General features: G+C 38.5%; 1 protein-coding gene across 1 annotated transcript; it reads right to left on the bottom strand.

Moving 5' to 3' along the window:
- Positions 1–48,926: 48,926 nt before the first annotated feature.
- Positions 48,927–49,355, bottom strand: LOC138888240 (uncharacterized). Its single transcript, XM_070170067.1, has one exon. The coding sequence runs from the start codon at positions 49,353–49,355 to the stop codon at positions 48,927–48,929; it is 429 nt and encodes a 142-aa protein (XP_070026168.1).
- Between the last annotated feature and the right edge of the window lie 22,734 nt (positions 49,356–72,089).

The raw sequence follows: 72,089 nt of genomic DNA, 5'->3' as shown, positions 1-72,089 counted from the left end.
TCATGCCAAACATGAATCAGACCTTGCGTAGTTCGGACCAAAGTCAATCATGTTTATTTATTACACAAATATGGAATTACATTCGAAAACTTTAAGAAAATAGCTTGAAACACACACACTTAAATCAAAATAAAAGATACAATTCATAACATCTCACAAAATGCCCCACTTTCCACTTTTGTTCTCTAATATTGGATTATCTGCTCAATGTGGGGCTTGACCTGGATGGCCTCCCAGCGTACGATACATCCTTTCCAACTCTATTGCTAGATGACGAGCAAAAGTGGGCGCATGCTCTGTAAACCTTTCATAATCCATTCCTTGGCAGTTTACATAACTTTGAGATGTGAAGACTGCCAAGTCGTGGATTTGTGCCCTGAAACCTTGGAGACGTTGGTCTTGGTCTTGCAATTGCTGCTGACGAGTGGTGGCTATGTCTCTGACACGGTTTTCACGATCTAAAGCTGATTCTAATAGAGCTCGGAGTCTGGCCTGCTCTAATCTTGCTTGCGATCTTTCCCTGTCGAGGTCTGCTTGTTGGTATTCTCTGTTGCATCTTCTTGCCTCTTCTAGTTGTGCACGAAGCTGGTCTTCTGATCGCATCCAATAGTCTTTTTTCCATCTTGAATTGAGCCTTGTCTTTTTCGGATTGCCTATCTTGGCGTTCCTTGTTAGATCTGGCTTCTTCGTTTAATTGTTGGATCCTTTCTTTTGCTTTGCTCAATGCCCTTTCGTTTTCCGCAAGCATGGAATCATAATCTTGCATTTTTTCGAAGAGGTTGGCGATGGTTTTTTGATCCTTCCAGCTCCTCTTTGGCGTTTCAGAGACTCTTTTCATTTTTTGGAACCGAGCATGAAGATTTTCATTCTCACAAGCTAGACTCTTTTTCTCGCCTTTGGCTTCTTGTTCTTGCAAATCTTTCTCCAAACTGAGGCTTCTTAGATTTTCTTTTAGGGCATGGATAGTGGCTTTGTACCCTTTTTCTTTTTCTCCCCAAATCAACCGCTCTTGGATTTTATCATTGAAGTTTTGAACATGGGGTCTTTTTGTTGGCCTTTTTAGCTCGGGTTCTGGTATATCATCCACGCGAGACCGCTTTTCGAACCACCTTGCATATCCAGGATTTATCTCACCCTTGGTAGTGTCTAGGACTTGAGTATCACTTTTCAAGTATCGATACCCATTCCACATTTGCTGAAGTAAAGCTTCGGGAATAGTGGCTTCTGGGTGTAATTCGATTACTTGCGTACTCAAATCTTCCTTATCAGGAACTATTTGATATCTCCCTAGTTGCCTTAAAACTCTTAGTGGTGCATACGGCTGAATGCTTCTCAATCCCAATAGTAGTAGATAACTATTTGAGGTTGACATATGTATTACTTCTCTCATCGGGAGCCATCCCAGAGTCCATTCAATTTGATTTGCAGTTAAAGCCTTTAGATGAGATACCCATGCTTCTATCCCTTCTGGAGCTTGATAATCTTTTGTTCTTTCCTCATAGCTCTCGATGCAATTAGCTTTGTTCGACCCATACTGTATGATCTTGGGCTGTTGTTGGAGATATTCAATCACCCACATTTGCAACAAAATTTTGCATCCTTCGAAAACTTTCGCCCCTGATTTGCATAAAGTCAAAGCCCGATAAATATCTGACAGAATGATGGGGACAATGGTGTGATTTTCTTTAGTGGTGAGGATTTGCACAATTTTTGCGGTGCGAATATCAATTGTTCGCTCTTTATTTGGGAAGACCATGACTCCTAGAAAAGCCACCATGAAAGCAAATCGTCGGTGCATCTGCCAAGTGTCTTTGTTTTGCTTATTAGTAAGGCCTTTCTCATGAATTTCGAACCCATCTGACTTTCCAAATCTGGAATACAAAAAGTTGAAGGAACAACATCCATTGATGACATTGCTTTTCCTGATTTGACTGCTGATGTTCAGAAGACCGAAGAATCGATGTATTGAAGGAGCCTTTGTGAATATCAAGCTTTGATTTCTTAAACTTCCGTCAAAACCAACATAGCCAGCTACCTCCTCTAATGTAGGAGTAAGCTCAAAGTCAGAGAAACGAAAAACATTGTGTACAGGGTCCCAGAAAGTTACTAATGCCGTAATCAGATCATCCCGAGGCTCAACTTTCATAATGTCCGTGAGATTTCCCAAATGCTTGACGACCCATTTTTGACCGTCTTCGCCCAAATCATACCACCACATTTGAAGCTGACATAGAAATTCCTCCGTACTTGTGGATGAGGGGCTTTGTGTGGTGCTCATTTTGTATCTGAAATTTAATTTTAATAAAGTCAAAATTTATTTTGGGAAAATTTATACTAAAAATTATTTTCGAATTTTTTTTTTTTCGAAAATTTTAAAACAAACCATTTTATTCCTTGCTTCTTACCATGATTTTATTTAAGCTGGTCAACAAGCATGTTCGAGGCAAATGAATGCACAAGTAGCAAGTAGGATGCATCATGATGGTCTTTTAATTTTGGGTTCACCTGTCCTAGACAGACCCAACCCCTGTGTTGAGTCTCCAAGGGCAAATGCATATGATGCAAATATTCGTTCCTACTAGGGATCCGGTACATGGCTGAGTTATTCTAAGTGTAAAACCTTAGGTTGATTGTTCTAAACCTGGCTTACCCAAACGGACAGTTTGAGCCGAAGTGGGGGTAACGTACCGGGAGCACGAAAGTCTGCCCGGCCTAGTTACTTGTCCCAACTCCGTCTTATTTGGTATGACTTTAACAGAAAGGTGGGTCACGCGCACGTGTACACCATAAATTCAGAAGACTCAGAAAGAAGGGGGTTTCGTAGCAGTTGTATATATTCACAATTCAAATAATATTAAAGCGGTAAAAAAAAACATTTAGCATATTAGCATATAAACAGTTGAAAATTATATAGTAAGTAAAGCCAATAAAAACAGATATTTTAAGCTCGAATTCTTTAAACCCTGAACCAGAGATTCTGGGTTCGTTCCCCAGCGGAGTCGCCAGAGCTGTCGCACCTCCTTTTTCCTGCGCCCGCGGGGCGCGTGGGGAGTTTTCTCCAATTAAAGGACAGTCGAAACGGGATTTGTTTATTTGTTTCAGAGTCGCCACCTGGGAATTTTGAGGCGTCCCAAGTCACCAATTATAATCCCTGAATCGAGGAGAATATGACTCTGTTTATTTTTCTGCGAACCAGAAATCCTGAGTAAGGAATTCTGTTAATCCGGAAGAAGGTGTTAGGCATTTCCGAATTCCGTGGTTCTAGCACGGTCGCTTAACTGTTTTTATTATTGGCTTAATCAACTTGATTTTATTAAATATTGATGTTATCTGATTTTACTACTGCTTATACTTATTATGAATAATAAACCTTCTTTGAATCGAATTACGCGTACGTATATTCGTGTTGTAAATGCGGAATTGTGTCACGCGAACGTGTACACAATTACTTTTGACAATATATTTATTAAGCACATTTTTTTTTCGAGATTGCGTTGAATCAAGAATAATTATTTTTTTTTGAATAATGAACCGTACATATCGGATTTTTATGAAATTGATTTAACGCCTTTAGAAAAATCCTTTTATTAAATATTCGCTCGAAATTGCGCGTATGCATAATCCGAAGTTTTGTTTTTAAAAGTATAATCAGGGTACGCGGACGTATCCCTAATTGCGCAACATATTTGTAATGATATTATGGAATTTTAAAAAAAATGTTTGTTATATCACGAAAAAATCTTGTTTTAAGATATTCTTTAAACTTTGGAAAGTAAACCACAATTTATTAAATATTGACCATTGACTATAATTTTCGAATATAAATCATATTCATTCCAATTATTCAAAGTCAAAGGACAGAATAAAAATATGATTAATACTAACTTTAAAACAAATGTGACATATATATATGCCAAAGAATAAATTGCATTTGAAACCGGAAATAAATGATTCATAAAGGAAGGAAATATTTTCCGGGAATTTTCATGATTATTTAATGCGAATTCTATTTTTTATTACCATTGATTTAAAATGTTGCCATTTGTGTATATACAACTCAACTTATTTTCACATACTCGTTTTAATCTTAATAGATGAAATTAACTTACTTAGTTATGCCTATGACTGAGTTAAGATAGATATAGATATAATCAAACCAATTTGATTCTCAATCTATGTGAATTATTACTAACTATATTAATTTTTGCATTGTATAAGTTCCTAAGCCTTTTATTACTAAGAAAGAGAATAAGTCTTGTTGACTTAATAAAATGATATTGCATACAATATTATTTACTATATTTGACACTTTTGAACATACGGATTATACTAATACATCTTTCAACTATAAATTATGAACACCACCAATATTATGCCAAAAGATGGCAAATTGCAGCTAATCATCATATAGCTTTAAACAACAACTAATTAACTAACAAGATAAACTTATAGCATATTTTCTTTGATAATGCTATATTATGCTATACCTATCTAACAACACCATGAAGTGTAAATAAAACCAACCTTCTACCATGCTTCTTATTTACATAACTCATAGATAACTTAACTAATGAAGTTTGACATGGATAACATTATTACAAAGTTTTATATGAACTTCAAAATAAGACAATTTAACCTATGGCTATCAAATTGAGTTCACTACTAATTAGTCATAAAAAAATGAAAATAATGAACTTGGACAATTGGTAATAGCATTTCAATTCAAACTTCATTGATGGGTCATACTGAAATCTCTTTCCAACTTAAAATTTAAAAGACATATACCTGAAAATGGAGGTAGAAGAAGTAAGTTTCAGCAGTAACAAATTCAGTAGAATATACTGATAACACAGTAAATCTGAACAGGAATAGGATTCGAAGAGCCCAGATGCACAGTAAAGTACTTTTAAGAAACACTTCGGATTTTAACTGAACAGTGGAATTACATAAAGTTGAACAGATTCAACAAAAGAACAACATTTCAGATTTCAGTTTTTTCTTCAGTTTCAAATTCAGTTTGTTTCTGATTTTCTGTTTCTGCTGATGTATCTGTATGTGAGTGTGTATGTGAATGTTCTATTTTCTGTTTCCTTCCTTTAAAATCTCAGCCCTTTATCTCTTAAAAATTCTCTCTTAAAAAATTTCTCTTTCTGTTAAAAAGCTCTCTGAAAATTCTGTTTCTCTCCCTTAAAATTCTGTCTTTCTCACTCAAAAATTCTCCTCCTCAACTGTCTGTCCAGCTCCTGTATTTATACAGGGCTGGTCTTAGGCAATTTAAGTGCTTCTTGGACCCCCTTCTTCTTTTTAAAAACAGAAAATCCCATTATGTAAAACCTTTTCCCTGATTTTCAGCAGCCCATTATCCCTTGTTCCCCATTAGTATTATTAACTAATAGCAACTAACATTACATTATAATATACTAGTACTAACACCCTGTTTTTTACTGCTCATTCCCAGAAATGCCCCTGAAATCTTGATGTTATTACTAAAAAATCAGAACCTATAGCAAAACAGATTCTAAAATCTGTACAAACTTAGTTATCTCCCTGATTTACAGCTAAAACCAATCCTATTAACCTCCTAACACAATTGCATTCGACCAACTTTTGCAAACTTGAATTCAAACTGGACATTACAGCAATATTATACTGAATTCAGAACTAACAACATATTACTGAAATTATCAAAACAATTCAGACTGGACCTAACACTGAACTAGAATCAAACACACACAGGATCATTGTCAATACTGACAATGTCCTGAAACTTTAATGTTCAGACAGTAACATATATACAACCTTTATTTTGACAGATTCATATAAACCAGGATGATTTAACTAACGAGTATTAGTTAAAAATGATTACCTACAATATCTATCAACAAACAGTACATAATAATAGAAACAGATAATTTCAATCAGTATTATGAGAATTCGTAATATAATTAATCGACGAACTTAATCGAGTCGATTACACACCTTGTAAACAATCACAACCAATAGAAACAATTCACATTCGGATCAAGTAGATAGGGTAGGAGACAGAAATGACAGAATTGATCAAAACAAATATGAAAAATTAAAAAGCTATTAAAACAGACAACAATACACGTAGAATACACAAAAGAAATAGAAAAATACCTCTGAATCTTCAAATTTATTCAGACACAGACTCAACTTGGATTCGGACATTTTTGAGGTTGAACAGACTTTATTCGAAGTATTCTCAGTTGAGAATACCTCGATTAAAGTCTCTTAGACCTCAATCCTTCACTCGAATCGGAAAAATTCCAAGATTGGAAAATTCTTAGGGTTCCAGATTTTGGATCTTAAATCCGAACACTTCTAGGCAGATTCGAAGCAAACCAATGGTATTCTAGGCACGAGGGAGGTCTAGGGGTCATTTGGTGTTAATTTGGAAGGAATCTGAGTAGGGTTAGGTTTCACTCGAATCTTCAAATGAAGATTCGAGCAGTTCTATGAAGATTCGAACCATGCTACTAACATATCCGTGATGAGGATGGACAGGGGAAGCTTTGGTGTTATTTTGGAGGTCATCAGAGACAGTTGGTTCTTCAGGCCAAACTTCAATCGAAGATTCGAGACATTGGGGCCTGATTCGAGGTATATGTGTTATGGATTTGGAATGGGGAGGTTGAGAGGAGTCGAGGGTGTTAAGGTGGGGTGGTTTGGACTACCGGAACCGCCGTGAGGCGATTTCCGGTAGGCGGTGCACGGTGGTGGAAGGTGAAGTTCATTTGGTCTCTTGAAGGAGACGATGAACAGGGCCGAAGGGTGGGGTGTTTGGTCTGGGGGGCTGGGGTGTGGATTGGATTTATATACGAGTGGGGTGGATTGATCTCATCCGTTGGATCAATTAAGATTTACGGTTGAGATCAATTCACTTAACCAAACGTCGTCGTTTGGTTAAAGGTTGGGGTCAGGCTGGATCGGGTTAAAGGGTCGGGTTACGGGTTACGGGTAAGGGTAGTGTATCTCAACCGTTGGATGAATTGAATCCGACGGCCCTTGATGAAGGGTGATGAAACGTCGTCGTTTTGATTTGTTTGAATTGGACCGGACATGGGGCTGTTGGGATTGGGCTGTGAAGGGGATTAATTGATTTGGGCCTGGATTTTAATCCAGGTCCAATCTTTTACTAGTATGTTTTTTTTTATTTTATTTTTCAATTAATTCATTTTCTAATTTAAAAATTATAAAACCATTTTAACTTCACAAAAATATATTAATTACTCTATAACAATTATTTAACACATAGACAAAAACATCAATCACACAGTGAAACATTTAAAATAGAACCAATGCGTATTTTTTGCGATTTTATTTAAATTATCTCTTAAATGCATAATTAAATCCTATATGCATGCAATATGTATTTTACTTTATTTTTTGATTTATTTTGACAAAAATAAACATTTACGGACATAACACAAACATTTAACACCACGCCAAATTCAAAAATTACACAGTAAAAGAAATTTATTTTATTTTTTGATTTATTTTGGAGTAGTTTTTCGTAAGGCAAAAATTACGTGCTCACAATTGCAAATGATGTCATGAGACTTTGAAACCCCGGATTGCACATTGTAGTGCTATATTGAGGTGAGACACGTTCTTGATGATGAGAGTGGGGTCTTTTAGTACTGGGGATTGAGACTTGGTCCGTCCCGACTGATGATTTTACCGTGTATTTGACTGAAACTTATTTGTTATCATCATGATTTGGGGCTAATTGTCATATTTGGGCTTCGTGCCAACTATTTGTACCCTTCGGAAATTTTGACTGATTTTCCTCACTATACTTGTTAAAAATCATATCCTCGGTCATGTTTCTCTCTTTTTTAAATGATTCGAGCTGGTTTTATCATACTATTCCTAAATGAGAGGAATTTTGGGCTGAGATCCCTATCTTCTATTATTGTTCCCGAGAGGCTGTGAGGTTAATGACTGAGAGGGGTTTAGAACCCAATGGTTAGGATATTATATATGTTATGGATCGGGCTGCACGCCGCAGCAATACTTATATGGATCGGGATGCACGCCGCAGAAATATAGCGCTTGGGCTATAGGAGCCCCTGCATACCCCTAGTGAGCACAGTCGACTATCTACATGGATCGGGATGCACGCCGTAGCGATGTATGATCGGGTTGCATGTCGCAGCGGTTATTCTGATTTCTTTTATTATGAGAGATATATGGGCCGAGAGCTGATAATGAGCACTAAGTTATGAGAGTGAGCCCGAGGAGCTGATATTGTTCTGAGTGATTGACACTGTGCTCGAGGGGTGGATTTCTACTTGTTATTTACCTGCTAAATTACCGTTTTACCTAATTTAAAGAGATTTCACTTGACTTCTTCACTGATTTACTACTTTAAGTGATTTTTACTGCTTGATATAGAATTGCTTTGTGCCTTTACGTGTTTTCTTGCTTTCAGCCATTATTTATGATTATTACTCATTGAGTCGGAGTACTCACATTACTCCCTACACCGTGTGTGCAAATTCATGCATCACAGAGTTTGCTCCTGAGTGCTGATCCTCCCAGTTCAGGTAGTGTTTTTCGGAGACTACGAGGTAGTTGTTGGCACCCGCAGCCCCCGTGCCTCTCTTATCTTACTATTTTCATGTCCTTGAACTTTTGTATCAGATTTTGTATCTAGTACACCAGTATTCAGATTTATTAGTTGCTCATGACTTGTGACACCCCGGTTTGGGCTGTGTCGGGATGGTTTCTACTGTTTTTATCGTTACTTCCGCAAATTATGGTTATTATATCATGTTTTAGAACTATTTATGGTATTTAACTGTTTAAATGAGGTGTTCTGTTTTGGTCTGGCTGGCCTTGTCTTCACGAGAGGCGCCATCACGATCGAGTTTAGGTTTAGGGCCGTGACAAAAGGCAATATCAGGCCTACTCATAGTCAGGTATAATAGTCTTTCAGTCAGCCTTTGGTAGCTTCTTCTATCTTCTAGTTCTTTGTTAACTGAATTACCATTAGTGTGTAAAAACTTGTCTAGTTCTACAGAGGGGAGCTTGTGATTGAACTCTAGTCGAGTAGTAGTTGTTCTACTACCTGCTAATCCCATTTCAGATACTAGCTTAAGTGCATACTTCCTTTGATTCATCAAAATCCCTTCCTGGATTTAGAGAACTCAATACCAAGAAAATACTTCATTTATCGCAGATCCTTCATCTTAAACCTTACTTGTAAATCTTTCCTCACTTGTTGAATGAGTGCGAAGCTAGTTCCAGTCACCAACAGATCACCTACATATACCAATACTATTACAAGGTCACAACCTACCTTATGTGTGAACAAAGAATAGTCATAGTGAAATTGAACAAAGCCCATGTCAGTCAGTGTACTAGTAAGCTTCAAATTCCACTATCTGAGAGCTTGTTTAATCCTATACAGTGACTTATGAAGCCTGCAAACCTTCTGTTATTGCTGTAACTCCTCCTGGCTGGCAAAGCCATCTGGGATGTGCATGTACACCTCTTCAAGTGTATCACCTTGAAGAAAAGCATTGTGTACATCCATCTGAAAAATATACCATTCAGATGTTGCAGCCAAAGCCACCATAGATCTAACAGTCACCATCTTAGCTATAGTAGAGAATGTCTCCTTATAATCCAAACCTTCTAGTTGACTATATCCTTTGGAAACTAGTCGAGCCTTATGTCTCTCCATTTTACCAATAGACTTGTACTTCACTTTAGAGACCCATTTATACCCTATAGGAGTCTTACCTTGAGGAATATCAACAATGGTCCAAGTCTGATTTGTTTCGAAGGCTGAAATCTCAGCTTCCATGGCCTCAATACACATGGGATCTGTCTGGGCATCACCATAAGACGTTGGCTCAATAATGGTTGAATAAGTTGCAAGTGATGTCATGTAGGTAGGTGAGAGATGATCATAGATTACATACTCTGATAAGGGTGAGCACAGGAAGAAGGCTTGGTCAGCACTACATAGTCTTCCATCCATATAGGAGGTTTAGTCACCCTAGAAGATATCCTTAAACCAGGATTAGTAGGTGAAGGAAGAGGAGGTAAAGAAGAATGATCAGTAGGAGGAAGAGAAGGCGAGGATGAAAAGTATGGAATAGGGTGATCACTCAAGGAAGGCATAGAAGGACATGGAGAAGCAGATGGACTAAGGGAGTCAAGATTATGCAGAGCAGGACACTCAATGTCTCTAAACTCTAGAACTGGAAACAAAAGAGATGGAATTGTGTGTAGATGTTTGAATGGAAAATATCCTCTCTGAACATAGTGACTCTTCTAACAAAGAAGAGTTGAGAGCTAAGGTCATACAGAGTATAACCCTTACCCTTATGAATAGATGAATAGCCTAGATGAACAGCAGGAACAGCTCTAGGATAGAACTTATCTGTTTTCTTTAGGTTAGTTTCATAACACAGACTCCCAAAAATTTTGAGATGTTATAAAGATGGAGACTAGTGAAACAGTTTTTCAAAGGGAGATGCACCCTTCAATACAATAGTAGGCAGCCTATTCAAAATGTACGCAACAGTAGAAACACACTCTCTCCAAAGTTTTAGTGGGACACAGGCCTGAAACCTTAAGGCCCTAGCCATATCAAGAATAGACTTATGTCTTCTTTCAACTCTATCATTTTGTAAAGGAGGGTATACACAAGAACTTTGATGAACTATGCCACGTTTTTATAGCAGCATGTGACTTGTTTGTTAAAGAATTCAATACCATTTTCTAACCTTAGACACTTGACACTGTTGTGAAATTGATTTTTGACTAATAATAGAAAATTTCTCAAGATCATAATAGATTCAACGTTATCATTCATTAAGAAAAGACATATAAACCTTGAGTAGTCATCCACCAAAGTCATAAAATACCTCCTACTATTATGAGTAGGTACTCCGTATGGTCCCCAAACACCAGTATGTATGAGATCAAATGCATTAATAGCACATGCATTACTTGAAGAAAAAGGAATTTTTGTTTGCTTAACAACGGGACACATTGTACAGAAATGCTCCTTCAACTAAATATTAGGCAGACTTCCTATCTTCTTTAGAACTCTTAATGGCGCAGGACCTACCTCTTATGCCACAAGACAATATCATCTACATGCTCAGTATAATTCTTATTTTTCGTTCTAGCATTATTTGTTTTGGACTCACTAATAATGGTATTTACAAGAGGAATGGAATGAATTGGCCTAGGATCTGACAGTTGCTTGGGAACATCTTATTCTTTGTGCTTCAAAATGTAGAGATCATGCTCCTCCTTACCAATCCCCATTACCTTCCAAGTGAAGAACTCCTAAAATATGCAGAAGTTAGGAAAGAAAGCTACTAGACATCTTAGCGCTTTTGTGATTTTTCACACTGACATTAGATTGAACTTGAAATATAAAATATAGAGCATATGATGTACTAATTTATCCTTAAACAATGGTGGATCACCAGTGTGGCTGATAGTAACCTTTTCACCATTAGGAGGTTGAACTGAATTTTTGTCACTGTTTGATAATTTCGTAATATTGCTTAGTAGATTCAAGTTGTGAGCCATATGATTAGCAGCACATGTATCTATAATCAAGTTATTTCTCACTATATGAGACATGAGAGATGTTATTGTACCTGTAGTATTCATTGTTGCAGAATTAGCCATAGTTTTCAACTTGCTTACCTTTGTTCAGCATCTGCAGGATCTGATTGTATTGATCCTGAGTGAAGAAAGGTGCCAAAGACGCACTTGTTGCTGAAGAACTATCAGCTGCTGAAGCATATGATGAAACTATATTAGCAGTACCTCCTTGTTTGTTAGGTGAATCATATGATATGCTGGCAGTATGTGCATATGCACCTTTGAAATCAGGAGTACCTCCCCTCCTTTCTTGCCTCTAAAATTAGTGGGGTAACCAAAAAGTTTATAACAATTGTCTCTAGTGTGGCCTTCAAGATGACAAAAGTCACATTGAAGAGATGACTTTCCAAAGTTGTTTCTGGGCTTATAACCATGATTGTAACTACCAGTAAGGGCTCTAATACTCAGTAGAGCTGTAGGATCACCAACACCAATAGTAACATTGTTTCTTCTCTAGCTTTTCACATTAATGATCATTGCATACGCCTGGTTTATATTAGGTACTGGTCTAGTCATAAGAATATGATCCTTAGCATTGTCAAAAGTATCATTTAGCCTAGCAAGAATTTGCAGCTGATAATGTTTTGCATTTTGTTTAGATTCTGGACAACCACACGAAGGAGGAGGAACTAATCCTCATATTCATCCCATAATTCTCTAAGTTTTGAAAAATATTCAGACACATATAACAGACCTTGTGTTATCTTCGACATTTCCTTGTGAAGGTAGAATGATCTAGATGCATTGACCTTATCAAACCTCTCACGAAGGTCTTCCCAAACCTTGTGAGCATCAAAAGCATATATCACAGGACTAAGTAAATTTGTGGCTGCAGTGTTCCTTATCCAAGCCAACACAATAGCATTACACCTGTCCCATAGCTCATGTAAGCTAGGATCAAACATGTATTTTTTATAGGTTCCTAACACAAAACCTAGTTTGCTTTTTTCATGCAATACAATTTTCATAGATCTACTCCGCAATGGATAATTCTCAGAACCTTGAAGTTGAATTGAAATGAGAACTGCACCTTGTGTATCATATGGGTGGATATAAAGTGAGTGATTATGATGAACTAGGTCTACATTCTTATCATGTAGTGTTGGAGTGGCTGGGGTAGTGGATGTACTTTCTTCGGTAGTCATTTTGTAATAAATTAGCAGATCTTCGGAATCAACAATTGAGATTGAAGTTTTTAGTGAATCGAGATTCAGTCACAGAGGAACTATCACCGTCGATCACAGATTTGAATACGAGCTCAATTTGTGGGAATTTTCTACTTGCTTCTCTTCACAACAAGCTTCTCCTAATTGTTGAACCAGGTAACATCACCGGAGCTCTGATACAATGTTAATGGAGGCCAGCTATGGCGGTGAGCAGAAGAGGAAATGAGATGAGAGAGGAAAGGAAGTGAAATACATTATCACTGATTCAATATTGAGCTACAAGTCTGAAATGAAAATAAAGTTCCTTATTTATACATAAGGCTAACTAACTAACTTGTTAACTGAATTCTACTATAATCCAACTCATTAACAGCTGGCTTATAGTGGTGTAACCACTTCTAACTACCAACCTCAACCACAGTTTTGTCTAACTTGTAACTAATTAAGGGTGACATGATCAAATATTTAACTTAGTTTAAGATAATTTACCAACCTTTCGGGTGCCGTACCACCCCACCCTAAAAGGTGGATCCGCCCTTTGTCCACACATTAAAAATTAAAACAACAAATCTACTGATACTTTTATATTCTTATCCTTTTCCTATCCAAGAGTCATATCAAAAGACATATCAAAATAACAACTCAATATATCAGATAGTTTACTCACAGTTTTGTAAGATTTTTCCATGTGAATGCGCAATTGGAATTTCAATCGACTTAGTCTGTTAGTCACCATGAAGTATAGAGAGATAGTAACTTGCGGTGTGTTTGGTATATATGAAGGAAAATATTTCCTCAAAAATATTTTCATGGAAAATAAGTGATTCTATTACTTATTTTCTCTTGTTTTGTTGGTAAGTACTAAAAAACTTTTTCCGGAAAATATTCTTAGTGTTTGGTTAGAGAGTATAAAATACTTTTAGGAAAATAATTTTTTATGCTACTTTCCTCAACCCACCTTCCCCAAAATCCTCATGTTTCCTATATTCCCTCTTCCCCCTCCCTCGATGACTCTATTTTCTTTAAGAATTTAATTATTATTTTTTAAATTCACACAAACCCAAAGAAACTAATGTGCTACTTTATTTTTTCATACAAGAACATTGGAATTTGAGCTCGATAACAAAAAAGAAAATACTTTTTTGTTGTTGACAAAGAAAGTGTCATTTTTTTGGTGTAAATAAAAATTTATTATTCAACCATCCAGACCCAAAACATTTACATTTTGTCACATCATCTTCCCATCCCTTCCTATATCTCTATTAGGGGTGGCAAAATGGTTAAAAAAAATAGTTAACCACCCATATTATTCACTAAAAAATTGGTTAGATAATGAACTTTTTAAAAAATGGGTCAAATTTGAATAAGAACCATATTATCAATTTAGAAAATGGATAACCAATGAGTCTAACTTTTACATTTGTAAAACTTCAAATTTGGGCTTCCTCAAGTTAGGGAGACTAAGAATTCTCCCAAAAGTGATCATATACTAGAAATCTTGGATAATATGATTATCCATATTATCCGCCGGTTAACCCATTTTTTATCCGTATTAAATATGAGTCGGATCGGATAATTGATCCGTTTTTTCATTACCCATTTTCGATTCGAACCATATCAGACCCGACCCGCCCGTTCGCCGCTCGTAATCTCTATCCTCCTTCCCTTTCCCTGACTATCTATTTTGACACACTTCTAGTCAGCATCTATTTATTTAAGGCCTTCTGGAATTCTCCTCGCTGTCTTACATTTGACTGAAAACCTCTACTTCGTTTTCCTCTTCAGTCTTCATTCATATACTACTCTCCTCAAACCAATAACAAAGCCCTTATCCCCATCTTGATCAATCCATGGCGATAATTTCCGATTATGAGGAGCAAGAGAAAGTATCATTTTTACAACATAAAAAGAATTACTCATGTTGTTGAATGAAAAAAAATATTCAGTTTGTTGAAATGAAAGAAAATACTTTTTTCTACATCATGAAAAGAAAGTATACATTTTGTTGATATGAAAGAAAATACTTTTTTTACATCATAAAAAGAAAATACTCATTTTGTCAAAATGAAAGAAAATATTTTTTCTATATCATGAAAAGAAAGTGATCGTTTTGTTAAAAGACAACAAAATATTTTTTACATCGGGAAAAAAAAATACTTAATCTGTTAAAATGAAAGAAAATATTTTTTCTACATCATGAAAAGAGAGTACTCGCTTTGTTGAAATGAAAGAAAATATTTCTTTTATCATGAAAAGAAAGTACTCATTTTGTTGAAAAAAATACTTGTTCTATTCCAGGAAAAGAAAATAACCGTTTTGTTAGAATAAAAAAAAATACTTTTTCGACATAATGAAAATGTTCTACATCATTAAAAGAATATACTCATTTTGATAAAATAAAAAAAAGTACTCTATTTGCAACATGAAAGAAAAGTACTCTTATTAATTTTTCTATTTAGAATGGGTGGTGGACGAGGTTGGGGTGGGTGGGGATGTGGTGAGGGAGTAGGGGTTGTGTCATGACCCATAATCCATTAGTCGTGATGACACATAACCCAACCCGCTAGGTAAGCCAACTAATAACTATCCAATTCCATTAAAGTCAACCAAATAATTAAATAGAGAAGTTAACTGAATTTTATACATTTTCCAAAGACTGGTAGTAAAAATCAGGAGCTTCTAAGAATAAAGTTCACAAAGTCGATATGAAAAAAATGCATCTTCTATTTGAAAAGTACATAAACAGAGTTTTATAAAGCTAAGGCTACCATGAACAAGAGGCAGCTACATCAAGGACGCATGTACACCTTCAAATCCAGCAACCAGCAACCATCAAACGCAACAACATCGGCATTCGGGATCTGCACGCAATGTGCAGGAAGTGCAATATGAGTACAATCGACCTCATATACTCAAAAAGTAACAAATCTAGCCTCAGGTTGAAAGCAGTGACAAGCTAGAACATAGGTCGGGTCCAATACCAATATCCAATAACAATTCAGAATAATGTAAATCATATAAATAAGGAAGTAACTTAGAAATAAAGTGTTCTGCTTTTTCACAGTTTTTCCAAAATAGTTCCGCCTTTCAAGAGTATCAGTGAAAACTCAAATTCTTTACCGAAAACGTCGTGAAATATGAGATAGTTTAAAAAACTCTATTTTCTTTTCCACAAACCCTTTTCACAATAAATAAGATGATTCATTTTCTTTCCAGATATCAAGTGTGAGATACATCTCTATGACCACATATCAATATGTGTAAAATGTCATAAATGACGGGATATCGTACAGCATGAGGAAAATGTATCTCTCTGCATCTATGTCATATATGCATGCCAATGTCATGTATCTCATAGAAGAATCATGTACACATACTCTCAGAGTACTCAACCTCATTGTATCACACCTTCCACTCATCATAATTAACCACTCGGTACTATATATGGCCCATACGATACAGGGAAGATCCATCCCTGAATATATACATCACTGACTATAAGTCACCCAGTACCGAGGAAACATGCCAATCCAGCCTCATGGAGAAGATCCATCTCCATACCAAGGGAAGATCCATCCCTGAATGTAATCATGTACGTCGGACAAATCCATATCCAAGGAAATTTCATCCCTCAATAATATCATTCGCGCTCACTAGGGGTGTGTAGACTCCGGAGGAGCTCCTTCAGCCCAAGCACTATAACAAACCAATGAAGGCATAATCAATAATCTGCTGCGGCGTGCAATCTAATCCTATAACTGTCATTCATAATCAGGCTCTCGGCCTCACTCAGTCATCAATCTCTCAAGTCTTACCCACGGGCTCACAATGTCATGAAAACAGACCCGAAACAATGATATAATGTATCAATAAGTAACAACATAGACCGAGATATGATATGAATGCATGAATGTGACTGAGTACGAAATATCAATGAATTCAATGAGATGACAGCAAGAAACGACCATTATGGGTCCCAACATTACCATCATAAATCCTAAACATGATATCTAGCATGATGTACAGCTCATTTATATTATCACATGGTGAAAACATTAATATCAATAAAATAGGGCCCTGGAAACAATAGAGTCACAACTCACAGGGTGCACGCCCACATGCCCGTCACCTAGCAAGTGTGTCATCTCAACACCAATCAAATAGCACATAATTCGGGGTTTTATATCCTCAGTACTAAGTTTAGAAAAGTTACTTATCTTAAACAAGCCAATTCCGACACTGAACAAGCCAAGCGATGCCCCAAGAATCCCATCACGCGTGTTCCGACCTCCAAATGGCTCGAAACTAATCAAAAACAATTCAAATACATCAAATAATGCTAAAGGAACCAATCCCAATAGAAAAAGGTCGAATCTTTAATGAAAAGCACAAAATTGGCCAAAAAGCCCAACCCGAGCCCGCACCTCGGAACTCGACAAAACTCACAAAATCCGTCAACTCATTCAATTACGAGTTCAACCATACTAGTTTCACTCAAATCCGACTCCGAATCGATGTTCAAAACTCAAAAATTAATATTATGAAACTTTATGCCAAAACCCCCAATTTCTTCTTTAAAATTCATCAACCAAAAGCTAAAATCGATAGATTCATTAAGTATAAATAAAATCAAGTAGAGAACATTTACCACAATTCATATGTTGAAAAGCACCTCGAAACGTTGCCTAATTCCGAGCTCCCCAACTCAAAATATGTTAAATGCACAAAACCTTCGTTTTGACCTTATATTGAAGGAGATTCCTTGTGAAATTCTAGTCAAGTTAGACTCTTGAATCACTCCATTTGACCTTATATTGAAGGAAATACGTTGGTTTCAATATTTGAAAATAGTGCAGATTTTTAAATACGCAGGAGTGGTAATTTCGTAATTAATCTGTAAATTTAGCAACCCAATTCTTAGTAAAATGATCATAAAATCCTCATACGATATCCAAATTTGATGATTCTTTTTGCTATGGCTCCGTAATTACGATACGGATCTAATGCTTCAATAAAAATAGAAATCAGAGCTCATTTATTCAATGTGGTACTATTTATGCTTGAAGAAACGACGTCGAAATACAAGAAAAACGAGCGCAACACAACCCAAGCCTATCCAAAACTCACCTGAGCCCCTCAGGACCCCCTCTAAACATATAAAAAAAGTTCCATATCACAATACGGACCTACGCGAGGCCTCAAATCACACATAATAATATCGAAACGACAAAATGCACCTAAAATCAAACTTAATGAACTTTCAAACTTTCGACTTCCAAAAACTCACGCCGAAACATATCAAATCAACTCGGAATGAACCCTAATTTTTGCACACAAGTCCTAATACATCATACGGAGCTACTCGTGCCCCAAAACAACCGAGCGAAGTACAAATGCTCAAAACGATCGGTCGGGTCGTTACATTCTCCCCCACTTAAACATACATTCGTCCTAGAATGTGCCCAGAATTGTTCCAAAATCCATTAAATCGCCGTGCAACCTCACTATGCGCATACCCGGGGGTGATCCCACGTTATCCTATCCCATATAGATCTGATAACACAACATGACTGAAATTTCTTAATCCAACCTAGCCCAAAAGCCTTAAAATCCAATTTTCACATCCAAAATTTTCTATAAGATTAGAATCTCGCATCTACACACTATATAAGTCTGAAGAAGCTATATCAGGCCATAGTCATAACTCAAGATGAAATCACATGATATGCCATATAACTCAAACACTTATAGCGATAACTTCTAATTATAATAGCTGCTCAAAATAGCCCAATACCGGTTATAAACCTCTTATCAAACAAAGTCTCGTTCTAACACCTTCATATAATGTCAATGATGAATGAAGCATGCAGAAACTCATAACCATACATCACATTAACAAGTTGTGGAACTCCCTCTCTTTCGATAGGAACTATAGAAATTTTTTAAACTGATCAACAACAACATCCTTCCAAATATACCGCAATCAGATCCGATAGCACCTATTCTAAATACGATGACCTCATCACATCCAACACAACCACTCTAGTGACATGATACATCAATACAATCCAAAGCCATAACCTGTGCAATTCGTGCACCCAATAGCAACATCCCAAATGTACTCAATCATGGAAAATGACATCAAACAAGAGAACCTGTCCACAAGCTCAACGGGTATCACCACGACGCAATGCTAAGAACCTATGACACATTGTAGAACCAAAACTCATGAATCTATCACAAAGGGTCATACCTCTACATAACTCTGCTACAATGTGTGATCCCATCCAAATGTTGGTCCGTATTATATACCTCAAGCCACCCTGGGCAAAACCCATAACCATTCGAAATTCGACATCAAGAAATCAAAGTGCATTACCACAACCACGGAGAGCAAATAACACAATGCCACCATTCGAAAAGAACATAGACAACTTGCAATCAATCACGCAATACCCGAATACTCATCTTGCTCAAATTCCCGCTATAAGCCCAAATAGAACCGTACCATGTGTGCATATAACCAACGATTCACAACTCCTCGTAACATAGAAGGGTAACTCACAGGTCATTTCAGAACACGAATAAGTTCAATTACAACTGAATGACACCTCCCTCAATAATAGCAGTTCAGAGTCAACCAATTGACCCTCAAATCAACTCTAGTCATCCACAAATAGATAAATAATCCTCCGAAAGTCCACAATAACTAAATCATAACACATATATCACTTGGATAACTTCAGCCACACTTCACAGTCCACAACCATGCAACAATCTGCTCCTGAGAGCTCCCAGTCTCCAAATCCAAAGAACACATGAATCTCCATATCTGATCCCAACTCTACCACTTGAATGTCTAACACATCTTGCATACACGATCATCCCACAAGGAATACTTCTATAATTCTTTTGTGCCACAAAGACAAATTTGAACACCAGTAGTCGATCAACTAGAAGAGTGCCGCAATACCAATGGAGTATCCATAAATCAAAACACATCCCCTATTCTGAAATGTATACTCTCATCAAGCCATACCAAATAGTAATGTTATTTACCTAGTAATCTGAAACTGTCCATGTTGCCTAAGGACTCATGACCTCCCCTTCAAAACTGAACTGTGATCTTACACATGCAAATCTCAATCCTACACAACACACCACATATAATATGCCATCATACAAAAAATACGAGAACTTTGTAATCCACTCCGAGTCACAAGCAACTACTCACTCAATTAGGCAAGAACTTTTCATTTGATTTCATTCTGAGAAAATTACTATACATCACATGCTCCTCACACCAGTAGAAAATATACATCTCAAACCGTGGTAGAAACCATCGAGAACTCTCCGAAACCCATCTGCACATAACCAAACCATCATAACTGAATCTCTCTAACTCAACCAAGCCACGTAGGCCACCCAAACTCAAGAGTACCGCCACAAACACCTGTAGAAACTCACTACCTCATAAGGACCAAACGAGCCAATTGCACACATTACCATGTCGATCCAACCTACTACCAAGTTGTCCTAGTTCCTTTTGAATTACCTTCAAATTGATACTTCTCCTTGCCATAATACCTCAATCCTCAACCAAGACTCACCACACAAGACCCTAGCATAAACCACACCCCCTAAGGCTCATAAGCCGCTGAATGCTCTCTTAATCACCCCAAAAGTACCACAACCGAGATACACACTCTGAAGAGACCTTCTGTAAATTTAAAGCTATTAGTTTTACCTTCCTGATACTGAACGTAGAATCCATAATGATATATAAAAACTGCGAGTCTCGACACCATCCAATGTAACCCCCCGATTCTAGCCATGTACAAATCTGCAAAATTCTCAATTGCCACATTTGGATCTTGCATCCATTAGAACAATTCTTGAGATTCTTCCACTCTACTCAGATTTCAATTAAACTAATCAAACAAACCGAACAATCTGCGCCCCATAGCACAACAACACCCAAGGAAGTATTCCACTCTTCTAAGCAACCGAGTGAAACCATACTCCATGCATGCTACATCCTTTACAAATAACAACTCAATCATCCAATATTTCTCATATATACATAAATCATAACACAACCCTTATCCAAAATTTTCTTTACTCGAGTCATCATCGATCTCACCCTCTGCAGAACATAACTCATTCACAAGTATACCTCAAATCGAAACCAATACAACACATAACTGTGAAATTAACTTATCAATAGCGGACTCCCCCACTTGGCTCAAAGCCATAGAACAAACCACACCATAACTCCCAATGCCCATACTCTATTACAGCCATAATACCGCAGTGAGATTCAACTAAATCCTCCATAAGTTTATGCAACACAAACCATATAATGCCTCAAATCATTTACAAATCTTGTATTCATCCTCGTAACAGTCAAGCCCACTCTCATAAGCGATCCAAACTCAAATTGCAACACATATTTCACTGGTTAAAGAGAACTCCCAACAAACAATCATAGGGATCACACAAACCTCAGGATACCCCGCAGGAGATAGCCTACCTGCTTTGCCTCAAACCGACCTCTCTCTATACCCTTCCACGGTCATAACTATTACGTAACCACTTAATCTTCCTAAGTCTGAACTCATGTTACAACATGAAAATCTACTCCACTCTTCGACTAAACAACATGAAAAGGATCCTTCAACACACCCATAACTCGAGATTATACGTCAAATCAAGATGGAAATCAAGCACTGAATAGTTCTTTATACACCTCAAGCAACCCTTCTCGTCGCATTCAAATCATATGAACACATCATGCAGTCACATCATACTCATCACATAGCCATCCAGCCATAAATTCCACTAATAGGGACACTTTCGGACATATAAATACAAAAGCACATGCTCACACAATCAACACCTCAGTGCTCAAGCTACAATAAAAACCCAGCCTCAAGTCCTCCAGACTTGCCCATCATCGGCATACCGAAATTACATCTCTCACCTCTTCCATGGAATCACAAGCCATCGATGTACAACTGATACCGAGCGCTCACATGCGCATACGAATGCGTGGAAAGAATTCAAAGAGTTACGATTCAAGCTAAATCAATGTCGCACGATAAGGAAATAAAGATGAGAAGTATATCCTAAATGTCCTGTAACATCTCGAAGATAGATATGGACGCCATCATACCGATCTGCAAAACTCTACTAGACACTTGCTCATGACTTGTAGAACCTATGAACCTAGAGCTCTGATACCAATCTGTCACAACCCAAAATCCATTAGTCGTGATGGCATCTAACCCAACTCGTTAGGTAAGCCAACTAATAACTATCCAATTCCATTAAAGTCAACCAAACATTTAAATAAAAAAGTTAACTAAATTTTATACATTCCCCAATGACTGGTAGTACAAATCATGAGCTTCTAAGAATAGAGTTCACAAAGCCGATATGACGAAAATACATCTTCGATTTGAAAGGTACATAAACAGTGTTTTATAAAGCTAAGGCTACCATTAACAAGAGGCAGCTACATCAAGGATGCAGGTACACCTTCAAATCTAGAAACCATCGAACGCAGCAACATCGATATCCAGGATCTGCACACAATGTGCAGGAAGTGTAGTATGAGTACAACTGACCCCATGTACTCAAAAATTAACAAACCTAACCTCAGGTTAAAAGTAGTGACGAGCTGGAACATAGGTCGGGTCCAACACCAATATCCAATAACAGTTCAGAACAATGTAAAGTATATAAATAAGGAAGTAACTCAGAGATAATGTGTTTTGCTCTTTTACAGTTTTCCTAAAATAGTTCCACCTTTCAAGAGTATCAGTGAAAACTCAAATTCTACACCGAAAATGTCATAAAATATGAGATAGTTTAAAAAATTGTATTTTCTTTTCCAAAACCCCTTTTCATAATAAATAAGATGTTTCATTTTCTTTCCAGATAGAAAGTATAAGATACCTCTCTATGACCACATATCAATGTGCAAAATGTCATAAATGACGGGATACCGTACAGCATGAGGAAAATGTATCTCTATGCATGTATGTCATATATGCATGCCAATGTCATGTATCTCATAGATGAATCATGTACGCACACTCTTAGTGTAATCAACCTCACTGTATCACACCTTCCACTCATCATAATCAACCACTCAGTATTGTATATGGCTCATACAGCAAAGGGAAGATCCATCCCGGAATATATACATCACTGACTATAAGTCACCAAGTACCGAGGAAACAGGCCAATCCAGCCTCATCGAGAAGATCCATCTCCATACCAAGGGAAGATTCATCCCTGAATGTAATCAAGTACATCGGACAAATCCATGTCCAGGGAAAATCCATCCCTCAATATTATTATCCGCGCTCACTGGGGTATGTAGACTCTGTAGGGGCTCCTTCAGTCCAAGCGCTACAATAAGTCAACGAAGGCATAATCAATAATCCGCTACAGCGTGCAGCCCAATCCCATAAATGTCACTCATAATCAGGCTCTCGACCTCACTCAGTCATCAATCTTTCTAGTCTCACCCATGGGCTCACAATGTCATAAAAACGGACTAGGAACAATGATATGATGGATCAATAAGTTACAACTTACGCTGAGATATGATATGAATGCATGAATGTGACTGAGTACGAAATATCAATGAATTCAATGAGATGAAAGCAAGAAACGACCACTATGGGTCCTGACATTATCAGCATAAATCCTAAACATGATATCTAGCATGATGTACAACTCATTTATCTTATCACATGGTGAAAATACAGATATCAATAAAATAGGGCCCAAGAAACAACAGAGTCACAACTCACAGGGTGCACACCCACACGCACATCACCTAGCATGTGCGTCACCTTAACACCAATCAAATAGCACATAATTCGGGGTTTTATACCCTCAACACTAAGTTTAGGAGAGTTGCTTATCTTAAACAAGCCAATTGCGATACCGAGTAAGGCAAGCGATGCTCCAAGAATCCCATCACGCGTGTTCCGACCTCTGAATGGCTCGAAACTAATAAAAAACAACTCAAATATATCAAACAATGCTAAAGGAACCAATCCCAATTGAAAAAATTCGAATCTTTAATTAAAATCCCAAAATTGGCAAACAATCCCAACCCGAGCCCACACCTCAAAACTCGATAAAACCTACAAAATCCGTCAACCCATTCAATTACGAGTTCAATCATACTAGTTTCACTCAAATACGACCCCGAATCAGTGTTCAAAACTCAAAAATTCATATTATGAAACTTTAGACCAAAACCCTCAATTTCTTCTTTAAAATTCATCAGCCAAAAGCTAAAAATCGAAGATAGATTCATGAAATACAACTAAAACCGAGTAGAGAACACTTACCCCATTCATATGATGAAAAACACCTCAAATAAATTACCCAATCCTGAGCTCCCCAACTCAGAATATGTTAAATGCACGAAACCCTTATTTTAACATTGTTCTGCCTCGTTTCTTATGCTAAAAGATCTCGAAACTCACTTTTGATACTTCCAATATATTTCTTGTGAATTTATAGTCAAGTTAGGATCTTGAATCACTCCATTTGACCTTATATTGAAGGAGATATGTTGGTTTTAATATTTGAAAATAGTGCAGATTTTTAAATACGCAGCAGTGGTAATTTCGTAATTAATCTGAAAAATCTGGCAATCCAATTCTTAGTAAAATGACCATAAAGTTCTCATACGATATCCAAATTTGACGATTTTTTTTATGGCTTCGTAATTATGATACGGATCTAATGCCTCAATAAAAACAGAAATTGGAGCTCATTTGTTCAGTATGGTACTATTTATGCTTGAAGAAACGACGTCGAAACACAAGAAAAACGAGTGCAACACAACCCAAACCTATCCGAAACTCACCTGAGCCCCTCGGGACTCCGTAAACATACAAAAAAAGTTCCATATCATAATACGGACCTATTCGAGACCTCAAAACACACATAACGATATTGAAACGACGAAATGCCCCTCAAATAAAACATAATAAACTTTCGAACTTTTGACTTCCAAAAACTCACGCCAAAACATATCAAATCAACTAGAAATGAACCCAAATTTTTGCACACAGGTCCTAATACATCATACGGAGCTACTCGTGCCCCCAAACTACCGAGCGAAGTGCAAATGCTCAAAGCGACCGGTCGGGTCGTTACAGGTTGGGATGGTTGGGGGTGGATGAGGTTGGGCAAAAGGGTGGAGAATGTTGAAAAAGAGTTTTGGAAAATGTTTTCCCTTCTTTTGATAGGAAAAAAGCAATTTCTTCCAATTGGAGGAAAATTAGTTTATGAGAAAAATATTTTCCAAAACCTTTTATCAACCAAACATGAAAAAATTATAAAATATTTTTTGAAAAATGTTTTCATTTATACCAAACACACCAGTGTTCTCACTGCTTAATATTTCTGCTGGCCAAAAATTATCTGTTGGAAAAAACCTCAACTGAAAAAGGAGCATATTAAGGCCGCCTAATCAAATAAATTCTCCTCTGAGATTGTGTCGTGTATTTATTTCTTCAAGTATTTCTGTAAATGTATCTTAAATTAACTTCCCCGATCACTTTTACTTGGCATGAATATTAAAAATAGATTTTTATTTTTACTTGTCACTTTACGCATATTAAGAGAAGACAAAAAAAATTCCCTATTATACCTATAATATTTATTATTCATTTCAAATTATTTTTTCAAATCCAATAAAATATGCATCAATTAATATGGGTATCATGGTAAATTATGCACTTTATTTATTATTTCTTAAGGGACGTGAAAAGTTAAAATGTGCCAAGTAAAAGTGAACGGAGGGAGTACTATTCTAGCCACATGTATCTTCTCCTATGTGATTAAGTTATGTAGGAATAGAGTTCGAATCCTAAATGCTAACTTTTTGGACTCAAAACACGTTACTACAGTGTTAAAAAAGTTACTTTTCTACATAAAATGCGGTATTATATTGCGTTTTACTTTAATAAAATTTTAGCCGTTAAAGTAAAGCACAATATAATACCGCATTTTACATACATCGCAGTATTATACTGCATTTTACTTCTTTCTTGGGCCCACCAATAAGTGTTCTGCGGTTAACTTACATAACAATAATTCAAATATATAAAGCGCGGTTTGATACTGCGTTTTACATAAAAAAATTCTGTTATTTAAAGGTGTTAGGATTTTATGAAAATCCATTCAAAACATTCCTTCAAACTTCCTTTCATACTTTTCTTCTTGTTATCAAGCATTTTTTTTCTTTCCTTCAAACTTCCGTTCATACTTTTCTTCTTGTTATCAAGCATTATTTTATAATGTCTGAAGAGCCAAAATAAGGGTTTCATTATATTGGGGGGAGGGGTGAGGTTGTAATAGAGAATAACTTTGTAAGGTATAGTTCACCTCCACAGTGGCATGTTAAATTACTTCTTACAATGGAGTATGATAAATTGGTATCGTTGTTACGTAAAACAATGAGTGTGAGGAAACGTTTAGTGAACCTTAAAGTAACCGGTAGATTTCCGTATTCTATGACTCTGCAAGTGTTTGCTTATTATTCTGAGTTTAACATCGAAGATGATGAAACTCTTAGAGATTTTTTGCGGATTCTGGATGAATACAAGGAATTTATTATAATAAAATTGTTGGAAATGTACGTCAAGGTTGAAAACGTTCCCAATAATGAGGTTGTGCATAGTAGGGATAACCCCCAGTCATCAGGTGGTTATTCTGGAGCAGTTTTTCCGGACAGATTCCTGATGAAAGAGTTTGCCTTGATTTAAACTTATCACCACCGGCGAATGAGCAACAAGGAAATAATTTTTCGACGTTATATAATCCACAAGACGACTGGTAAACTTCAATTTTTCTACGCCTTAGCGTTATTTATTTTATGTTTGAATTGGATTTGTATTAACACTCATATTTTTCATAGGGGTACCATCCGGATATGAATTTTACAACTTATGACCTCCGCTCCTAGTTGGAATATGCATAGTTGTGGCGTGTTGGACCACGGTGGTCCATTCGGGAGTCATCACCAACAAGAAAATGTCCATCATGGAATGTCAACACAGTACGACTTGTAAGTGAAGTGATATAGCTATATGTAAAGTATTTATCAATTTGAATAGCTTATCATTTTGTTCTTTTTGTGTAGTGAAAATGAGCAACTTGATGTTCCTGACCTGACACAGTTTTCCGTAGAAGACGTATTGACTCGTGATTTGGCAGATGCGCCGAGTCAGAAAGATGATAGTGATTATGACAACAATGCCGATGAGTCTGGAGATGACACACCTTCCCCGATGAGGGTGATGATGAGGAGGAAGTGAATGTCGAACCTGAGCTAACGAGGGAGCTTGCTCATCCACCTCCCGTTAGACCAAGAGTGTACGAGTCCCATGTGCCATTTCATGAGCGGAATATTCCCTACCTTAATAATTTGCCAAGTATGCCGGATATGGATGCCGTCACAAGGAATGCTGAAGAATTTCATTCAACAATATGGGATGAGTCTAGACCAGCACTGCTGGCAAATGGCATGTATTTTCCCCATAAAGCTCGCCTAATCAGGGCTGTAAAAATCTACAGTGTAAGAGAGTGTCGTGAGATGACGGTAAGGGAGTCAACTACGAAGGTATACAAGGTTGTATGCCATAGAGACTTTATGGGTTGTCACTGGATGTTGCGTGCCAGCAAGAAGAAATCAGGGTTATAGAAAGTGGGTAAATATATTAGCACCCACAGATGTGAAATGGACACATTCAATAAGAATCACTTCAACTTGGATGTAGACTTGATTTCTCTAGTCTTGGTTCCATAATTGAAAGTGTCCATTAGGTTCAAGATCAAAGAGTGTATTGCAGCCATCCACTAGGAGTATGGGTGTACTATAACCAAAAGAAAGGCATATCTCGAGCGCAAACATGCTTTTGAAATTAGTTATGATGACTGGAATAAGTCATTTTCATCTTTACCCAGGTACATGGCCGCACTGAAACACTTTAACCCCAGGACTGTTGTTGAAAGGAGGCGTGAGCGGAGTTCGGAAAGACCAAAATATATTTTCAACTATGTGTTCTAGTCATTTAAACCAGCAATTGATTGTTTTATAAATTGACGTTCAGTAATTTCCATAGACGGTACTCATGTCTATGGGAAGTATAATATTAAGCTTTTGATCACAGTTGCAGTAGATGCCAACGGACAAATATTTCCACTAGATTTTGCCATTTGTGCCAATAAAAGCGAATAGACGTTGATGCTTTTTTTGAACCACTTGAAGAAGCATGTTGTCAAACAGCGTTCAGGTATTTGTCTAATATCTGATCGACAGGTGGTATTTTAAGTTCTGTACGACATTTGCCTGAATGACAGGAACCCTATGCATACTACTGTTACTGTGTGAGGCACTTGAAGGCCAATTTCCAGAAGAAATATCACGATAAGGCCTTGCATGATTTAATGTGGATGGCTGCAACTGAGCACCAGTAGTGCAAATTTACGAGGCGCATGGAAGCGATTCGACAGTTAGATCTACGAGCCTATACTTGGCTGATGGGACATGAGCTTCATATGTGGACATTGCATACTGATGGTGGAAAAAGATGGGGAGCCCTGACTACAAATGTGTCGGAGTCATTTAAAGGCTTATTGAAGTCTGCACGTGGATTGCCTGTCACTGCCATGGTCCGGATGACATTCAAATAGATTGCGGAGAGGTTTGTTGAAAGGCATAGAGCTGCATCAGAATTGATGCACAGGGGTGTTCAATTTATACCAATACCGATGATAAGATTTGAGAAGTGCAGGAGGCGAGCGCATTGGCATTCATATTTACAGTACAATCATGACCGGGGTATTTTTGAAGTTTGCACCGCTATCCGTGGACACCGGGGGAATAATCTACAGACGGTGAATGAAGCCAACAGGTTGTGTTCATGTGGGAAATGGACCATCTACCACATGCCGTGCGCACATGCCATGAAGTGCTTTCAACAAGTTGGTTTAGGGGCAACCAACTATATTGATAGGAAATACAGTGTTGCTGCATACGTAGACACATGTAGTGGGCAGTTGCAGCCATTGGGTGCTGAACATTATTGGCCACCGGAACCATTTAAAATAGTGTGTAACAAGGACTATTTGCGCAAGCTACAAGTGCAAAAGAGAATGCGTATACGGAACCAAATGGATGTTGGTGATACCGTTTATGCGCTTAAATGTAGCATATGCTCGCAAATAGGACGCGACCGTTGTAAATGTCCTTCAGCTGGTATGGGTGGCGGTGGTAATCCAGCTCCTGGTGCAAGTTCATCGAATGTACCTAACTATCAAGGATACACCAAGTATTTTGTTTTCGTAATGTTTTTTGTAATAAGTGTCTGTACTTGTGTATGTTGCAATATCTATCAAATAAAATTATGTTCTACAATCTTGTTACGTCTTATTTTGTTAACATGACCTTCTGAATTGGGATGATGATATGGTAGTTCCAACATTCAACTTATTGGTGTTAGTAAAGAAGACCAATCTGAAGATTGAAATTTCATAACATAATATTCGAAGAGATAAAAGCACAACAATCATAACTAAAGCAACATACATGAAAATAAAAGATAATAAAGGATAAATCTAGACATTGTTGTTTTGTTTCAGAAAAATTATATATGTATAGCACGGTACAATACTATATTTTGTGTGTTGTCTTGTCGTTTTGTAAAGCTGAACCGACTATGCAAAAGTTGTTTCATTTCAGAAAAATTGAATATGTATAGTGCGGTACAATAATACGTTTTGTATGTTATCTTGTCGTTCTGTCAAGCTGAACCGACTGCGCAAAAGTTGTTTCATTTCAGAAAAATTGAATATGTGTACAATACTATGTTTTGTGTGTTGTTTTGTCGTTCTGTAAAGCTGAACTGATTGCGCAAAACCTATTTCGTTTCAGAAAAATTGAATATGTATAGCGTGGTACAATACTATGTTTTGTGTGTTGTCTGGTCGTTCTGTAAAGCTGAACCGACTACGCAAAAGCTGTTTTGTTTCAAAAAAATTGAATATGTATAGCGCGGTACAATACTATATTTTGTGTGTCCTCTTGCCTATAAATAATGGGCGCATTCTAGTTATTTTCTGTGCTTAACAATAACCAATAACAAATATTTCCATAAAAGAAAGGTTTTTCTTTACACTTTAACAAATGTCTCAACCCCTTTATGTCCTAATTTGCGAGTGCAGCAAAAAATGCATGATGCACGATTGTTGGGAAGAAACTGGATGCCACTACTGGGCGTGTATGAACAAGTTTTATAGGGTTCCCAATGAACCTTTTTGCAATTTTGAGGTATGGATTGATGAACCCTGTCAGCAGGAATACTACAAAGAAAAGTTGTATTCTCTTCATTTTTTGTATTTGAAGCAGTGGGAAAGAGAGCAACAATCCAAACGAGAAGTTGCGGAGTTGAAGGAGAAACTCAAGGAGGTGGAAGAAGAAAAAAATAAGTGGTTGGAGTAGAGAATACTAGGCGGTCGTGACTAAACAATGACATGTAGGTGTAGAGCGTAGTAGTGTATCTTTATGTTTCCGTGTTATGTGTTTTCATTAGGTGTACTAAATTTATGTTATGTTAGGTTTGCTATGTTTGTGTTTGTGTTATAGTGTTAAAAGAAAATTCTTGTCCAAATTGTGTTAAAATAAAATTATTGTTAAAATAAAATTCTTGCCATTATTTATATAATGTATTATTTACATAAAATATAAAAAAAAATCAATGGGTCCTACAACCTGTGTACTTCAATGCAGCCGCTGGCCTGAGGAGCATCCCCTGTTGCCCGGATACGCTATCAGGATCATCCTCATCACGTCGCCTCTTTATGTGAGGATGCGCTGCAGCATGATCGTCAGTAGCGCTGGCAGGATCGGTAAAAGGGGTCATCAATCCGTCAGCAACCTACAAAACAATTAGTAAGCTTAGTATATGAAAATATATATTAGTAATGTACGTGTTAAGTCAAAAATATTTTCTTAACATGGTCTCGTCGGGCTCCTGAATGGGCTCTGTGATGGGCTGGGACGAAGCCATAATAAGAAAATTAAAAATTAGTTTATGGTAAATCATTAAGGAAAAAAACAATTTAAAATTTAATAGTAATACAAACATACCTGCGCCTATGATAGATCTGCTGCAACGCCGGGGATGAGCCAAAACTCAACCTGCGCCTACCATCCACGTCTCGGGTCGGCCAATCCTCAACTGCGGTAGATGGGCCTGAAAAGAAGTGCTATACATCTCCGTCGAATGTACCCGTGATCAACATTAGATCTGACGGGGTGAATTGCGATGCTGGCAGTTCCAACTAAAGGCTGTATGACGGCAAGCTGCTGGAAGGCTCGTCTTGCTGAGGGATGTAATCCGGCTGATCATCTCCAAAATCCTCATCAGGTGCCACAACAGGTGCCTCAACGCCCCCTTGCTGGGGACCACCTCCTCCCCGTCCCCCATGACCCCATGGGACACCCCTGCCTCGTGGGATATCCCTGCCTCATGGGGCAGCCCTGCCTCATGGGGTAGCCCTGGCTCGTGCATGTCCCCTCGGGCGTGCGACAGGCCTATCCTGATGGTGATACTCTAGCGCCACATACTTAGCAGCGTGATCTAACCTCTCGTCCTCTCTGGCTTGTTGCAGTGTCCGGAGAGCCAGCTCTACCACATGCCGGCCATACTCAGTGATTGCAGGATTGTCGGCCTTAATTACAGAATACTATATCACAGTTATAAGTATGGGTTCCAAAAAAAAACATACCAGTGCGTCGTACCTCCCGACGTATGGTCTGTACTAACCGCCAGCTTGATGAACGGGGTTCCCAATCATCAGTCGGGTAACGTTGCGGTACCAGGACATATAAATCTCAGTAGTTAGCGACTGGATCTGTGAAGGTGGGGGCGGAATCAGGTCCTCTTGCTGGTCCCAAGTATGGACCTGTGCCTCTAGCCTTGCTACAAATGCGTCGTCCGTCCTCGAACGATCATCCCGCTGATAATGTGTAGCCTCCCATGTAGGCTCCCTCAGTATAGTCTGCGGACGGTCAAACTGGCAAAGTACCAGCTCTGTGGCATGATGCTCCACAATATCAAGGCACATTAGCGGGACAAAAGTGCTCCAAATCAGTCAGCCGACCAAGCAATAATCAGGCAAGCCAGCTATCAAGTCGTCGCTATATGGCATCCAGATGAACTATCAAATAATAACATAAAAGTGAGTATGCGCAACACAAATGAATTTATAACATATAAGTTTAGTTACATATTTACCTGTACGACCTCCAGCATATTCAACACATCCCTGACAAGGGGGAGATTATGATGAGCATCAATGGCTCAGTAATTTCCACGCCAGAGAACCCACCTCCTAGATAGAGCGAGAAACGGAGGTGCTACATCCGGAGGTAATGGTGGTAGAGGTGGCTGCAACGGCAGAAACCGCTCCTAGGCCCAAACCTAACATACAAGGTCGACGTAAAATTTAAGAGTCATTTTGACTATATAGAATTGGAAGTAATGAACATAGTATTCGAATATATTGTCACTTGTAAAAGCGGCAGAAAACCACATACGTTGCTTTGGGTGCCCATGCTAGCCCGACACATACTCTTGTACAGGTAAGCGAGAACAGTAGCACCCCAGTTATACTGGGGGTAACTCATCTAGCTGTTGAAGATGATGTAGAAATCGCATACTCACTAGATTTCCCGAAGTGTTCGGGAACAAGATACTCCCAAAAAGAAGGAGCAATGCCAACCTCGTGTACCGGTAAATATATAGATCATCTATCTCACAGGTGATGTCGGGGTGCAATACCGTCAAATGCTGTCTAATAGTTGTCATAGAAATGCGACTGCCCCATGAAGCTGCAACTTCACCCTCTGGCCTAAAACCAGTGAATTGGTGCAGCAAGTCCAAATACTGGGCACGCGTCACAAATCTCATATACTGAGGCAGTGCAACGGCCAGTCCATCAGCAGGTAGCCCATATAAAACCTGAATATCCTAAAGCGTGATGGTGGCCTCGCTAATGGGCATGTGGAAAGTGTACGTCTCTGGTCTCCACCACTCTATCTACGCCGTGCTCAGAGATCAGTCGAGCTGCAGCCGCCCAATCTCAAATATCCTATAGAAGCCCGTATCACGCAGTCGATGGACTACGTCGGGATGGAAAACTCTTTCCCTCATAAAGTCCCACACGTCGTCCACTCTCCTGGCGCGGAGAGTCTGCTCCACTAGCTCTCCCTCCCATACGTAGGCGAACCTATGATCGCCTTGTAACACTAATATCTCATCCGAGAAAGGTCCAGGATGCACAAGCGGCACGTCCATATCGTCTACTGTAAATTAAACAATATTAATTATGTGTTTGTGTTATAATAATTAAGATTTAAATTTAATTGGACAGAGTATATGTCTATGGGCTACCAACTCGATATTTGAGGCCCAATAGCACCAAGTTATCTTGAATTCTTATGTGTGTCAAATTCAATATTTTTAGAATTTTGTTAGTTTTATAAATTAAATATAATTATTTAATTAGACAGAGTATATATCTATGGGTTCCAGGCTCGATATTTGAGGCTCAGTAGCACCAAGCTATCCTGAATTCTTATGTGTGTCAATTTTAATATTTTTAGAATTTTGTTAGTTTTATAAATTAAATATTTAATTATTTAATTGGATAGTATATATCTATGGGCTTCAGGCTAGATATTTGAAGCCCAGTAGCACCAAACTATCCTGAAATCTTATGTGTGTCAATTTGAATATTTTTAGAATTTTGTTTGTGTTATAATAATTATTATTTAATTATTTAATTAGACAGAGTAGATATTTATGGGTTCCAGACTCAATATTTGAGGCCCAGTAGCACCAAGCTATCCTGAATTCTTATGTGTGCCAATTTCAATATTTTTAGAATTTTGTTAGTTTTATAAATTAAATAATTAATTTTAATTGGACAGAGTAAATATATATCGGTTCCAGGCTCGATATTTGAGGTCTAGTAGTACCAAACTGTCCTGAATTCTTATTTGTGACAATTTTGATATTTTTTAGAATTTTGGTAGTTTTATGAATTAAATTATTAATTTTTAATTGGACAGAGTATATATCTATGAGTTCCATGCTCGATATTTAATTTGACAGCATATATTTGTTAGTTCTGTGTGTTTGTTTTATAAAGTGTAATTGGATAGAATTTGTAGTTAGTATATACTTAAACTACAAAGATTCTACGCTAAAAGGCTCTATATTTTACTACGCTATAAGGGCACTATTCTTTAAGTAAATAAATAATCTAAACTAAATAAAAACAACAAACATATTTTAATAACATAACATTCACGAAATTACATATAAAACAGTAAAAGAAATTTATGAACATTTTTATTAACAAGAAAAATTATTTCTTAACTTTTAACTATTTTTTTAAACACTAATAATTTAATCCGGATAAAAATAACATACAAATTTAATTGCAAACAAAACACAAAACAATGTGGAAACACATTCATGACATCTAATATGCATTATTATACAAGTTTCTACATAAACTAAATTGGAATACCTCGATTTATGTTTTTAGAAAAGTCAAAAATTGAAATTTGAGCCCGAAACGAGGAAACCACAACAATCGAATGCTTGGGTTGTATGTGGGACCTACAATCTTCACTTTTTCTGTGACGGGTGTGGTCCACTCGAAAATATTTTTTAGAATGGGGGGGGGGGGCACTGTTGAATACTTTAACGGAGGATTGAGTGTTCTGTCGTGGGGAAGAAGAGGGGTTTTAAATTTTAATAAGTAAAATGCAGTATAATACTGTGCTATATGTAAAACGCGGTATTATACTGCGCTTTACTTTAACGGCTAAAATTTCGTTAAAGTATAACACAGTATAATATCGCGTTTTAGATAGAAAAGTAACTTCTTTCTTACACTATAAAAACTTTTTTTGAGTCCAAAAAGTTGGCATAAGGTTCTATACAATTTCTCAAGAAAATTTCTTGCTACTTAATTAAGTTTGCAGTTTAAGTTTTCACTACCGTCGAATTATGTTTGATGGGTTACATATTTTGTAAGTTTATCCATGTAGATCGAAGACCTTACCAATTATCTTGCTTTTCCAAGATTTTCATATGGAAACCGCAAAATAGTAAAAAAGTTTCATCTAATCTCAAAAAAGACTACTGTATTTGATTCTGGACCCCTCCTTTTTAGGGATCAGACTTTGATTTCTTTTTACTTTAAAACTTGAAAATACTATGTTTAATGTACGACTGTCTTCGTTTTGTTCTTGAAAGATTCCCAATTCCCATCTGACAGACTTTCCTTTCGCCACATTGTAATATTGTTTCGAAATAATGTACAGTTTGACATTTAATTATAACAGTGATAAATTTTTTTTGCCTTTGGTGTTAAAAGCCAAGGACATTCCATTGAAGCCAAGAAGCGTTCCATTTTAAATCAAGGCAGAAACGTTCTATTTTCAAAATCAAAAGCTTAGAAGCGTTTCATTTCACACCGATTGCATGAGTAATATTTGGTCGAGTGCATATCATTGTATACATCAAACTTTCGACGGCAGAGGAATAAGGAATCTTGGCCATTCTCTTTTTTTCTTCCGTTGTTTGTTGGACACATCTTCTTGCTCAACTTCAGATGACCAAGAAGGGATGTGCGAACCAACTTAGCACTTTTCATATTGAAATGCTCCCTTACTTTTTCATTTTATGATATAATATATGTTTATTATAATATTACTTCAATATATATAATAATAAAAAAATATCAGAACAAACCAAACAATTATGAAAAGGCTTGACGATATATAGAATGTTAAAAGCTTACTGACACTCATGTTTTGAGCAGGATAAATTTGAGAGTTGTCTCCTCCTTTTTTGCCTTTTCTTGTCTAATCATTAAAAGGAGGAAGAGAGTGGGAAACATCATTCGTTTAGGGTGACCTCAACAAATAGCCATTGCTGTCCCATATATTGTCACGATACTGTCCACTTTCATGGTACTACGTCCAATAATTTAGTGCTAATAAAGATTTTTGGGATAACTTTGAACTTTAAATGCACCTTTACATGGAATCATGTGATGTCGATCTCTTATCCCATGTACTATTATGTGTGGTTTTTATGGTAAACATTTTTTAAAATTTTTCATAGAATCAATATTAGATACAGTCTTGTCTTGATACGATTTAAAGTGAAAATGATAAGCTATAGTAAATAATCATGTCAAACAAAGTGTTACTTTGACGAGGTGCTGTAGGGTTAACAAAATATCTGCATTCAGGAAAGTTTATTTTGTGTCTCATAAAACTGACATTAATTGTATGAGATAATTTTTTTGTCTCACAGTTTTGTGGACCCAAAAATATAAGATTGGGGTCTACAAATTTATGAGACAAAAGGGAGTCTTATACAACTAGTATCAGTTGTATGAAACACAAAATAAAACTTTTCGCTTTCGTTGGTTCATATTCAGATCTGGGCTTCACTGGAGTCATTGTCTGATAAAGAATTTCAGCGTTAGAATTTCACTGTGATAATATTAATTAAAGGCCTAATATTCAGACAGGCTAATTTCCAAGAGTTGATTCTCAGACAAATGATTATTACCAAGAAAAAACGGAGGAACATTAAGGCAAGAAAAGAAAGCAAGTTGACTAACGCTAAAATCTCATATTAGCTTTTATGCCTTTGTCCCAATAGTTCGGTTTGATTAAAAGCCGAAAAAACCTAGAGTAGACCTTAACTTTAATTTCCTCATGGTATGTTCAGAGTTGAGATATTTGTATATTATCAAAAAAGTGGATCCAATGGGTGAAACTAGTTAGACTATCATAGGAAGAACCCATTAACTAATTCCTGAAACGAATTACCTACAAAATTATTGTGTTGGGTCATCACTTATTTTACAAGTCGATTCTATATTCCGAGACTTTAAAAATCTCTTTTTGTCTCACCTCGATTTTCATGCACAGTCTGGGCGTGTTTTCGAAAAACTTTTATGTGAAAACTAAGTAAAATAAGGAAATTGGCTTTTAAAATTGAATAAAATTGACTTAGGCCAACATTCTTGGTAAACGGACCCGGACTCGTGATCCGACGGTCTTGTAGGGTCCGTAGTAAAATTTGGCACTTGGGCGTATTCCCGAAATCGAATTCCGAGGTCCCAAGCCCGAGAAATGAATTTTTAAAGAAAATTATTTTCTAAAAATATAAAGGTTTTTGGAAGTAGGGGTGTGCATTCGATTTAGCGATTTGATTTTGACCCTTATCGACAATTACTTATCGATTATCGGTTTGTACATATACTTATCGTTATCGTTTCAATAAGGTTTCGATTTTTTCGATTGCGATTAATCGATTTTTGGAGCTTATCGATTTGGTTATCGATTACACCAATAAAACAAAATTGCGGGATTTCACGGAAAGTTTATCGCTATAAACACGCCTAACTAATATGGACAAAAAGAAGCTAAAAAGCATCTTACAACAGACGCTAAAAGATAGTAGAAAATAAGAAACTTACAGCAGCACCAACTGAGAGAGCAAATGTACCAAACATTTCAGTTAAAGGCACTTCTCCGCCCTACACCCAAACATAATATTAGAAAATTCAGTAAAAAGCAATTTTTTTAAAAATAAGAAAAACGAGAAGAAGAGTGAAGTGAGAATTAATTATGAAGTGTTTCATACCTCCATTTGCCACGAAAATCTGTAATAGACGGCCATAATAGCCAAGGAAGTAATCCCAAAACTAGACATAGCCGTAACCACAAGATAAGTAAACCTCTCCGATTTTTCCTAGCCAATTTTTCGGTTAAACGCGTTGCTGAGATCTGCTCCTCAATTTTTATTTGAATCTCCTCTGTCCCAATCTCTAATTGGGCATTCAACTTGTCAAATTGAGTAGTCAACTTCTCATCCTCCGGAACAAAGCAAACTGTGAAACTGGGTTTTCTTCTAGACCTCAGAATTGTGCCAAGATTACGAGAAAACGAAGAGATTGGAAAAATCGAATTTGGGCCAAGAAATGGGCTATGACAGAAATAAATGGTTTGAAAGCTGGATGTAAAGGGTAGAGGAAATAATAGGGTTAGGGACTTAGGGTAAATGGAAGGGTATTATAGAATAAGGGAATATTTATTTTTTTAGTATATCTTATCGGTTTATCGATAAACCGATAACCGAAGAGGACAAAATCGAAATCGAAATCGATAACTCGATAAGGAAAATTTTGAAATCAAAATTGAAATCGATAAATCGATAAACCGATAACAAATAATCGATTCAATTTATTGATAAACCGATCCGAATGCACACCCCTATTTGGAAGTGATTTGATGTAATTCTTGATATTGTCTGGCTCGTATCTTGGTTTCGGAGCCCGGTACAAGTTTGAAATAGTTATTAAGATGAATCTGTAAAATTTGGTAAAGATCGGAGTGGGTTTGGTATAAAATGGACCTATAGTTGAGAAAATAGTAATTTTAATGTTCTTAAGTGATTTCATGAATTTGAGGTTTAATTCATATTTGTTGATATTATTTTGATGATTTGATCGCACGAGCAGGTCCGTATGATATTTTTGGACTTTTGTGCATGTTTGGTTTGGAGCCCAGAGGGCTCAGGTGAGTTTTGGATAGGCCACAGAGTGAAATTGGACTTAGGAATGGTTTTTGGTATCTGGCATTTTTGCTCAAGCCTCTGATGTCGCAATTGCGAGATCAGACTTCGCAATTGCGAAGTTCTCAGGCATAGGAATTGCTACCCAAATGTCGGAAATGCGATCCCAGACTGGACAGGCCTTGGTCGCAAATGCGACTATTTCTCGCGATTGTGATGTTGCAAATGTGACTAGTCCCTCGCAAATGCGAAGGTGACCGGATTTCCCCTTGGTCGCAAATGCGACAGATTCTTCGCATTTGCGAAGGCAGCAGGTCCTGAAGGGGTTTGCAATTGCAAACTCTAGTCGCAATTGCGACATCTGCGACCAGTGAATAAGACTTAGACGCATTTTTCTTCATTTTTCAAACTTTCTCAAAACCTAAACTCTCTTGGGCGATTTTCTAAAGAATTGTTCTTCTACAAATCAATTGTAAGTCATTTCTAACTCATTTTCTTTAATCTATAACACCTTTTCACATGATTTCAATTTAAAATCAAGGGTTTTATGGGGGAAATCGGGTGTTTTGGGTAGAAATTAGGATTTTCAAATTTTGGGGATTTGGACTTCGATTTGAGGTCCGATTTCAAAACAAATTATATATTTGAGTTCGTGGGTGAATGAGTAATCGGATTTTGGTTCGACCCTCTAGTTTTGACCATGTGGGTCCGAGGTCGATTTTTGACTTTTTGGGAAAATCATTAGAAAACCTATTTTCATGCATTAGAATTGATTCATTTAGCATTTATTGATATCGTTAAGTAAATTATGGCTAGATACAAGCGAGTTGGTGGTAGAAACATGAGGTAAAGTGATAGATGAGACTTGAATTGTGTTCGTGGCATTGAGGTAAGTGTTTTGTCTAACCTTAGCTTGCGGGATTAGGAGTTGTGTCTTATTTGCTATGTGTTAATTGTTGAGTACAACGTATATGCATGGTGACGAGTATCTATGTGTCGGTGTCAAGCATGCTCGTGAGTCTTATACTATGATTAATGTGACTCCATTTCGTATTGTTCATACTTTATATGATGATTTCTATTGTTGAACAAGGCTTGTGGAAGTATAATTGGTAATTGAACATTGTAGAGCGTTGGCTCAACTTGAGAATTGAGTTGTGAAGTAAATGTGAAGAAGAGAATAGGTTTATGATATTGTCTCCCTTGTCGGGATGTTATTGCTTTTGATATTATCTCCCTTGCCGGGATGTTATTACTCATGATATTGTTTCCCTTGCCCGGATATTGTTGTTATGCTATTGTTCCCTTGTTGAGATTTTATTACGATATTATTGATTTCCCTTGCCCAAATTGCTTTGTGATTGTTGCTTGGGTGAGGAAGAGTGTAAAGCACGAAGGGTGATGTCGTGCATGATTTTGAGAGTGTTAATGCACGAAGGGTGATGCCGTGCCAATATTGTGAGGTAAAAGCACGAAGGGTGATGCCGTGCCGCATGATGTACAATGTCGTACCATAATATGAGTGATAATTCACGAAGGATAATTCCGTGCCATAATTATGTGAGGTAAAAGCATGAAGGGTGATGTCATGCCGATTATATTGATTCTTATGGTGAGGAGAAGAGTAAAAGCACGAAGGGTGATGCCATGCACTTGTCCTTGATTTCCGATTCTTGCTGATAATTGAATTATGATGTTCTTTACATTTCTCTGTTGGTTTTCTGTTGTTACTTGTTGTTTCCCCGCAGCATGTTTCCCCCTCCTATCTTTAACTATAAATTTCTACCTTTATTTTTCTGTTGTATATGATTTAACTACACAAGTTTATTTGGTAGTCTTGTCCTAGCCTCGTTACTACTTCGCCGAGGTTAGGCTAGGCACTTACCAGCACATGGGGTCGGTTGTGCTGATACTACACTCTGCACCGTGTGTAGATCTCGGTGTTGCAACTTTTAGACCACAGTGAGGTTGCTGCCTTCAGTCCATCAGGCGACCCGAGATAGTCCTGCAGGTGTCCGCAGGCCTTGGCGTCTCCTTCTATCTTTCCATACTGCTTTTTCTATGTATTTCAGAAATAGCTTTGTATTTATCTTTCGAACCCCTATTTGTAGTATTCCTAGATAGTCTGTGAGATTGTGACACCAGTTCTGGGTAGCTTTTGTTTATGGATTTGTATCGGTATTATTTAAATTGTTGTATTTTGTTCTTCCGCTTATTTAATTCTACTATTTATATAATGTTAATTCACCACTATTAAAGGATTAAAAATGGAAAAGGTAAAATATTTGGAATGATTGGCTTGCCTAGCTTCACTAGTAGGCATCATCACGACTCCCGAGGGTGGGAAACCCTGGTCGCAATTGCGACATCTGCGACCAGTGAATAGGACTTAAACGCATTTTTCTTCATTTTTCAAACTTTCTCAAAACCTAAACTCTCTTGAGCGATTTTTTAAAGAATAGTTCTTCTCCAAGTTAATTTTAAGTTGTTTCTAACTCATTTTCTTTAATCTATAATATCTTTTCACATGATTTCAATTCAAAATCAAGGGTTTTCATGGGGGAAATTTGGTGTTTTGGGTAGAAATTAGGATTTTCAAAATTTTGGAGTTTTGGACCTCGATTTAAGGTTTGATTTCAAAACAAATTATGTATTTGAGTTCGTGGGTGAATGGGTAATCGGGTTTTGGTTCGACCCTCGAGTTTTGACCATGTGGGTCCGAGTTCGATTTTTGACTTTTTGGGGAAATCATTAGAAAACCTATTTTCATGCATTAGAATTGATTCATTTAGTATTTATTGATACCGTTAAGTAAATTGTGGCTAGATACAAGTGAGTTGGTGGTGGAAACAAGAGATAAAGTGATAGATGAGGCTTGAATTATGTTCGTGGCATTGAGGTAAGTGTTTGGTCTAACCTTAACTTAAGGTATTAGGAGTTGTATCTTATTTGCTATGTGTTAATTGTTGAGTACAACGTATATGCATGGTGACGGGTATCTATGCGTCGGTGTCAAGCATGCCAGTGAGTCTTATACTATGATTAATGTTCCTCCATTTCGTATTGTTCATATTTTATATGATGATTTTTATTGTTGAACAAGGCTTGTGGAAGTATAATTGGTAATTGAACATTGTTGAGCGTTGGCTCAAGTTGAGAATTGAGTTGTGAAGTAAATGTGAAGAAGAGAAGAGGTTTATGATTTTGTCTCCCTTCCCGGGATGTTATTGCTTTTGATATTATCTCCCTTGCCGGGATATTATTACTCATGATATTGTTTTCCTTGTCGGGATATTGTTGTTATACTATTGTTCCCTTGCCGGGATGTTTTTATGATATTATTGATTCCCTTGCCCAAATTGCTTTGTGATTGTTGCTTGGCTGAGGAAGAGTGTTAAGCACAAAGGGTGATGTCGTGCATGATTTTGAGAGTGTTAATGCACGAAGGGTGATGTCGTGCCAATATTGTGAGGTAAAAGCATGAAGGGTGATGTCGTGCCACACGATGTATAATGCCATGCCATGATATGAGTGATAATGCACGAAGGATAATTTCGTGCCATGATTGATGCCGTGCCGATTATATTGATTCTTATGGTGAGGACGAGAGTAAAAACACGAAGGGTGATGCCGTGCACTTGTCTTTAATTTTCAGTTCTTGCTGATAATTGAATTATGGTGTTCTTTACATTTCTATGTTGGTTTTCTATTGTTACTTGTTGTTTCCCCGCAACATGTTTTCCCCTCCTACCTTTAACTGTAAATTTCTGCCTTTATTTTTCTGTTGTATGAGTTAACTGCACAAGTTTATTTGGTAGTCTTGTTCTAGCCTTGTCACTACTTCGCCGAGGTTAGGCTAGGCATTTACCATCACATGGGGTCAGTTGTATTGATACTACACTCTGCACTGTGTGCAGATCTCGGTGCTGTAGCTTTTGGACTGTAGTGAGGCTGCTACCTTCAGTCCATCAGGCGACCCAAGGTAGTCCTGCAGGCGTCCGCAGGCCTTGGCATCTCCTTCTATCTTTCCGTATTGTTTCTTTTATGTATTTTAGAAATAACTTTGTATTTATCTTTCGAACCCCTATTTGTAGTATTCCTAGACAGTCTGTGAGAATGTGACACCAGTTCTCGGTAGCTTTTGTTTATGGATTTGTATCAATATTATTTAATTTGTTATATTTTGTTTTTCCGTTTATTTAATTCTGTTGTTTATTTATATAATGTTAATTTACCAATGTTAAAGGATTAAAAATAGAAAAGGTAAAATATTTGGAATGATTGGCTTGCCTATCTTTCACTAGTAGGCGCCATCACGACTCCCGAGTATGAAAAATTCGGGTCGTGACATATATAAATATAATCCAAAACAAATTTCCAGCATAATCACTTATTAGATAAGAAATAATCTATTAATATAGAAAAGGAGAGGCAAATTCATAATTTTGTGCTAAGTGTCAAAACGAAAAATTGAGATGTGTCAATTTTTCTGACGAAACTCCAATAAGCTTGGAGATTTAAAAAAATTATAAAATATAATTTGGCCAGTTATTCACAGAGTCCCACATTTTGGCATATCTATTCAAACTATGACTCCCACATTTTTTGGACTCCTAGGTTTCTTCATCCACGATCATCTATTTAAAAAATTGGACTCTTATTTACAAATAATTTTACATAGAAATAGGAAGAAAGGGGAAAAGAAATACTCCACGATCGTCCTCCCAAAACCAAACGTGGGCATCAAAACCTAACTCCATAACTTATAAACTGTCTCCTATGCTAATAATGTCTCAAATGTCTGCTCCTTCTTCTATTTTCTCTATTCAAAATACAAAAGTTTGTAAATATGGTTACAACACTTTATGAAATCAGTTAAATTTCAATCAACTCGATGCAGTGGAATCTCAAAGTCAGAGTCGTTTGAATGTGAAAAATGCCGGATCATTTTAATCCTGGAAAACCATATTCAATTGAGTTGATTTTATAAGATGCAAAGGTAACATATTCAACTTAATTACTATAGTTCTAAAATTTCTATTCTTTTCTTATTTTATGGATAGAATTTTCACAATAAGATGTATTGATTGTGAAAAATTATATGTAGTATTAGTACTCTGTTTCTGTTTCTGAAAGTAGTTTGTTATTAATTTCTTTACGACGAACTTACAACAATTTTGCTTATTCAACTTCACTTAGTTGTAAAGATTCTATTATACTCCCGGAACGACGTTACCATTCAAATGAGTTGTGTACAATCACAAAGGCGCATATCTCATCATTATTAGTATGTTTCTAGTTTTTAAAATGGGTGTGATGCCTACATATCTTTGGAGCCTCGCTTTCCCCTTGAGGTTGATTATTAACACAAAATGCAGCATTTAGCTTTGAGCACTATTTTTTCCCCAACATCCTGATATTGACTCTACAAATACTAGTTTTGTCATGTAAAGTACATTATAAAGATTAGCATTATCTATGGTTAAAATTTTGGATTTTGCTTTTGGTTTAAATAATCTAGTCATTTGTACAGAAACGATTATGCAACTTGGGTCATATAAAATGATTATGGTTAGGACAAACATAACAAAACTTGGCTTATATATGAAATAATTATGTGTAGTATAAATATTTCTGTTTTTGTTTTTAAAGTCTAAAGCAGCAAAAATAAGAAATACATCTTTAGCTATCAATTCCCACATTCTATGAAGAGCACGAACAACAGTAACAGCCTTTGCTGTTACTCCAACATTATCCACATCAAGCCTTCACAATTGTGCACTAATTATTGCATATATGCTATTTCTTTGCAATATGATACATCCTAATAATTAATCTATTTTTTAGGGTGATCGTATCCAAGACTCGATTGGAAAGTATGTAATTAAGTGTTTTAGGACCAAGATACATGAACTCGACTTATATCGCATGAACTACTTTGTTGTCGGACCAAACAACTTAATTTTAAAGACTACGACATACAATATGAGACTAACATTTACATAAAGGACAACAGTTGAGGAAATAGTTGAATCCTCATTTCATATGAATATCTTCAACTATCATTTTTTTGATCAGCTAACAAATCAGAATGATGTCGATGAGGCATAATTAACTGGTAATTCTTCTCTTCTATTATTACCACATTTTACAAAATTGTCTAACTAACATTTATATTTGTAGATGTCATTGGTCAGGTTGTGACGTATGAAGATGTTAAGACCCACAAGCAAGGAGATAACGACACTATCTTTCTCAATGTTCAACTTGAAGATGATCAGAATGTTATTCACTAATACAAGCTATACTTTTATAGTTTAATTATTTATATTATTTTGTTGATGAAGGATTACCTTAAAACTTATAGGAGGAACATGATTACGACAACCTTATGAAGTGAACTTGTGGATCAAATTGTAACGACTCGTCCGGTCGTTTTGAGAATTTAAGCTCCGTTCAACGGCGTAAAGTCTTGAACAGCTTCATATTATGTGTATTGACTTGCATGCATAGTTGAATTCAGTTACCGTGGGATTCAGAGTCAAATTGGAAGAAGAATTCTAGTTTTGGAAGCTTAAGCAGTGAGAATTTGACCGGAATTAGACTTTTAAGTAAACGATCCCGGAACGAGTTTTGGGTTAATCTCAACAACTTTGTATGGTGATTTTGGACTTAGGTGCACGTTCGGATTCAGATTTGGAGGTCCGTAGGGTAATTGAGGCGATTCAGCGAAAGTTGAAAAAGTTGAAGTTTGGAAAATGGAGAAGTTTGACCCATAGTTGACTTTTATGATATCGGGGTCAGAATGTGATTCCGAGAGTTGGAGTGGCTCCGTTATTTCATTTTGGACATATCTGCAAATTTGGCATCATTCCGGGTTGATTTGATTTGTTTCGACATAAGTTTTCGAAGTTGGAAGATTTGAAAGTTTCTAAGTTCGATTCATGGTGTGATTCGTCATTTCGGCATTGTTTGATGTGATTTGAGACCTCAAACGAGTCAGTGTAGGGTTATATGACTTGTTAGTATGCTTGGACGGGGTCTCGAGGGCTCCGAGTGTATTTCGGACGAGTCGCGGATGATTTTTCGATGGTTTTGGGGAGGCTGAGTTCAGGTGTAATCGCACCTGCGGACCCTGGGCACAAGTGCGATGGTAGCAGGTGCGAAGGAGGAAGCGCATGTGCGAGAGGAGTTTGTCTGGGTAGTCTCCGCAGATACGAAGAATTGGAACGCACGTGCAATGCCGCAGGAGCGGATCCCTGGGCGTAGAAGTGGAGTGGAGCGCATGTGCGATTGGTCAGGCGCACCTGCGGTTGAGCATATGCGATTAAGTTGGTCGCAGGTGTGGAAGTTCTGGCAGAATTATATAAGTCAGGGGTTTGGCCATTTCCTTCATATTTTGAGTTTTAAACTTCGGATTTGGAGCTTCTTTTGGGGGTTTTCAAAAAAATTGATTGGGTAAGTGTACTTCACCTAGAATCTAACATATTCCATGATTTTGTCTTCATTTTTTATCATTTAAATTATGTTTTGGGTCGGGGAAAAAGTTGGTTTTTGAAGAAAAATTCTAAAATGAAAAATCGTGATTGATGGACCAAATGGGAATTTGATAATTATTTTTATGGTTGAACTCATATTTGAATGGATATTCGAATTTTGTAAAATTTGTCGGGTTCCGAGGTGCGGTCCCGGGGTCGAATTTTGGACCAATTTCGAGTTTTGTTAAAGATTGAGACTTTATGATCAGAAATGGTTTCTTATGTGTTTTGTTTGTGCTTTGAAGTTAATTTGGCTACATTTGAGCCGTCCGGAGGTCTTTTCATCCGATGAGTGCATTTTATAGTATCTGTCGGTCGTCCATGAGGTAAGTATCTTTTCTAACCTTGTGTGAGGGACTTCCCCTTAGGATTTGAGTATTCTATGTTGATTGTAGTTCGTGTATGCGAGGTGACGAGTGAGTGCTCTGGATTATATGTGGAAACTTGGCCTTTTAGGGTTCTTAGGTCTTTATATTCACTATGTATGAATATGTTCTTGAGATGACTGAGTTTCCTATTTACTAGTTTCACCTCTACATGCTTAATTGGAATTAATTGCTTCATGATTCACTCTTAGTGCCTAATTCACTCCTATTTGATTTAACTGAAGAATTTTGTGTCTCCTATTGTCATGCTATCTATCACGACCCAAATCGATAGGCCGCGATGTGTGCCTGAGTCCTACCTATCAAACACCCCTAAAAATATGTCTAGGATATGAACATGTATAACATCTTCTGAATTACGAAGATAACATACATGAAGTAAACATGCCAACAAGGCATATGTACGTATATCTTCAGAATACAGGGGACGAGCCGGCAAGACTGCTGTAGATAACTATACATCTAATAACTGAAAGCCGATAAGGCCACATACATCCCAACTAGACATACTCTCTATAGACCTCTAACAAAAATATAACTATACAAAGACGGGACTAAGCCACGTCATACCCATATTCATACAAACGTATCATACCAACATCAAAAACAACTCTGGATCAAATGGAACACACCAACTCTCGCTAATCAGGGATCCTAAGAAGGGGGAACATCAGCTTGCCTACCTATACCTATGGGCATGAAATGCATACCCCGTGAAATAGGGCGTCAGTACGAAAATGTACTGAGTATGTAAGGCATGAAAATTAGTACGTAAAAGACATATATGAAACATGGAATATAGAAATACATCTTTAAATCTGAATAACTTTGTAAATTCTAAAACATTAATAACGTCATGCACATGCATATAAATGTCGTGTCATGTATAGGTATATGTGTACATAATATCATCAAGCCACTAAGGGCATCCCATCATATCGTCCCGGCCACTATGGGCACATTATCAACATATACCAGCTGATCAGGTGGTGGTGCGTATATAACGTCATAACCTCTTCCCATATCCCATATACATATACGTACATATATACGCATATATAACACCGTCTGAGTCATATTTCAGCCATTGCGGGCAACATCATCATCATATATTAGCTGATCAGGTAGTGGTGCGTCCATAACGCCGTAACCTTTTTCCCGTATCCCATATAAATATAATATACATATACACGCGTATATAACGCCATCTTGTCATGGGTCAATGCACATGTATAAATGAGTGAAATGCATGAAAAATACGTAATAATCTCAATATTCCTTCTGGATAAACTTTTTCAACTATGTATTATTCTGAGACCTATGAACAGAAGATAATAATATTTTTCATGGGGAATCAAGAATATAGACACCCCTATTTCTATGAATAGAATAATTTATGGAAACTGTGTATTTGCTCGTTTCTTCAGCATAATTTGGACCATGCCAAAAGAAAGAAGGGAGGACCTTAACATACCTATTCCTGGAATTATTTGAACGAATCTGCTTCTGCGAAATATGGACAAAATTCTACTTGAAATTATTGAAATTCAGATATGAAATTACGAAATTGGTTGCTCTTTGAAATTGAAACGTTAGCTAAAGATTGAACTGATGAACGAAAATGATTCTGCTTTCACGTTTTTTGTTTTAAGATAGAATGCAAAATGTTGTTTGATCTTTTCCAATTCTATTGGAAATGCTCATAAGAGTCTTTATTAGATAAGACTTTGTAAATTAGCCCTTGTGACACATGTAAAGGTGATTAATGACTCACCTTAAACTAAAAAAGGGAGGGGGGCTGCTGCCACGTTTCTCTTGGGGGGGGTGATTTTGTTAATTTTGATCCACTTATTAGTTAACTAGGTAATGTTTCGTTACCCGGTAATTAATCTATTACCCGCATAATTTTAAAATTACCACAAATTACTTAAAATTTATTTATTTTTAAAATACTTCATATATACTTTATATATTATACTACCGTGGTCATATGGTACCTTTCATGGTACTAGTTCATAATTATCGGGTATTATCGTTCGACCCGTATTTTATTCCAAATTGGCCACTTTCAACGAAACTCGTATTCTTTAATCCGTGTACCCCTTTATCCTTCATAACACTTATTTATCGCTTGTTATAAATAGCATAAGTACGTTAGCATCGAGATGATCTCATCCCCGAGTCTACGTCGGTTAACTGAAAACGAAATTTTAACGTACGAAAATGCAAGATTTAACATCCTTCCCCCCTTAGAAACATTCATCCTCGAATGTTTAACTCTCCGGAATTTATATAACCTTGGTAGAGTCACATTTGTAACAACGCTACTACCAACTCTTCTTGTAGAAACCCAGTACTTTAACGCCATATAGGACCACAATCATTAATAACGACGATGGCCTCACATGACCAATAACAATAGCTAGCACAAGAATTCGTACACGCACCTTGAGGTTATGGCGTCTCAGCCGGACCCTTCTCTGGAGGAGGAAATAAGTACAAATATCTAGACTTCATATCTTTCTCGGCCTCCCAAGTCATTTCTTCCACATTGTTGTTCCTCCAAAATACTTTCACGGAGGTTACCTCCTTATTCCGTAGCTTGCGGATTTGTTGGTCTAGAATGGAAACCGGAATTTCCTTGTATGATAAGTCTTCTGTAATCTGTATATCATCCATGGGCACCACTTGGGTAGGATCAGCAATGCACTTCCGTAACATAGATACGTGAAAAACCGGATGGACAAGCTCAAATTCTGAGGGAAATTCTAACTCATAAGCTACTTGGCCCATTCTCCGAATGATCCTATAAGGCCCAATATACTGTAGTCTAAGTTTGCCTTCCTTTATGAACCTCATGACAACTTTCATTGGTGATACCATTTTGGAATATCCAGTCGTCCACATGAAATTCTGAGTCTCATCATCGATTATCCGCATAAGCCTTCTGATGGCTTTGAGCTTCCAATAGCCTTTCCTGTATAAGCTTAATTCTATCAATTGCCCGTTGTACTAATTCTGGTCCTACTAATGTAGTTTCCCCAATATCAAACCACACTATAGGCGACCTACACTTTCATCCATAAGGAGCTTCGTATGAAGCCATCTGAATACTAGAATGGTAACTATTATTATATGCGAACTCAATAAGCTGCAGATGATCATCCCAGCTACCTTTGAAATCTATTACACAAGCTCATAACATATCCTCCAGTGTTTGAATAGTACGCTCAACATGTCTGTCTGTCTGGGGATGAAATGATGTACTAAGACTTACTTGAGTCCCCAATCCTTTTTGGAAGGATCTCCAGAAGTTAGCTGTGAATTGAGCTCCTCTATCTGAGATAATAGATACAGGGACATCATGCAGTCGTACTATCTCCTTAATATAAAGCCTTGCATAATCTTCTGAGGAACATGTAGTTCTAATAGGCAGAAAATGAGCTGACTTAGTAAGCCTATCAACAATCAACCCATATCAGATCAAACTTATGCTAGGTACGAGGTAAGCCTACGATGAAGTCCATATGGATTACTTTCCATTTCCATGTCGGAATCTCTATAGCCTGCAATATCTACCGGGTTTTTGATGCTCAATCTTAACCTACTGACAGTTAGGACACTGAGCAACAAATTCTGCTCTATCCTTTTTCATTCCGTCCCACCAATATACTTCCCTGATGTCATGATACATATTTGTCGCTCCTGGATGGATAAAATAACGAGAACATTGAGTTTCTCCAATTACCTGCTGACGCAGCCCTACAACATTAGGCACACATAGTCATCCTTGATATTTGAGGACCCCATCTTTTGTAATTTCAAACGGCGTCTTCTCCTTCTGAAGGGTGGTATCCCTATAATGAACTAACACAGGATCCTCGTACTGGAGTGCCTTTACTTTAGTTACTAATGCGAATGTTGCCATATCCTAAAGAGTAATTCCAACGTCACCTGAGTCCAGTAACCGAACTCCAAGACTAGCTAGCTGATGAACCTCATGGACTATTCTTCTCTTTTCTGGCTACAAATACGATAGGCTACCCATAGATTTACGGTTGAGGGCATCGACTACTACGTTCGCCTTCCCTGGATGGTATAAAATATCAACGTCATAGTCTTTAAGTAGCTCCAACCATCTCCTTTGACATAGATTCAATTCCTTTTTGCTTAAAGATTTACTAGAGGCTCTTACGGTCCATATAGATATCAATATGAATGCGATACAAGTAGTGCCTCCACATCTTTAGTGCATGAATCACAGTAGGTAACTCTAAATCGTGGGTCGGGTAGTTCTTCTTGTGCTTTCGTAGTTGTCTAGAAGCATAAGCCAAAACCTTACAATGCTGCATCAGCACACAACCCAATCCAATGCCTGAAGCATCACAATAGATCACATAACCATCGGTCCCTTCTAGAAGTGTTAGAACTGGTGTTGACGTTAATCTGTCCTTTAATGCCCGGAAACTCCATTCGTAAGCACCAGTCAATAGAAACTTTGCTCCCTTCTGAGTCAATTTTGTCAAATGTGCTGAAAGGGAAGAAAATCCTTCCACAAATCCCCTGTAATAACCTGCCAAACCGAGAAAGCTACGAACCTCCATCGGTGTTGTGGGTCTAGGCCAAGTCTTTACTTCCTCAATCTTTTGTGTATCCACCCGGATACCTTCACTCGCAATAACATGCCCAAGGAAAGCTACAGAGTTCAACCAGAATTCACATTTAGAAAATTTTGCATACAACTTCCCTTCTTGTAGAGCTCTGAGCACAGTACGCAGATAATCTGCATGCTCAGTCTCTGAACGAGAATATACCAATATATCGTCAATAAATACAATTACGAACAGATCTAGAAAAGGCCTGAACACATGATTCATTAAATCCATGAATACTGCTGGGGCATTGGTCAGATCGAACGACATAACCTGAAACTCAAAGTGCCCATATCTAGTCCTGAATGCTATCTTCGGAATATCTTCATACTTAACCCTTACCTGATGGTACCCGGACCTCAAATTTATCTTTGGAAAACACTTGGCACCTTGTAACTTATCAAATAAATCATCAATTCTTGGAGCGGATACTTATTCTTGATCGTCACCTTATTCAGCTACCTATAATCAATACACATTCTTAAGGAACCATCTTTCTTTTTCACAAACAAAACAGGTGCTCCCCACGGTGACGTACTAGGTCTGATAAAGTCTTTTTCAAGCAAGTCCTTTAGTTGTTCTTTCAACTCCTTCAGCTGTACGAGGGCCATTCTATAGGAAGGAATAGATATTGAGTGAGTATCTAGTAGTAGGTCAATAGAAAACTCAATTTCTCGCTCTGGCGGGAGACCCGGAAGTTCATCGGGAAACTCATTAACCACTGGGATGGACTGAACGGTTGGTAACTCTACTTCCATATCTTGAACTCGAACTAAGTGATAAATACAGCCCTTATTGATCATCTTCCTTGCCTTGAGATAAGAAATAAATCTACACGTGTTACCTTTCCACTCTAAAATAGGCTCCCTTGGAAATTAAAATCGGACTGTCTTTGATCTACAATCAACGTTGCCATGACAAGAAGCTAACCAATCAATACCCATTATAACATCAAATTCTACCATATCTAACTTGATTAAGTCTGCTACGGTAGGTCGACCATAAACTACTATTATACAACCCCTATATACTTTCTTAGCTATCGTCGAGTCCCCAACATGTGTAGATACCTCAAAAGATTTAACCAATTCAGGTTTTATTCCAAACTTACCAGCAACTACTGGAGTAACGTATCATAAGGTGGAACCTGGGTCAATAAGTGCATATACATCATAGGAGAAGATTGATAATATACCTGTAACAACATCAGGTGATGACTCCTAGTCCTGTCGTCCTGTCAATGCATAAATGAGGTTCTAAGGGCTGCTCGAGCTATATGCTTCACCTCTGCCTCTACCACGACTCATTGGTGCTTGGGAACCTTGCCCAGAGGTCATACTGATGATGACGAACCAGCTACAGATACCGACGGTTGATCTATGCTTGCATCACCTCTCATCGGACAATCCCTCATAACGTGGCCCGAATAACCACAAGTATAACAAACACCTAATCCCATATGGCACTACCCGATATGCTGCTTACCACATTGAGTACATCATGGCAAAGGCAGTCTCATCTGATTTGACTCACCCCGATACTTAGAACCTGAGGCCCTGAAATTTTGACCAGACCCTGAATATATAAAACGATCAAATCTCTTACCGCCAAACTGAGGGGGTTACGCTAGCTGATAGCTGGGCTAGATACCTCAAGTACTACTGCCTATGGCCACCTCAAAACTCACGAGAAGGACCCGAAGGCCTCGTTCTCTTATTCTGGGCCCTATCATGCTCACGATTGGCCCTTTATTTCTGTTTACACTCCTCTACACCCTGAACGTATGCCTGAATATGAGAAATATCTATGTCTGGCTGAAGCGAGACCGACATACAATCGTTAAGCAAGTGAGGCTCTAATCCCATCACAAGCCGGTGAACTCAATCCTCCATCTTAGATACAATAGTGGGAGCATACCTAGCCAATGAATCAAACTGAAGATTGTACTCCCGAACACTCATGTTACCCTGTCGAAGGGCCAAGAACCTATCAACTCTGGCTCACCTAAGCTCTGGTGGTAGATAATGACGAAGAAAAGCTTCTGTAAACTCCTGCCATACCGTTGGAGGGGCATCCTTACCTCTAGACAATTCCCAAGAATCGTACCAATTAACTGCAACATCTCGGAGTCTATAGGAAGCTAGCTCAACTGACTCAGTCGCAGTGGCCTTCATTACCCGTAACATCCTCTGCACTCTATCAATAAATACCTGAGGGTCCTCATTTAGATCTGCCCTAGTGAATACCGGAGGGTCTAAATTAATAAAGTCATGAACCCTCGCACTCATGGACTTATCTGCGTGACCAATACCTACTTCTTGACACCGAGCATGTGCGGCTACTAATCGGGTCAATAACTTAATAACATCTCTCATCTCCTGACCTGACACATCTGGCTGAGGTGCTGAATGTATAGGGGCGGGCGCTAGAGCTGGTTCCCCTCGGAGCTCTTCTGGTAAGGGCGGGGTATGTGAAGTCATAGGTGGAACCTCACCATGAGACTCTCCCCGAGCCTTGGTAACTCGTGGCACTCGACTAGTAGTCTCAGCAGCCACGGACTTTCCGTTCTGGGTGGGCGTACTCTTTGGAGGCATTGCTGAAATATAGCATATTGTTAGGTACATGAATTCTTCTATCGTACGATTTGAGATAAAAAGAGAGGATAACATCCTATATGTCCTGTAGCCTCCTGTCTATAAGTGTGGTGCACGACACACCCATAAACAAGACTCTACTAGACACGGTATGTAGACAACCCTAGGACAGAACTGCTCTGATACCACTTTTGTCACGACCCAAACCGGTGGGCCGCGACGGATGCCTAAGTCCTACATGTCAAACACCCCTAAGCATACGTCTAGGATATGAACCTGTATAACATCTTCTGAATTACTAAGATAACATACATGAAAGGAAACCTGCCAACAAGGCATATGTACGTATATTTGCAAAATACAGAGGGCGATCCGACAAGGCTGCTATAGACAACTATACATCCAATAACTAAAAGCCGACAAGGCTACATACATCCCAACTAGACATACTGTCTACAAACATGTAACAGAAACATAACTGTACAAAGACGGGACTGAGCCACATCATACCCATATACATATACATATACATATACATATACATATACATTTATATATATATATATATATAAATGTATCGTACCAATATCAAAAGCAGCTCCAGATCAAATGGAGCACGCGAACTCTCGCTGATCAGGGATCCTAAGAAGGGGGACTGTCAGGTTTCCTACCTGCACCCGCGAGCATGAAACGCAGGCCTAGTGAAATAAGGTGTCAGTATGAAAAATGTACTGAGTATGAAAGGCATGAAAATTAGTACGTAAAAGACATAGATGAAACATAAGATATAGAAATACATCTTTAAATCTGAATAACTTTATAAATTCTAAAACGTTTATAACGTCATGCACACGCGTATAAATATTGTGTCATGCATGTGTATGGGTGTACATAATATCATCAAGCCACTAAGGGCATCCCATCATATTGTCTCGGCCCCTATGGGCACATCATAAACATATACCAGCTGATCAGGTGGTGGTGCGTATATAACGTCATAACCTCTTCCCATATCCCATATACATATACGTACATATATACGCATATATAACGCCGTTTAAGTTATATTTCAGCCACTGTGGGCAACATCATCATCATATATCAGCTGATCAGGTGGTGGTGTGTATATAACGTCGTAACCTTTTTCTTGTATCCCATATAAATATAATATACATATATACGCGTATATGACGCCATCTGGTCATGGGTCAAATGCACATGTATTATTGAGTGAAATGGATGAAAAATACGTAATAACCTCAATATTCCTTCTGGATAAACTTTTTCAACTATGTATTATTCTGAGACCCATGAACAGGAAATTATAATATTTTTCATGGGGAATCAAGAATATAGACACCCTTGCTATTTCTATGAATAGAGTAATTTATGAAAACTGTGCATTTGCTCATTTCTTCAGTATAATTTGGACCATGCCAAAAGAAAGAAGGGAGAACCTTAACATACCTGTTCCAGGAATTATATGAACGAATCTGCTTCTGCGAAATATGGACAAAATTCTTCTTGAAATTCCCGAAATTCAGAAATGAATTTGGTAGATCTTTGAATTTGAAACGTAGGCTAAAGATTGAATTGATGAACGAAAATGATTCTGCTTTCACGTTTTTGGTTTTAAGATAGAATGCAAAATGTTGTTTGATCTTTCCCAATTCTATTGGATATGCTCACAATAGCCTTTATTAGATAAGACTTTGTAAATTAGCCCTTGTGACACATGTAAAGGTGATTAATGACTCAGTTTAAACTAAAAAAAGGGGGGGCCGCCACGTTTCTCTTGGGGGGGTGATTTTGTTAATTTTTATCCACTTATTAGTTAACTGGGTAATGTTTCGTTACCCGATAATTAATTTATTACCCGCATAATTTTAAAATTATCACAAATTACTTAAAATTTTATTTATTTTTAAAATACTTCATTTATACTTTATATATTATGCTACCATGGCCATATTGTACTTTGCATGGTACTAGTTCATAATTATCTGGTATTATCGCTTGACCTGTATTTTATTTCAAATTTGCCACTTTCAACAAAACTCATTTTCTTTAATCCGTGTACTCCTTTATCCTTCATAACACTTATTTATCGCTTGTTATAAATAGTGTAAATATGTTAACGTCACGATGATCTCATCCTCGATTCTATGTCGGTTCACCGAAAATGAAATTTTAACGTACGAAAACGCGAGATGTAACACTATCTTTTCATAGCTACTTGTCTTGTTTTGAGAATTATTATTATACCTTATGAAATTGTTTAGTCTTAAGTGAAGCTAAGATCATCTTTCCTTAATTTAATTGTCGAATATCCTCGTAATTATCCAACCTGAAAAGGAGTTTAGATAATTTATATTTTTGTTGACTTTCCTTTATTTGGGACTACTTGACTCGTGTTGATTTCCTTGTTATTGACTTGTATATTTTGGGATTGTTGCTACATGTTAGGTTTCCCTTTTGTTGAACCGTTCCCTTTATGCCAACATTCTTTTCTGTGGTTATTTCTTGTGAATTGGTCCTACAGTTCCTTTGTGATTTACAGTTCTTGAATTGATTTACTTGTCGTACCTTGTATTATTGCTATTGTGTATTTACTTTGGGACTACGGATCGGTATTTCGGGAGATCCCCCTGCACCTTTATATTTGGGACTACGGGACGATATCCCGAGAGATCCCCGTGTACTGGATATTTACTTTGAGTCTATAGGACGATATCCCGGGAGATCCTCTACATATTTACTTTGTGACTACGGGACAATATCCTGGGAGATCCTCTGCACATATACATTTGGGACTACGAGACGATATCTTGGAGATCCTCTGCACATTTACGCTTGGGACTACGGGACGATATCCTGGGAGATTCCCTGTTAAAATCACTATGTTCTGAGCTGTTGTTGTCATTGATCCTATCCCTGTGTAAAACATTATATGTGATGTCCGTTCTATTCCTTATACTTACTAACTGGTATGAACTAAGGTAGGATACTTGCACAAGCACACACATGGCTAAGCACCCTTATCGGATAGGAGGCTCCTGGAGATTTCTGAGTATAAATGCATACCCTTGTTATTTGCCTTCCATGTAAGAATGACTCCTTTGGGCTCGTGAATTGTCAGTATGATTAGGAGGTGTGATGAGGGCACATGATGCCAAGCATTAGGGTTCAGGTATTGAGACCCGTATAATATGATTATGAGATGAGGTGTCATATGGTGACTTATATTCGAAGGTTATCTATTTGAAAAGATTATATTCGAAGGTACTTATTTTAAGTAACTATTATGAAATGTCACATGGTGACTTATATTCGATGAATATTTGTTTGAAAAGATTATATGCTCGCTTACCTTTCAATGATTTCCTTATGGTATTCCGCTGAGTACTTGTTGTTATCTTTCCTTATTGCAATTACTGTATTGTTAGCTGTATAGCGTAGTGTCTGTAAAAATATATGTTCTATTTGTTAGACCAGCAGGTGTCTTGATTGTTCCTCGTTACTACTCCACCGAGGTTAGTCTTGATACTTACTGGGCACCACTGTGGTGTGCTCATAATACAATTCTGCACATTTTTTTGTGCAGATCCAGATATTGTTTGGTAGTAGCTGTGTGGATTCTTGCCGAGGAGACTCAAGGTAGCCTTGTTGTTGCGTTCGCAGGCTTCAGAGTCACCTTCCTATTTTATATTCACACTGTTGTACATATTTCCATACGATTGTGTTTAGAAGTTGTAGCGACACTTTGTAGAGCTTATGACTTGTACTACCGGGTTTCAGGAATTATAAATTTGTAGAGACTTCTTCTTCAAGATTGTTAAATTTCATTTATTGTTGTGGTATTTCAGTATGATTTAGGCTTACCTAATCCCTAAGACTAGGTGTCGTCACGAAACCCAATGGACGAGAAATTGGGTCGTGACAAGTTGGTATCGGAGCTCTAGGCTCATAGGTGCTACGAGTCATTAGCGAGTTTAGTAGAGTCTTGCGGATCAGTATAGAGACGTCTGTACTTATCTTTGAGAGGCTACGAAACTATTAGGACAATCTCACTTCCTTCATTCCTATCGTGCAAACTTTTTGATCTCGGAGTTTGAACTTTTATCCTTCCATTCTCTCACCAATGGTAAGGATACGAGTTGCGATTATCAATGACTCTACTTCCGGAGCAGGTGTCGCTAGAGGCAGAGGCGAAGGCAGACGAGGAGTACGTGTCGCAGCTTGAGCACCTTTAGAGCAGCGAGTTTATGTTGGTTAGGTTCCAGGTGTCATGGTGGTATAGCCTGTGGTTCTAGATCAACCCATGTTTAGGGCAACAACATTTGAGGAAGTGCATCTCAGACTTGCAATGTTCAAGGAATATGACCCTCCTACATTCAGTGGTTTGGCTTCAGAGAGCGCACGGGGTTTTATAGAGGAGTGCCATCGCAATCTCAGCACTATGGGTATTGCAGAGATACGTGAGGTTGCTTTGACTATGTTTCAGCTTAAGGGAGCGGCTTATCAGTGGTGGCGTCCATATAAGTCAGGTAGTGTGCCGATGCAACTTCACTTACATGGGATCAATATTTAGGGATGTTTTGAGAGAGTGTGTACCTTAGTCACTTCAGGATGCATGACACGCGGAGTTTGAGCAGCTACGTCAGGGGCACCGTATCAGTATTAGAGTATACCGTCAGATTCAGTGATTTGGCCAGACCTATTGAGTATGCACCTACCTTGGTTGCCATAGTTAGAGAGCTAGTCCATTGATTTATTGAGGGGCTTAGGCATGATATTCGGTTCAGTATGACTCGAGAGTTAGAGTCAGATGTTTTGTTTCAGCAGGTGGTAGGGATCACTTGCCGGTTAGAGGGCATGTGGGCCCAGGAGTGAAAGGACAAACAAGATTTGGAGAGAGAGTTCGGGGAGGCAAAAACGCCTCATAGTTCGGATAGATCTATTGGTCCTTATTTTGGAGGCAAGGTGCGACATGGTAGAGGTTTCGTGGGTCAGCTAGTTCAGTTTGCGCTTCGGGCTTCGCACAATAATTTAGGTGTTCATAGGTCTCAGAGTACCCGTACCGCACAGTTCCCATAGCCACATCAGTAGATGAGTTTCTTTGAGTATGGAGATGCTAGCCACATGGTGAGAGATTTCCCTAAATTTCGGGTAGATGTGTTACAGCGAGGTATTCAGTTGAGTAGAGGGAGCCCAAGAGGGGGAGAGGCCCGACCCGTTGATGTGTTTCATATAGTAGGCTTAAGGACTCTACGCTAGATGATGTCATTCAGGAATGATTTTGATATGTTATATAGGAGCACCATCCATAGTTCATTATAGTTCTACTTATCGGGCTGAGTTCCCCTATTTTTTGATCCACTTATGGGTGCGTTTCATGATTAGCACTCTGTTTATGTGTTACCTTGTTGGGAGGTTCTATGAGTGATATCCGTGTCTGTCGTCTGTTTCTAGTCCTTGTTGAGAGTTATGAGACTAGTAGTAAATTTCTACTGTCCTTTTCGGTAGGCTTGATGTGATTTATGAGTTTTTTTTGCTACGAGCCGTGATGTTATGCTCCATCAGTGTGGGAGTCGGCACTTGTTGTAAATTGTGACAGAATTGATCTAGTGAGAGTTTCCAGCTGGTTTGATGTGTACCCTACTTATGATTCAGAGTTGAGGGCGGGACCCTCGTGATTTCATGTGATTTGATGTGTTGAGACCGGGTTGTGTACCCGCGGTGGAAGTTATATCAGTATGAGATCCTTGTGATTTGTTTATATGCTTTGATTATTTTCTTGTTATATTCTTTTATAGGCTAATACTGATAGAGAGTTGTGCCTGTCGGGCTTGTTTGATAGTTCTCTTAAGTGTTTCTCTTTACATACTCAGTCATATTCGTTCTGTGCTTCTTGAGTTTTAGCTTGTGGGGTGTGTGCCCGTTGGTATTAGTTGTGATTTGGTGACTCGGGTGTTTATTTATGTGGATTTTGTGGTTATTGTATCATCGTTAGTGTTGTGGAGATTTGAAACGTAATCTTTTTGAATATGAGGCTTATGGTCAGTGCTGAATTTGATTTTGGACGGATATTGTGACAAAAAATGTTACATTAGGCCTACGTGTGATGACCCAAAAGGTCATATTTTGTTTTACAATCCGTTTCCGTGTTCTGAGACCTTGAAAACCTCCTTTCATCTCTCCTTGATTTATGTGCGCAGTTCGGGAAAAAAAGTATACCGACCGTAAGGTTCGTGATGCGGCATTCATGGTCGGGGAGTGAGTGTTGCTTCGAGTATCGCCCATGAAGGGCGTGATGAGATTTGGGAAGAAGGGAAAACTAAGCCCGAGGTTCATCGGACCCTTTAAGATCCTTGATCGAGTGGGAGAGATGACTTACAGACTTGCGTTGCTGCCAGGTTTATCAGCTGTGTACTCAATGTTTCTTGTGTCCATGCTTCGGAAGTATTACGACGATCCATCCCACGTGTTAGACTTCAACACTGTTCAGTTGGACCAGGATTTGACTTATGAGGAGGAGTCGGTAGATATTCTAGACTAGCATGTTCGTCAGTTGAGATAGAAGAGTTATTCGTCGGTTCGTGTGCAGAGGAGACGTCAGCCTGTTGAGGCAGCTACCTGGGAGTCCGAGTCCGATATGTAGAGTCAATATCCTCATCTTTTCACCGGCTCAAGTACTTTTCTATCTTCGTTCGAGGACGAATAGTTGTTTTGGAGGTGGCGAATGTGATGACCCAAAAGGTTATCTTTTGTTTTAGAATCCGTTTTCATGTTTTGATGCCTTGAAAAACCTCCTTTAATCCCTCCTCGATTTGCATACGAAGTCCGGGCATGATACCGAAAAGCTTTTGTATGAAACATTTAAGAAATAATGATTTTTGGCTTAAAAAGACAATTTTAGTTTACTTCGGTCAATATTTTGGGTAAACGGACCAGAACCGCATTCTGATGGTCATGGAGCGTCCATAAAAAAATATGGGTCTTGGGCATATACCCGGAGTCGAATTCCGAGGTCCCTAGCACGAGAAATGAATTTTTGAAGAAAATTGTTTAATTGAAAATATAATGGATTTTGGAAAATTAATAAGATTTAATCTTGTTGGTATCGGGCCCGTATTTTGGTTTCGGAGCCCGGTACAGGTCCATTATGATATTTAGACATTATCTATGGAGTTTGGTGAAAATAGAGGAGATTTGATGTAATTCAGACCTTTGGTTGAAAAGTTAGAAATTTTGAACTATCTTGAAAATTTCATGAGTTTTGGTGTCGAATTCATAGTTCTAGATGTTATTTTAGCAATTTTATCACGCGAGCAAGTTCATATGATGTTTTAATACTTGTGTACATGTTTGGTTTAGATCCCCGAGGGCTCGTGTGAGTTTTGGATACGCCACAAAGTTAGTTTGGACTTAGAAAAATCTGTTGTTAATCTGGTATTTGTTGCAAACCTCTAATCTTGCAATTGTGAGATTAGGCTTCGCATTTGCAAGCTTCACAGGCTTGGAAATTGCGAGGGTTTTATCGCAATTGCGAAGAAGCCCTGGGCCAGCATAGTTTGCATTCGCGAACAAAACAATGTATTTGCGAAGTCATCGGGAGGGGTAACCTTTGCAATTGAAACCAAAGGTTCGCAGTTGCGACAGTAGCAGGCATGCAACAGGTTGGCATTTGCGACGCTTGTCTCGGATTTGCGAGCTTCGCAATTGCGAAGCTTTGGTCGCAATTGCGACATCTGCAACTATTCAAAATGAAACTTAGACGGGATTTTCACCCATTTTCACATCTCTCAAATCCTAAAACCCTATAGGCGATTCTCTCAAGACCAAATCTTCCCCAAACCATTGGTAAGTGATCCTAATCCACTTTATTTCACTTTTCCATCACATTTCATGAATTTCCAACCAAAAATCTAAGATTTCTATGGTAAAAATTGGGAGTTTCGATAGAATTAGGGATTTTTATAAATTGGGGATTTAAACCTCAATTTATGGTCGGATTCCAAAACCAATTGTATATCTGGGCTCGGGGGTGAATGGGTAATCGGGCTTTGGTCCGAATTTCAAGTTTGGACCAAGCGGGTCTGGGGTCGGGTTTTTGACTTTTTGGGAAAAATGGTAGAAAACCTATAATTATGCATTGGAGTTGAGTTATTTAGCAATAATTGAGTGATTGAGTTAATTATGACTAGATACGAGTGAATTGGTGGTGGATTCAAGAGGTAAAGTGGTGATTGAGCTTTGAAATACCCGTTGGCTTGAGGTAAGTATTTGATCTAACCTTGACTTAAGGGAATAAGGATCCCCAACTTATTTGCTATGTGAAATTCCATGTGTGTGGCGTTTAGGTATGGTGACGAGTACCTATGCGCCACCAAATTATCATTTTTTCTTGTTCCCTTCCTCGTTTCCCTATATATTGCTCTCCTACCTTAATTGCTACTTGCTCATAAATGTTTCCATGTCTAATTGCTTCATATTAACTGTGGTTCTCTTTATGGAAGTATTTAATTGTCTTATGGTTTCGTTTTATTACCTTGTTGGCTTATATTGGTTCATTGGTGCCTTATGGTACACCTTGGATGGTCTCGCTGAGTAGTTTACATTGGCGAAGTCTCATAATAGTAGTGATATTCCATTTTGTGGATTGAGGTATATGTGTTATGGAGGATTTGAGTTGACTTTTGAAACTTTTGTCTTTATTTTTGTGATTGGTGATGATATATATATTGGCATCAGGTTGCACGTCGCAACAAGAGGAATAAGGGTGAACGTAATTGTCTAGTGGGATCGGGTTGCACACCACAACAAGGAGTAATAAGGGTGGACATGTGGGACCGGGTTGTGCACCGAAAAAGGAGGAATAAGGGTGATATATGATGAGGAGTAATAAGGGTGGACTGGTAGGATCGGGTTGAACGCCGAAACAAGGAGTAATAAAGGTGAATATTGATATTGTTATTGCGTATATGGTGGGTTCGGGATGCATGTCGCATCAGTTATTGTTTTATCATTTATTTTTGTTAAGTTCATCACTGAGATGTTGAAACTCCCTAAGGAATGGTTATAGCTGAGTATTGGTAGAACGGCTGGTGTCCGTATTTATTTAATGCAAGTTCTATTATATTTCATTCCGTATTTCCCTTTCTCTTCAGTATAAACTGTTGCAGGTTGTATATGTTGTGATGCCTCCCGTAGCCTCGTCACTACCTCGTCAATGTTAGGCTCGACACTTACCAGTATATGAGGTCGGTTGTACTGATACTGCACTCTGCACTTCTTGTGCAGATTTCAGAGCTAGTGGTTGATCGAGAGGTTGGTGGTTATTGCTGCATTTCGAAGACCCAAGGTAGTCCTGCAGGCGTCCGCAGGCCCTGGTATCCCCTTCTATCCTACTTCATTTCTATTTTATCTACTTTCGAGACAGATGTAAACTTTTTGCTCAAACCATTATTTGTAGTATTCTAGACTGTTAGTGAGTCTTGACACCAGTTTTGGGTGGAATTTATTTCGTTTTTCATCATTAGCATAAAGATAATCTTTTAAACTGCGTTCTCCTGCATTTATTTTTGCTGATTTACTTTTGTTAAGTTTTAATTATTAAAAGATAAAAGTAAAATGTTAAGTATTCTGCAACGTTGGCTTACCTAGCGGGTACAATGTTAGGCGCCATTACGGTCCCGGCGTTGGAAAATTCGGGTCATGACAAGTTGGTATCAGAGCTCTAGGTTTCTTAGGTCTCACAATTCACGGACAAGCTTTGTAGAGTCCGAGGGATCGGTACGGAAACGTCTGTGCTTATCCCCCAAAGGCTACATAGTTAGGAACAGTTTCACTTATACTCATCTCTGTCGTGTGGTTGATCTCTCAATGCTAATTGAACTCTCTACTCTATTCTTTCGCAGATGGCGAGAACACGTACCGCTTTATCAGCTGTTCAGCAGCCTAAGCCCCCGATGGAAACTCCTACAAGGGGCAGAAGACGAGACCAACGCCATGCTAAGGGCCGAGGCAGAGGCAGGGCTCAGCCCAGAGCTCGAGTAGCAGCAGTAGTGGCGGAGCCTCAGGTAGAGTTTGATGATGAGGTTCCGACCCAGACCGTTCTAGCAGGGCCATCTCAGGTTCCAGAGGGGTTCATAGCTACTTTGTACTTCAGGATTCTTTCGTCCATCTAGTGGGCCTCATGGAAAGTGTTACTCAGGCAGACATACTTCATATAGCACCAACCATCTCTCAGGCTGGGGGAGGAGCACAGACTCCCGCTACTCACATTCCGGAGCAGGTGGCTCCTCAATTTTAGGCACCGGCAGCTCAGCTAGTTGGGGTAGTCGCCGGGTGGTGTAGCACAGACCAGTGATGGATCACCTATGTCTTCGAAGGCTTTGTGGAGGTTGGACAGGTTCACCAAGCTTTTAACTACTACCTATGGCATTACATCTTCAAAGGATCCCTAGAACTATTTGGACAGTTGCCATGAAGTTCTATGGAACATAGGGATAGTGGAGACTAATGGGGTCGACTTTGCTACTTTTTGCTTATCTAGTTCCGCCAAGAAATGGTAGAGAGATTACTGTTTGGCCAAACCAGCTGGGTCACCAGCTCTCACTTGGGACCAATTCTCGCAGCTATTCTTGGAGAAGTATCTTCCTATCACTCAGAGAGAGGACTATAGGAGGCAGTTTAAGCGCCTTCAGCAGTGTTCTATGATCGCCACTCAGTAGGAGACCAGATTTGTGGATTCGGCCCGTCATGCTCTTCTTATACTTACCACCAAGAGAGAGAGAGATAGAGAGAGAGAGAGAGATGGTGAAGAGTTTTATTGAGGGACTCGCTCAGCCTATCAGATTGCAAATGGCTAAGGAGACAGGAAGCGCGATTTCTGTACAGGATGCGGCCAATGTAGCCCAATGGGTTGAGGCAGTTCTATCTTAGGGGAGTGTTCTGGGGTCTGACAAGAGGCCTTGTCATTCTGGCAGGTTCAGTGGTGCCTCATCTGGAGGCAGGGATTCTTTTGGTAGGGGCCATCATCCCAGACCATTTCATTCATCACTTCAGGCATATCATGGAGCTTTAGGGGGTTGTGGTCCTTATGTACCTCCTTCAGAGCAGCCAATTTATAGCGCACCGCTTGATCCTATCAGAGCACCTCCTCTTCAAAGTTATTATCATGGTCAGCAGGAAAGTCAGGGTCAATCTCAGTTTCCTCAGCCATAGTATTTAGATAGATGTTTTGAGTATGGTGAGTATGGGCATATTTGGAGGGCTTGTTCAAGATTAGTGGGTGTTTAGTCTCAGCAACAGAGTTCTTGTGCCATGATTCCGGCACCACCTGCCCATCCATCTAGAGGTAAGGGTCAGGGAGCCAGAGGTAGGGATCAGCCCGCTAGAGATGGAGATCAGGCCATTAGAGGTGGAGGACAGCCAGCAGGAGGTCGTCCTAGAGATATAGTTCAGGGTGGTAGGACCTAGCCCCGATGTTATACTTTTCCAGCCAGGCCTGAGGCTGAGTCCTCCGATGTTGTTATCATAGGTACTGTATTGGTTTGTAATAGAGATGCTTCAGTTCTGTTTGATCCAGGGTCTACAGACTCATATGCGTCTTCTTATTTTGCTTCATATTTGGTTGTGCCTCATTTTCTTTGAGTTCTCCCATATATGTGTCTATGCCAGTGGGTGATTCTATTATTGTAGATTGTGTCGATCGTTCGTACGTGGTTGTTATTAGGGGTCTTGAGACTAGTACAGAGCTCCTACTTCTCGATATAGTTGACTTCAATGTTATTTTGGGGATGGATTAGTTGTCGCCTTATCATGCCATATTGGACTGTCATGCTAAGCCGTGACCTTAGCATTACTGGTGTTGCCTCGATTGGAGTGGAGAGGGACTCCTGTTCATTCTACTAGCAGGGTTATCTCTTATATGAAGGCTCAGCGTATGGTCGAGAAAGGGTGTTTGTCTAATTAGGCTTATGTTCGTGATTCTAGTGTTGAGGTTCCTTCTATGGATTCCGTGCCAATGGTTCGGGAGTTTCTAGAGGTGTTTCCTGTAGACCTGCTGGGGATGCCACCCGACAGGGATATTGACTTTTGTATTGATTTGGCTTCGGGCACTTAACCCATTTCTATCCTGTCGTATCATATGGCCCCACCAGAGTTGAAGGAATTAAAGGAGCAGTTGCAGGATTTGATTGATAAGGGCTTTATTAGACCTAGTGTCTCGCCTTGGGGTACGCCGGTGTTGTTTGTTAAGAAGAAGGATGGATCGATGAGGATGTATATAGATTATCGGTAGTTGAACAAAGTCACCATCAAGAACAAGTATCCATTGCCGAGTATTGATGGTTTATTTGATCAGCTTCAGGGTGCCAAAGTGTTTTCAAAGATTGATTTGAGATCTGGCTACCATCAGTTGAGGATTAGGGCATCTGATGTCCCTAAGATAGCTTTTCGGACCTGATATGGGCATTATGAGTTCCTAGTGATGTCTTTTGGGTTGACTAATGCCCCAACAACGTTTATAGATTTGATGAACTGGGTGTTGAAGCCCTATTTGGATTCTTTTATGATTGTTTTCATTGATGATATCCTGATCTACTCCTGCAGCCGAGAGGAGCATGGGCAGTACCTTCGAGTCTTTCTTCAGACTCTAAGAGACAGCCAGTTGCATGCTAAGTTTGCAAAATGTGAGTTTTGATTGAGTTTAGTTGCATTCTTGGGTCACGTTGTATCAGAAGAGTGTATTCAGGTGGATCCTAAGAAGATTGAGGCAGTCAAAGACTGGCCTAGGCCCACATCAGCTACAGAGTTTCGGAGTTTCTTAGGTTTGGTGGGTTATTACTATCGGTTTGCGGAGGCGTTTTCATCTATAGCAGCCTCGATGACCCTGTTGACCCAGAAGGGTGCCCAGTTCAGGTGGTTAGACAATTGTGAGGCGAGCTTTCAGAAGCTCAAGACAGCTTTGACTACGTCGCCGGTGTTGGTGTCGTCTATAGGTTCAGGGCCATATACAGTATATTGTGATGCATCTCGTATTGGACTTGGTGCGGTGTTGATGCATAATGGCAAGGTTATTGTATATGTTTCGCAGCAGTTGAAGATTCATGAGAAGAATTATCCAGTTCATGATTTGGATTTAGTAGCAATTGTTCACGCGCTAAAAATTTGGAGGCATTATTTATATGGCGTGTCGTGTGAGGTGTTCACGGATCATAAGAGTTTACAGTACTTGTTCAAGCAGAAGGAGCTAAATTTGAGGTAGAGAAGGTGGTTGGAGCTATTGAAAGACTATGATATCACCATATTGTATCATCCCGGGAAGGCCAATATAGTGGCCGATGCTTTGAGTAGGAAGTCATCCAGTGTGGGAAGCCTTGCATATATTCTAGTCGGTGAGAGAACACTTGCTTTGGATGTTCAGGCTTTGGCCAATAAGTTCGTGAGGTTGGATGTTTCTGAACCCAGTCGTGTTCTAGCTTGCACAGTTGCTCGGTCTTCATTATTTGAGTGTATCAGAGATCGGCAATATGATGACCCTTATTTGCTTGTCCTTAAGGACATAGTGCGACACGGTGGTGCCAAGCAGGTTACAGTTGGAGATGATGGAGTTTTGAGGATATAGGGTTGTGTTTGTATGCCTAATGTGGATGAACTTCGCGAGTTGATTCTAGAGCAGGCCCATAGTTATCGGTATTCTATCCATTCGGGTGTCACTAAGATGTATCAGGATTTGCGGCAGCATTAGTGGTGGAGGAGGATGAGGAAGTATATTGTTTCATATGTAGCTCGGTGTTTGAATTGTCAGGAGGTAAAGTACGAGCATCAAAGACCTGGTGGTTTGCTTTAGAAGATTGAGATTCCTGAGTGGAAATAGGAGAGTATCACTATGGATTTTGTTGTTGGGCTCCCACGGACTCAGAGGAAGTTCGATGCAGTGTGGGTTATTGCGGATAGGCTGACTAAGTCACCGCATTTCATTCCTCTGGTAGTTTCCTATTCTTTGGAGCGGTTGGCAGAGATCTATATCCTTGAGATCGTTCGTCTTCATGGTATGCCCGTGTCTATCATTTCTGATCGAGGTACGCAGTTTAGATCACATTTCTGGATGGAAATACATCGTTAGTTGGGTATGCGGGTCGACTTGAGCACAAAATTTCATCCTCAGACGGACGGACAGTCTGAGCGTATTATTCAGATTTTTGAGGATATGCTCCGAACATGTGTTATTGACTTTGAAGGTGCTTGGGATCAGTTCTTACCGTTAGCGAAGTTTGCCTATAACAATAGCTATCAATCGAACATCCAGATGGCTCCCTATGAAGCACTATATGGTAGACGATATCGATCGCCAGTTGGGTGGTTTGAGCCAGGGGAGGCTCGGTTATTGGGTACAGATTTAGTACAGGATGCCTTAGATAAGGTTAAGATCATTCAGGATAGGCTTTGTACAGCTCAGTCCAGGCAAAAGAGTTATGCCGACCGTAAGGTTCGTGATGCGGCATTCATGGTTGGGGAGTGAGTGTTTCTTCGAGTATTGCCCATGAAGGGCGTGATGAGATTTCGGAAGAAGGGCAAGCTAAGCCCTAAGTTTATCGGACCCTTTAAGATCCTTGATAGAGTGGAAGAGATGACTTACAAACTTGCGTTGCTTCTAGGTTTATCAGCTGTGCACTTAGTGTTTCATGTGTCCATACTTCAGAAGTATCATGGCGATCCATCCTACGTGTTGGACTTCAGCACTGTTCAGTTGGACCAGGATTTGACCTACGAGGAGGAGCCGGTAGCTATTCTAGACCGGCAAGTTCATCAGTTGAGATCGAAGAGTTATCCAATGGGTCGTGTACAATGGAGAGGTCAGCCTATTGAGGCAGCTACATGGGAGTCGAAATCCAATATGTGGAGTTGATATCCCCATGTTTTCACCGACTCAGGTACTTTTCTATGTCCGTTTGAGGACGAACGATTGTTTTAGAGGTGGAGAATGTGATGATCCAAAAGGTCATCTTTTGTTTTAGAATCCGTTTCCATTTTTTGAGGCCTTGAAAACCTCCTTTAAACTCTCCTTGATTTGTGTGCGCAGTCCAGGAGCGATACTGGAAAGCTTTTGTATGAAAAATTTGAGAAATAATGATTTTTGGCTTTAAAAAATAATTTTAGTTGACTTCGGTCAACATTTTAGATAAACGAACCCGGACCCATGTTCCGACGGTTCCGGAGGGTCCGTAGAAAAATATGAGGCTTGGGCGTATGCCTAGAACCGAATCCCGAGGTCTCTAGCCCGAGAAATGAATTTTTGAAGAAAATTATTTAACTGAAAATATAATGGTTTTTGGAAAATTAATAAGTTTTGATCTTGTTGGTATCAGGTCCGTATTTTGGCTTCGGAGCTCGGTATAGGTCCATTATGACATTTAGACATTATGTGTGGAATTTAGTGAAAAACGGAGGTGATTTGATGCAATTCGGACCTTTGGTTGAAAAGTTAGAAATTTTGAACAATCTTGAAAATTTCATGAGTTTTGGTATTGAATTCATAGTTCTAGATGTTATTTTGGCAATTTGATCGCGCAAGCAAGTTCATGTGATGTTTTAAAACTTGTGTTCGTGTTTGGTTTAGAGTCCCGAGGGCTCGGGTGATTATTCGATAGGTTACGGAATGAGTTTGGACTAGAAAAATCTGCTGTTGATCTGGTATTTGTCGCAAGCCTCTGATCTCGCAATCGCGAGATCAGGCTTCACATTTGCGAGCTTTACAGGCTTGGCAATTGCGAGGGTTTTATCGCAATTGCGAAGAAGCCCTGGGCCAGTATAGTTCGCATTTGCGAAGTCATCAGGGAGGGGTAACCTTCGCAATTTTGACCAAAGGTTCGTAATTGCGACAGTAGCAGGCGTGTAACAAGTTCGCATTTGCAACGCTTGTCACTTATTTGCGAGCTTCACAATTGTGAAGCTCTGGTCGCAATTGCAACATCTGCAACTGCTCAAAATGAAACTTGGACGGGATTTTCACCCATTTTTCACATCTCTCAAATCCTAAAACACTGGAATCGATTCTCCCAAGACCAAATCTTCCCCAAACCTTTGGTAAGTGATCCTAATCCACTTTCTTTCACTTTCTCATTACATTTCATGAATTTTCAACCAAAATCTAACATTTCTATGGTAAAAATTGGGGGTTTGGGTAGAATTAGGGATTTTTATAAATTGGGAATTTAGACCTCAATTTGAGGTCGGATTCCAAAACCAATTATATATTCGGGCTCGAAGGTGAATGGGTAATCGGGTTTTGGTCTGAATTTTGAGTTTGGACCAAGCGGGCCTGGGGTCGAATTTTTAATTTTTTGGGGAAAATGGTAGAAAACCTATAATTATGCATTGGAGTTGAGTTATTTAACATTTATTGATGTTATTGAATTAATTATGACTAGATACGGGTGAATTGGTGGTGAAATCAAGAGGTAAAACGGTGATTGAGCTTTGAAATACCCGTTGGCTTGAGGTAAGTGTTTGGTCTAACCTTGACTTGAGGGATTAGGGATCCCTGACTTATTTGCTATGTGAAATTCCATGTGTGTGGTGTATAGATATGGTGACGAGTACCTATGCACTACCAAATTATCATTTTTGCCTATTCCCTTCCCCGTTTCACTATATATTGCTTTCTTGCCTTAATTGCTACCTGCTCATAAATGTTTCCATGTCTAATTGCTTCATATTAATTGTGGTTCTCTTTATGGAAGTATTTAATTGTTTTACTACCCTGTTGTCTTATATTAGTTCATTGGTGCCTTATGGTATACCTTGGTTAGTCTCGCTGAGTAGTTTACACTGGTGAAGTTTCATAATCGTAGTGATATTCCATTGTGTGGATTGAGGTATATGTGTTATGGAGGATTTGAGTTGACTTGTGAAACACTTGTCTTTATTTTTGTGATTGGTGCTAATATATATATTGGGATTGGGTTGCACGCCCGCAATAGGAGGAATAAGGGTGAATGCGATTTTCTGGTGGGATCGGGTTGCATGCTGCAACAAGGAGCAATAAGGCCGTACATGTGGGATCGGGTTGCGCGCCGCAACAGGATGAATATGGGTGATATGTGATGAGGAGTAATAAGGGTGGACTAGTGGGATCGGGTTGCACGCCGCAACAAGGAGTAATAAGGGTGAATATTGATACTGTTATTGCTTATATGGTGGGATCGGGATGCACGCCGCATCAGTTATTGTTTTATCATTTATTTTTGTTAAAGTTCATCATTGAGATGTTGAAACTCCCTAAGGATTGGTTATAGCTGAGTATTGGTAGAACGGCTGGTGTCCGTATTCATTTAATTCAAGTTCTGTTATATTTCATTTCGTATTTCCTTTCCGCTTTAGTATAAACTATTGCAGGTTGTATATGTTGTGATGCCTCGCCGTAGCCTCGTCACTACCTCGTCGAGGTTAGGCTCGGCACTTACCAGTACATAGGGTCGGTTATACTGATACTACACTCTGCACTTCTTGTACAAATTTCGGAGCTAGTGGTTGATCGAGAGGTTGGTAGTTGTTGCTGCATTCCGGAGACCCAAGGTAGTCCTACAGGCGTTCGCAGGCCTTGGCATTCCCGTCTATCCTACTTCATTTCTGTTTTATCTACTTTCGAGATACATGTAAACTTTTCGTTCAGATCATTATTTGTAGTATTCGTAGACTGTTCATGAGTTGTGACACCAGTTCTAGGTGGAATTTATTTCATTTTTCGTCGTTAGCATAAAGATAATCTTTTAAGCTGTATTCTTCTGTATTTATTTCCGCTGATTTACTTTTGTTAAGTTTTAATTATTAAAAGATAAAGGTAAAATGTGAAGTATTCTGCAACGTTGGCTTGCCTAGTGGGTACAATATTAGGCACCATCACGGTCTCGACGATGGAAAATTCGGGTCGTGACACTATGTATGATGTGTCATGATGTATGGTTGTACTATATGGGCGTTGGCATGAGTTGATGCAGCCGGTTGAGACTGGTAACAGATATGGATTTAGAATCAGGTCTCTTGGAAATGAATGGAAGGTGTGAATTTTTGCTCTAAGGCCAATTGGTATTTGTAGGAAGACTAAATCTTAGTTGAGATGGTATCGTCAGGTTTATATGGATTGGGTGACGTAGTATCATCCACGAGTGTATGCTAGAAGTGTGCATTCAGCAATTTGAGGGCTTCGAGGTGAATCTTGGCACGTTCAAGGATGAACGTTGGTTTTAAGAGGGGAGGATGTAATGACCCGACCAATGTTTTTGAGAATTTAAGCTTCGTTCAGTGGTGTAAGGTCTTGAACAACTTCATATTATATGTATCGACTTGTGTGCATGATTGAA

This window comes from Nicotiana sylvestris, chromosome 3 (genome assembly GCF_000393655.2).
Source record: "Nicotiana sylvestris chromosome 3, ASM39365v2, whole genome shotgun sequence".
Lineage (NCBI taxonomy): Eukaryota > Viridiplantae > Streptophyta > Magnoliopsida > Solanales > Solanaceae > Nicotiana > Nicotiana sylvestris.
This window is presented reverse-complemented; position numbering and strand designations above follow the sequence as displayed.

What these genes read in the sequence shown, in the direction of transcription:
- LOC138888240 (XM_070170067.1), bottom strand. Translation starts at nt 49,355, where the DNA reads ATGGTATCACCAATGAAAGTTGTCATGAGGTTCATAAAGGAAGGCAAA.